Source organism: Antedon mediterranea, chromosome 1 (assembly GCF_964355755.1).
Source record: "Antedon mediterranea chromosome 1, ecAntMedi1.1, whole genome shotgun sequence".
Lineage (NCBI taxonomy): Eukaryota > Metazoa > Echinodermata > Crinoidea > Comatulida > Antedonidae > Antedon > Antedon mediterranea.
This window is the reverse complement of record NC_092670.1, coordinates 24,456,261-24,515,856: the sequence shown is the minus strand read 5'-3', so window position 1 is coordinate 24,515,856 and position 59,596 is coordinate 24,456,261. Positions and strand designations below refer to the sequence as shown.

The 59,596-nt window shown below is 31.6% G+C and overlaps 3 protein-coding genes across 3 annotated transcripts; 2 read left to right on the top strand and 1 right to left on the bottom strand.

Moving 5' to 3' along the window:
- Positions 1 to 11,705: 11,705 nt before the first annotated feature.
- LOC140050507 (uncharacterized) lies at positions 11,706 to 13,225 on the bottom strand. The gene is made up of 4 exons (XM_072095737.1): positions 12,980 to 13,225; positions 12,801 to 12,861; positions 12,433 to 12,576; positions 11,706 to 11,996 (listed from the first exon to the last, which is right to left on the bottom strand). Exons 1-4 carry the CDS (start codon positions 13,223 to 13,225, stop codon positions 11,914 to 11,916), a joined length of 534 nt encoding a protein of 177 aa, XP_071951838.1. The 3' UTR covers positions 11,706 to 11,913.
- A 23,003-nt stretch (positions 13,226 to 36,228) lies between these two features.
- LOC140050500 (uncharacterized) lies at positions 36,229 to 38,665 on the top strand. Its single transcript, XM_072095725.1, has 4 exons — positions 36,229 to 36,366; positions 36,682 to 37,198; positions 37,614 to 37,741; positions 37,937 to 38,665. Exons 1-4 carry the CDS (start codon positions 36,229 to 36,231, stop codon positions 38,264 to 38,266), a joined length of 1,113 nt encoding a protein of 370 aa, XP_071951826.1. The 3' UTR covers positions 38,267 to 38,665.
- Positions 38,666 to 46,026: 7,361 nt separating this feature from the next.
- LOC140048496 (G-protein coupled receptor GRL101-like) lies at positions 46,027 to 52,511 on the top strand. The gene is made up of 8 exons (XM_072093230.1): positions 46,027 to 46,115; positions 46,712 to 46,841; positions 47,251 to 47,322; positions 48,310 to 48,381; positions 48,547 to 48,618; positions 49,853 to 49,927; positions 50,568 to 50,639; positions 51,188 to 52,511. The coding sequence occupies exons 1-8, from the start codon at positions 46,043 to 46,045 to the stop codon at positions 52,227 to 52,229; spliced, it is 1,608 nt and encodes a 535-aa protein (XP_071949331.1). The 5' UTR covers positions 46,027 to 46,042; the 3' UTR covers positions 52,230 to 52,511.
- Positions 52,512 to 59,596: the final 7,085 nt, after the last annotated feature.

The window sequence follows — 59,596 nt, the reverse complement described above, 5'->3', positions numbered from 1 at the left end:
AAAGGTTATCCTCACACGATCACTCATTGCTTTAGTTTTATTTCAAAATACTTTAAATATTTGTACAAAATATATAGCGGGTCTAGAAAATAATATGTAGTATCAATAAAACATTATATTACTTCTGAGACTTTTGAAAGTAATTATTAAATTTAAAATATTATTAATTAAAATGATTCTAATGATCGTCGCTATGTAAACAAACAAACTAGAGGGCGACATTTACAATTTTATTATATGAACCCCGGTGTTGCTAGGTTGGTGTGAAAGGGGTATCTCCGGAGTTTCTCGACGTTTTGAATGGTCATAAACCCCGGGGTGTCTCCGGAGACACTCCGGAGTTTTGGTGTGAAAGGGGTATTATACGATTAATCACATCTAATGCCCCTAGTAGTGTAGCTCTCCATCTTTATAATACACTTGTGCTGCCATGCTTATATTATTGTTCTCCAGTGTGGTGGGAGCTACCTGCCTTACTTATCAAATACACTCAGGTAGTACAAATGATGGTGACCGCGTAGGCTTATGCATCGTCGTTGTACAGTGGGACAGCCAGTCGACAAATCGTGTCAAATTTCGACTCGGAGAGGGCGCCCTACTTTTCTAATTTAGTTCAAAATTGCTAAATTTTAGGGTGTTGGAAAAACACAATATTTGTAAATTTAGCTGATTATCGGAAAAATATTGTTAGTGAAATAAATTCATAAATGGTTTTAATATATTGTCATGTAAAATTAAATGTATTTGAACAAAACGATAATCTGTAATTTAACGGCAAAATCAACCAATGTCTTTTTTCCGAAATTGTACCCTAGAAAATCATTAAAATAAAATATTTAGAAAAATTGAACAGTCCTGAATTTAAAATCCCTGTTAGAAAAATTAATAATCTACAGAATACGATATTAAGATACAAAATTCGGTGGTTGGGATGCAGCTCCGACTATTCAAACTAAAGGTACCACTATTTGTTCCATCGTCATCGTGTTTATGAATTTATTTATATCGAACGATATACGCGAGGTTTATAATTGTCCGCGTAAAAGAATTCATATAAATAAATACATTCCAATACAACGTATATTATTACTTGTTTATTTATCACAGTATACATTTTAGTTGAGGAATATTTATCATAACTATTATAATAGCTTTTATACGAGTCCGAGGCCTAGCCCTATTAGCGACCGATTGTTTCAGGGGCGGAAAGTCACGTAGTGACGTTGTGATCGGGCGCGTCGGGCCTAGCTAATATTAATAATATGACCTGAAATAAGCGGCTAACAAGAACTGTTATATACTTGCTTACAATTGTTTTGTTATTGATGAACAAACAAGCAATTAGATTGAATAACAAATTATTTATTCATTTTTTTGGGTAAAAACATGTACAAACTAGTACTGTATAATATAAATTATAATAACAGTAATATTAAACTAATACAGTATTAATAAAATATAAAATAGGCCTAACAATAACATACAATAAATATTCAATTTTTAAGGTCTACCACATGACAATAACATAATTTACAGAGTATAGTGTAGTAGGTTTGCATTCAACATAAATATTTGTATTGTAATTCATCTAAATCCTCTGCAACATACATATATATTTGTAATTCAACATTTTGTTTTAAATAATTAAATTATAGTTTGGGTATGACAATGTCGGTAGGTACCGGTGTCATCTTTTTATCCACTTCACTCTCAGTTTGAAGTCACAAAGACAAAGAACTCTGCATCATCAACGATTCCTGAAAGTGTCAGAAAAAATAATAAATATTATTTAAAAAAATGTTAATGTCTTTTTTTTTTTCTTTTTATTCAGTATATTACACAGAGGCGCCTTACAAGATGGAACCATCTTAGCTTCAAGGCGCCTCAGATTAACAAATACAACATTTTAAAACAACTAACAGAAACATCAATTAAATCTTCCAGAATTAACAAGAAATTGTTGTACATAATAAAATAATAAAGCATTTTCACAATTCGAAAGAAGATCGGAACCAAAAATAAAAATTTCACTTAAAAATGTAAAATTAAATGTTAAAGAAAACTTGGCTAAGATATCCTCAATAATTGAGTTAGCGCTTACAAGTAGAATATCTCTTTGTGTATTATAATTAGGGCAGTAACATAAGAAATGAAGCGGATTCTCAACATTAAAGCCACAAGTACAATTTGGATTGTCCCGAAGTCCATGTAAGAATAAATGCGAATTGAGACAGCTGAAACCAAGTCGGATTCTAGTGTGAATTTGGTTAATCTTCTTAATGTCTGGTTGTATATATAATTATAATATTATATGATGACATAAAAGTAAGGCAAATGAAAGCTGTATTTTATTAATTAAATTACACTTACAGTGTTTACTATTATTTATTTATATAATCTAGGCCTACTAGTACTAGTAGTCTAGCTAGGCATCTATTGAGTCTAATAAATCAAATAATAAATGAAAAATAAAATAATAATATTAATACTGATTGAAAAAAAGTATTTTGTTGGGGGGGGGGGGGGATCAGATCACCAGGCTAGGCCGGCCAGGACCAATGATACTCGTAATCAGTACAACTTAACGACTATCGGATCAGCATCAACACAGTACAACACACGTCTCGCTATCGCCTATACTGACACACGTGTCTCGCGTTGCCGAAACCACGCTCACAGCTAGAAAATGTACCTACCTTTCGAGGCCTGAGAATACACCAACACATTTTGAACAGGATAGAAATATATCATACTCGATTAAACTAATATTATTCTTGATAAAACAATTGATTATAATTTTTTTAATTTGTTGGGATGCACCTTCGACTATTCAGAAAATGGACAACAAAACAGTAGTCAAATCGTTACTACCACATTTATAAATTTCACGAGTCCCGACTTCAGTCGCCACATGTATTGTATTAGCTTCGGTTTCTTTGAAGGAACCCGATTGGTTATTCAATAATACTTATTAGGAAATGCTTTTACCATAATAGGTAATGTTGGGCGGTTCTTAAATATTCATGAGAGCTTAAAATAAAACAGCACTTATTTGCTAGGCGACGAAAAATCGTGGTTTCAGTTTTCAACGATAGGTGGCGCTTCAAAATCGTCAATGCGGAAGTAAGTCGATTTTACACGATTTAACGGTCAAAACGCGAAGTGGCTTTCCCACTGTGTACAAAGTCGTACACAATGGAGGCCACCAATCGTAATGTGTAACAACGTTACCTAGAGTTCAACTTACAGTTTCTGTTTCTTGTATAAACAGATTTTCCTATTAATGTTCAATGGTAAGTGTTAGCATTAAAACAGATTAAAAGTTTAGGTAAAAAGTGAATTTTTATGCCGCGAGTTTAACATGTGTATTTTTTAAATATACATATTATTTCAACCATCAAACAACTATTCATTTTGGAAAATTAACAATTTTAATTAGTTTGGATAAAGTATTGAAAAGTAACAATAATGATATAAAAAAGGATAACATTACTTTTTAGTTATTTAAAATATTTTATCTTACTATTTTACTACTTTAAAGGAATATGCGTGAAAACATTTGTAAATTGCCAGCCAATTCATTTGATAGTTTTAAAGCATTAGAAGTACTGTAAGTATGCTTGTTATATTTAAACATTTAGAGATTTGTTTTAAAACTATAAATGAACAACACCATATTTAGGTCTAGATATTCACATCTAAGTTACTTAACAAGTATTTAATGTATAGGCCTACTAGAGGGTGAGCTCGCTTCGCTCGCTCCCCCTCTAGGAAGTGTAGACGATGGTTCTCGGAATGATAATGTTCTCCTTATACGTTTTCTGTCGGTTACCATTATTGAAAATGCTTGACATTCGTAAAACTAAACTACTTTGTTTCACAGTGTTTTAGATGATTAATAACATTTAAAAGTACAGTTTTTATTGTTTGGTAGGGCCCTTTGGGGAGGCGGAGGTCATTTGAGGGAGGTGCTTATTCGAGGGATATATGTTAAATTTTGTAGTTTTAATAATATGGTAACATTTATAATCAAATGAAATCCTCTAATAGATATGAAAAGTGCTAAAAAAGAATAACAAATGCTTGGTAAATTGTAAATAACAGTGCGGTGAATTCTACTACAAATAGTATAATTGTGTTGTTATAAATATGTGGATGGACGTTTATTAGATAGTTGGGTTGGGGGGGGGGGGGTTATTATTCAAAGTGATGTTTTATTGGAGAGGCGTTTATTCAAATGAATACCATCCTAATAATTATTAATACATTATTTAATTTAATCATCTTTTGAAACTAACTGCCGTGACAGAGTGGGCCCAAGAAAGAAGATATTACGGCTTGCAACATGGGCAGACATCTCGGTCCTAACGGGACACAGGAAGATAGCCTACAGTTATTCCTGCAAGCTTACTCAATAAAACTCAGCTATCGGGATTTCACTCGAAAAATGTCTTATCATCAAATCTCCCTATGTAATTTTATAATACTATTCCCCACAATATATTCTGATTCTTTATGGCGTATATTTAATTTGATCTTTATTAATTTGCAGTATAATTCCTATTATTTAACTACTGTACCTTCACACACGCGCGCGGTATGTTTTAAAATAAACAAAAAACTGAAATGGCTATGATTAATGGCCAACTTAAGCTCCAGTCCTACTATATATCTGGTTTTTTTTTCATCTTCCAAAGGGACACTGTATTGATTGATGGAAAGTGCCTGTTTCCAGTCACCTTTAGGGTCAAATCTATTATTTTAACTGCTCCCTTGTGTATAAAAGAGAGAAAATATTTGAAACCAGGTTGTTGCAAGGTGAACTTATCTTAAACCCGGAAATTACTTTGACCGGGAAGAATTGAAATTGAGATGAAAATCTAATGTTGAAATCATAAATTGTGTTAAAAAACTCGTTATAATATCTTCCTAAGATAGAAATATGGAACAATAGCGTCGCTGTGAACACTAATGTTATCAAATCTACGTTTCGCGGTACATCTCAGATAGATAAAGTAGGTATCCAAGGCGGAGATTTGTACCAAAGTTTTTGCATTGTGCTCGCCTATGTCAGAATTAACCATAATTTATATATAGATGCATATATGTATAGAAGTTAAAAAACAACAAGACAATGACCACCGAATGTTTTAAGACGGTGATTTCAGAAGACAAATATTTGTATGCATGTTAAAGCGCATTTACAATATTTACCATCTTCCATGATTGTTATTACTTATGATTACGTTTAATTGTTGTTGTAATGCCATTGTTCAATATAGTAAATCTCTGGAAATATTGTAATTGTTTAATTATCTTAATTACGTTTAATTTTTGTTAATGCTAATTAAAAAGTGTTCAATGTAGTTAATTTGCATGTTTACTGGGCATTGTGTTTACTTTTTTTTTAAATTTTATTTTGATTCAGTTGTCAACCAACAGCGATGAAACCGCCACTAACAGGTTGAATCTAAACATAATAAACTATAAAATGTATTCAAATAAACAACAAAAACATAAACAAAGATCACAACATTAAAGAGATTAAAAAATTTTACCCTTAAATACATTTAAACTATCATAAAATAAATCAATATCCAAAAAAGTAGCAAGTAACCTATTAAATGTGTTAGGTAACCGCTGAAAAATACCTCGTTTTGTGCATTCAACACGACCACAAGGAACGTGAAGCAAACACTTGCTGCGAGTACAAGTTGGTATATTCAACTTAAACAAAGCAACAATAGGACAATCATAAACGGAATTGAATGAGTTGTATAAAAAAAACCATATCAAAAACAACTCTACGATTTTCAAGAGAAATAAATAAGAGAAACATTATAATTAGGACAAGTGCGAGTAAGGAATCTAATTAATTTGTTCTGAACATTATAAATACACTGAGATTGAGTACAAGAAATTGAATTAAAAATGACTGAACAGTATTCCAGGTGGGGGCGCACGACTGTCGTGCTCCAACATTGCACATGAATCTACAGTTCCTCCATAACAAACCCAGCATTCTATTTGCCTTAGATACAACATAATTAACATGTAAACAAAAATTTAACTTACTATCAATTAAAACTCCTAAATCCCTTTGAGAATTAACACAATCTAATTCCTGATCATTCAACTTATATTTGGTTATAATAGGCTTTGTCTTCAGAGTGATACACAAAGATTTACATTTGCTTTGAAGGGAGTTGTCCGGGAACAAAATGAGTACATTACCAGCCCATGGGTTTTCTGATTTGACATCTCTGAAAAAAATGTGAGTATTTTTATTCTGTATATGTCTGAAGTCTCTATTGTTTTTTTTAATGTTGTTGTCCACCATTCGACCTTTCTATTTTTGTATTTAGTTGGTAGGTACCGTATTTTTATTTCAAATAAACGCGCCGCCCGGGGCGTTTATTGTTTGCGAAAGGTTTTTTCGGGGCGTTCACTTAATTTTTTGTTGTGGGTGTAATAGGGTAACATTTATAATCAAATAAATACCCTATAGATATGAAACAAAATACAACACAAGTAATATCAAAAAGTGATAAAAATACAGTAAAATTGAATAAACATGCTTGGTAATGGTAGACCATGTCTCATCAAATCAATGATTTCTACTATAAGTGTGTGCTGTAATGCAATAACTTAATTATTAATTAAAACTTAATTTAAATACAAATAGTGTAAATTAAATTTAAACAAACAAAAACCGGATACTGGTACATTTTTTTTCGACCAAACGTACCAGTCAAAAGCATATCTTACCAACCAACAATATAAATATATTCATTGCGCAATCTCTCACCGACTCACTTGAAAACATCATTGTGGTTTTAACGGGTTGTTTATATTATTAATAGAGACTTAAGGGAAAACAAATTACAGAAATACAGAGATAGAACTTTTGAACAACTGAAGGAATTACAAGAACTGTAAGTATTGACAAGACATGGATACACATACACTTACAAATACTATTATTATTATTTCTGTTCAAGCACCTACTACATTTAATTATGGTTTTGGAACTGTACGCGCATTCATATTTTATGACCTTCAATTTAAAGAATACAGCCAATTCTCTCATTATGACACTCTCCAAAAACCAGAAAGTCCCAAACAGTCCCAAATTCATTACCATTAAAAACACATTCCGAATACCATATTTTCTGTGAAACCAGTTCGGTATTGGGAGAGGTTGACTTACCAATTATTTCGCAGAACTGTATCCAACTGATTCTCTTTAATGTCCCCTTTATTGGCTAAGCTTGTCGATGCCATCTTCTACGCTGATTTAAATCCGTACAAAAGTAGCTGCTAAATGCAACTGCAAATGAAAAATATATGAGGCAGGACAGATGTACAAAATCACATTTCTTTACAACTTTGTTTTTTTTTAATTCTCTCAGATATTCAGATTTGTTTAGCCTGTGTTGTCTCGTGGGTGCCATTGATGTCTGCAAACCAACAGATGCGTTTGCTTCCTGTGCAGACTTACTAAAACGAGAAGTGTTAAGAGTATTGATGTTGGTTATTGGTGTTTCATCTGTCATTGGTAATGGAATTGTTATTTTATCACGAAGGTTTAATAACAAGGACAACAATAATAATAATTTTAATAAGGTCCAAGCCATGCTCATTACTAATGCAGTTTCCTTTTTGTAGCTTTGCCGGTGCTATTTCTACTCTCTTCAGTAAATGTTCTGTAACTACATTGATGGTATTGAGCGTGCAGTTCACACCGTGAACCCTTTCACTATAAAACGGCTAAACAGTACAAAATGTAAAATTATTATCGGTATTAGCTGGTTAGTTTAGGTTGTTCTCAGTTTTCTTCCACTTGCAAACAGAGTAGACTTTATCAATATATCGTATTTTGGTGAAAACTACTATGGCAAACAAAGTGTTTGCCTTGCACTACCACTAACAAGAAGTCGATGGCCAGGCTGGAAGTATGCTATTGCCATTTTATTGGATTCAATAGTTTAGGTTTTATCGTGATTGCAGCGAGCTATGTCGCAATTTTCGTCTCTGTTAAGAGATCAGGAGCTAATGCTAACAAGATAAGAATACGAAAGGATCTAACAAGAAGGGCTTGGGAATTAGGTATAATAGTTTTCACCGATTTCTGCTGTTGGTTCCCTGTCATATTGATGGGGATTTGTTCAGAGACGGAAAGTGGAAAATTCCAGAGGAAATATATGTTTGGGCGGCATCATTCATAATTCCTATCAACTCGTGCATTAATCCGTATCTGTACACTATCGTACATATGTTTACTTGCAATTCCCGCAAACCAAACTTTCAACAAGAAATTAAGATGACAAAAGTTGGCATTTGATATGTGTATGTTATGTAAGCTTACTAGAAATAGTTGTACACAATTGTATATAGTATTTTTACACGTAAATTGCGTAAAAGTTAAATTTACAATCATTTGTATCTGTATGTGCTAGTGAAACTAAGATGGTGAATTTTGACACATTTGTGTAAATTCCCACCGCAGTTGCTTTCCATATCGCGTTAATTATATAATCTGGATAGGCCTAATGAAAATGGAATGAGATTTTTTCACTGTAGTTCTATTTCCTAATTACCGCCTAACTATTTTGTATAACACAAATCTTATAAAACATACACAGATTTTGTAAGAATGTATTTAGATCATTTAATATTATATTTTTTTAATCATAATGTCATGAGGTAATTTCCCGATTGATCGTAATCAAAACGGTACTGGCTTTGGTCTACCTATAGCGTTCATGCTCCCAAACCAGTACATCCATTCATAGAAGCCTTAATGAAGTAAGCCTACCTTGTGGTAACCATAGGACGGTCCCGAGATAACGACTATACTTCGGCTTTAGTCGATAGAAGAAAAATTGTTAGAGATAGAGTAGGCCTATACGATGTTTGATTATGTGTAGATGTGTGATTTGTTCTTTTATTCAAATGATGTTATTGATTTAGTAAATTTTTATATATCAATTAACTAAATTATCGTAGATTGTATATTATGCGATAAATATTATTTAACAAATTGTTGATATATTATTATTATTATAATAATATTAATAAAAATATATTAGTTAGTATAATATTAAAAAATTGTGTAATGATAAAAATATAATAATAATAAAAGCTGCTTCATACTAAAATAGCTATTGGTTTATAAACAATGTTAATTTCTGTATCAAACATGAATGAATCATACAATTACGTAAATTCAGCACTTGCACCTCATTAACCCACTGTGAGAAGATGTAATATTTTAAATAATGACGTGTTATAAAATAGGACATATTTATTGAGAAAAGCAATTGAAGATGTATCATGTTTTGCATAGGTAAATCTATACTTTAGTCAATTTTATTTTTGTTAATAATTACGTAAAGATTTTTATAGATTTACTAATTAATTAATACACTTTCTTCAATTTATTATTGTTTTAATGTAAAGAATTAAAAAATATATACTGTATATTTAACCAATACATCAATGTAGTAAATTGTATCTGTTCAGATATGGAATAACCTGACGATTTTTAAAACACTAAATCCGTATTTAAAAAGGTTTTTAATTTAAAATTATTGATAACATTTGTATTTTACAATTACAAGATACAAGATACAAGATAACTTAATTGTCAAAATTGTTAACAATTTCGAGATATGTTTTGCACCTGAGTAGAAGAAATAATACGATGTGATAACTATATAAATAAATACAAATGATACAAGTGACTATCTTGAAAAGTTTTTGTTAAATAAATTGCATGCTATGTACATTGGTGAAAATCTGAAACGGTTTGTGGATATTTTTTCCTGTGTCAGTCTAACCCTTCCTGATCTACTTATAATGATGTCTGAATGTAATGGGTGTGATGGGTCTTGCATAGATTGTGTCAAATTTCTTAAGTATGAATGTATTAAACATTTCATCTAAAGATTTCACTTCTACACCGATAACTCTGCTGGCCTTGTTTACTAATCTCTGAATTTGACTTTTACTGTTTACATTGATATGAGAAAACCAAACAATAATACAATAAGAAATGATTGATTGAACAACAGAGGAATAAAACAATTCTGGTGGAAGCAATTTTTTCTGAAATGTTTTTGATGTACTTATTATCATTTTATGGCATTTTGCATGTTGTTTTTCTTGAGATACCCGATATTAACACGTTTTATTTTCAGTACAAACATTATACGTCTGTGTAGATTCAACAAAATCGACATTTACTTGAATTTTGGCCATTCATAGCTAAAATGTATACAAAATCGTAAAATATGCATATTTTGATTTTTATCGATTTCAATATTATCAAAATACTACAATTTAGCGATAACAAACATTTCCTCTTATAATTATTTTTATTTGCATAAACTTGCCGTATAATTTGTTTTGTTTTATATTTTGATTTTAGTAACGCTGAGATATTAATAAACAAAACCTTGTTTTATATAAATGTATACATCGACATTAACTAGTTTAATACAATGTATAATGAAACATAAATATATCAACTTACTTTAACGATAAACTATAATATTGATTGAATAATTGTTTCTTTTTTTCTGTTTATTAGTTTGGATGATATGTTTTTATTTGTAGCTGAAAAGGGCAATTCTTTTTTGTTTTCATTTATGATAATGAGATAAAAGCTAGCTGAGTGTTAAAAACTATTTTTATAAATGAATGTATTAATCCATGCATTTGTTGGCAGAGCTAGCTGCACTTCGATTATCATACACAAAACACTTTGGTGTAATTACCAGTAGTAGCGGCCCATTTCCACTCAGCTCTAAAGCTTAGTATTATTAGCTCCTAACCACCTTATACTCGGTAATAATATATTAGATTCAACAAAAAAGTTATAAAGTGATGGGCTATATACAGCAGATAACAGCGTGTATTATTCGAGCGACATGGTAGCTGCCTATTGACTATTTTCACATAAGTCATAATATTTATGACATTAATTTAGCAGTCATTAGGTCATAACATTTATGACAATTTAAAGGTACATGTTAAGTCTCGGAATACGCTAGTTATAGTGTATAGTACAGGAAGCACTAATTTCGGGGCTTCCTGGTACAGTATTGACTATTTTCACATAAGTCATAATATTTATGACATTAATTTAGCAGTCATTAGGTCATAAAATTTATGACAATTTAAAACTACATGTTATGTCTCGGAATACACTGGTTATAGTACATGAGGCTGTGATTTCCGGGCTTCAAGGTATTGACTATTTTCACATAAGTCATAATATTTATGACATGATTGTGAAGCTGCCATTAGGTCATAAAATTTATGACTTCAGAAATACAAGAATTTCTCTGTAAAAATAATTAGTAGACAAAGTTTTAGTGTGCTATACAAGCTTTTTATTAATGACAAAACATGAATACACTCATAAGGTGTTTTTTCTCAGCCGTACATCAAAGAATTAAAGAACTGATAAATTTTAACTATTTATTCACTAACACTGGTTATTAATTTAGAATGAATTAAACTCGGCTTCTAGTAAAATAAGTATTATATGCATTACTAACTATTTATACGTGATTGTAGTAGAAAATATTTAAAAGATATATACATTTCACAGGCACAGAATAATTCTAAACCGCCCAGTGAAATTTAATTATTTAATTTTAAACGATAAATATGAGGAAATCAGTGAGAATGCCCAATCCAAGATCCGAACCCGGAACATTCTGCTTGATATGCAGATGACCATTAGACCACTGTCGTAGTACGGCGGAACAGTACTAGTCTCTCAATTGTATATACAGTATATATATAAACATCACAAGGCACAGAATAAATTTAATAAATTAATTTGAAAAGTTATATAAAATGTGACTGCAAGGCATGTGTCCAGTATCATGAATGCTATTTTCACCCCGGAAATGTGTAGTCGTCCTCCTCATTTGCCATCTCCGCATTATCTTCAACCTCCTCATCTGTACTGTCGTCCTCATCTGAAATGATGAATAAACCAAGGCCCTATTATTTAATAGACCTCTAAATAGTTGTATAATTTTTTTAGAAGCTCTGTGTAAACAAAATTTTAAAATAGAGAATCTTTTTTTTTAAATTTGTATTATTATATGTTTCAAATTGGGTCAGAAATTGATTATGGGTATTATGAATATTCATTAAAAATTAAATGCATGGGCTGTGTTTATACAAGTTTACAATACAGATAGCATAGTATGCCGTCCAAGTTATGAGAATACAGCTTAATATGCCGTTTTAAAATTCCTGAACAAAAAGTAGCAGTATATTGCACTACAAACATCAAATCATCAGCATTGTATTGCGAATTGAATGTATACAATATCGCTTGTATATTGTTCTTCGTATTAGCATCCATGACAATAGATAAACAATAAAGTTAATTTAACTTAAACTTACCATCCGATTGGGCTCCATTTTCAAGCTGAATGCTGTTTTCAATTTCTTCTTTGAAACGAACTAATCTGGATCTTAATTCAGATTCCCCATCATTCTCGAGCAAGGTTATACAATTGCGCCGTTGCAAAATTATTTCCTTGAACACTGTAATTATAATAACAATAAAATAGATTTCAATTGAATATTAAATTATTTTGTTAGTTCATTAATGTCGTTTGTACAAACGACAATAGTAATGACTCAAAGAACAAGAATTTTTCCCATTTGATTGGATTTTAGCTAGCGACATGCCCAATTGTCACGCGGTATGTTTTTGGTTAACATCAATGAATGATTATTATGAGTTATGGTATAAATGTATTATTTACCATTCCATCCTAGGCAATTTACAACTAAGTGACCTTCTCTGCTATGCCTTGTCACTAGTTGCTTAATTAGCAGTTCAGTGAATTACAACATTATTATTAATTATATCACCATTACATTATTAATTACAACTTTATATATTAGAGTCCTAAATAACATGTTTAAATAATATTAATAATACCTTTTTTTCGAACGATTGTTTGCCAATTGCCTCTGCACACTTTCTCCTCCATGTCGAAGCCGTTTTGGCATCTTTGTCATTGTAATCTTGCAAAATGTTACGGCATACTGCAACGTTGTCTTCAAAAGTTGCTTTGTGAGTATTACCTGTGACGAAATTATGTCGAGATGCCACACGTAGTGATTCAGTTTTTGTTAGATCAAAATAGACTGCCACTTCTAATTGTTTAAATATATTCTCACTCATTGTTGACAGTGCTGTTCTTAAATGATTTCCGCCAAGTGAATAAAAAATACACTTCTCGTATTCTTGTTTGTTAAAGAAATCGTAATGTTCTTTATTAAGCAATACAGGTAGTATCGTGTTCACCAGACCGTCCTTTGTAAGCGTTTCTTGAATTTTTAAAACAAAATCTTGGTCGATCTTGCGAAGTAGTAAGTCCGATGGCGGCGCTACTATCGAACTTCTTGGCACAGCAACTAGACCTATAAACGTAAAATGACAGTTTGTTAAATATTACATCTTATGATTATACAACAAGGAAGTATTCTCCCCAGGATTTAGATCAAGCATCGTAGTAATCTTATGTCCTGGCTAATCTGGGTGTCGGTGACTAATAATGTCAGCCTACTACTACAATTTAGTGAAATCATTTACCTGTATTTCACAATTCAAATATGAAACAACTTAATATAAATATGTCATTGTATTATTATTATGATAGGATTTTCATATTTAAAAACCAATTTTATTTTTTACTAAAATGGGGAATTCCACAGTAATTGCAAGTTGCGACATCAGTAAAAAACATTTTAAAAAATTGTTTTACATACAAAGTTGGACATTTTCAGAAAAAGGATACATTATTAAATTATATGAATTACAAAAAATGATTGACATTATATTTTAATATTAGTTTTATTTTTTAAATAACAATATATATCCTAAAAATTTAACGTTGCCATACAGTATAGGCCGTTTAGTCTAGGCCTAGGTAGTGTCAGGACATCATCACCCCCTGCCTGCTTGAGTGCATGGAGATCACCCTGCACATGTTATTTTTTTATATTTTAGTTAATTTTGAATTTATATAGGTATTTTGCACAATATCTAGGAAGGTTAGGCCTAGTGTATGTTAGCATCCGGGCTAGGTCTGGGTTTGCAAGGCTAGTAGTAGTCATGTGAAAGAAAATTGTCCAATCGAATGACCGGAATCTATTTATGCGTTTTATAATAACTGTTTGAAACTTAAATAACAATAAAACAAATAGAAAATAGAGTAACTATAAGAAGTTAAAACCTGTGTTCAAAATATCTGTAGTTCGTTCATCTTCGAAAAATGTGTTCATCCGCTTTATATTTTAATAGGCCTAGTACGTATAATTACTTATCTAGCCAGATTATACTAATTTAACGTAACGAATTGTAGATACATTAAATCTAATCATGATTAGGCCTATAGTTATTGTGAGTTATGTTTAAAATTACAGTTTTTGTTATCCAAGATCAAAGTGAATAACTATTATGTGACATATTCAACAAAACATTTGAAAAAATATAAAACAGTAACGTTTGTTTAATTGTAAACTACAGTAAAACAAAAGCAGATAATAATTATTCTTGTCCATGGGGCATGGTACAGTATGTAACTTCAATAACAATTGTTTCATATACTAACCAATGATCTTTTCTTTGATTGTTTCGTCGATTGTCTTTATGTTAATTCTTGTTCTCTTTGTAGTTACGTTTTCAGCATCTTGAGCTTTTCGCTTTCGTAATGTTTGCAATGTTTTGGTAAGGTCGTCAATTGTCTTGCATTTGCAAAATGGGCAATTTTCGTCCGGTTTGAATTTGCTCCACAATACTTTGGTTGCAGCAAGCGTACTACTACAGTCGCTTTCTTCTGTAACAATCTATAGTATTGCAAATTTGTTTTTAATTAAATAAATAACTAAACATAGAAATTTATATAGTTGTTAAGTCTACACACTACACCCTAATATTCAGTGTTGGTGCTCTTGATGAAAATGCATTTTTTAAATCATATATAAAACTTTAATGTTAAAAAAATGGTCAACAAAATTAGTATCAATGGTCCTATAGTAAAGATATATTACAATTTAGTTTTAGGCCTGAAACAACATTTCAATTAATTAGATGAAATAAATAATCGAATAAATCATAATATATATTATAATCAGAAAGCCTATAAAATCCAAATATAATAGGCCTATTAAACAGCTGAAGATTGTGCCCCTGGGAAAATACTGATAAAACTAATAATTGCGTGGCTTGAAACACTTTTTAAAACTGCAAAATGGAAAATAAAACATCTTTATAAAGTAATAAGACTGGTGAAGAATGGTTCCCTAAAAACATTAAAAGAAAATTATATTATTTAGAAGAACACAACAATCTTACCTTAAGCCAGTTTTTGCCTTTAGTTGTTTTGGTAAATTTTATAACCTTGCCTAACTTTTCACCATCAGAATGCTTTATTGCCCTAGTGTTATTAATTATTAGATAAGCAATGTTGTCTTCCTCTACACAAAACCTCCAGTCCATTTTTATCAAATGCGATAACGAAGTGATCACAAACAATGTTGGGTGACGAGTGACGCACTTTCACACTGTTACGATCTTTTATTTGGGCCAGGGAGTTATTAGTCAACTCCCTGTTTGGGCATTGTTCACATTGTTTATACTAAAGCTACAGATCAGCAGGAAGAAAAACTCAAGTGCAAATCGTATTTCATATCGATAACGAGTATTATTTGCACGATAGAGATCGATAAAATCTGCCAGTAATATATAATCATTTTCATAGATTAACTTATATATTTTAATCTACTTATACTGTAGTAAAATAATTTTTACCATTTCAAACTAATTCATATTGGGCTCCCGTAATTTCACCTATGCTACACTGCATAATATATATATATATATATCAACTATGTAAATACTTTATTTGCACATAACATAATAACATGATATAAAAAACATATGACCAAAAAATAAATAAATCATATATTCAAAAGTTTAGCGCCTCTAAAGGAAACATCAAATTGAAGTAAGAAATCCTGATATTTTAACTAAATTAAAATTCTTGAATTAAATTCCTTTTTTATAAGCAGTTGTATATTGTTTTGTATAATTGTAAATTTATATTATATTTATAAAATAAGAAATTTCGGTTGCAAATATGCTTTTTTTTAAATACAGTATTACAGGGATCTTTTATTATTTGAAGTTTAGGTTGTTGGTGGGGTAGCCAATGAACATAAAATTATTGTATTTTGACTATTTCCATTTTGATTGGTCAATTTTGTCGTTAAAAACACGTCCGTATAAATTGTGCGTCTCTTTTGAATAACCTACTGTGTAATATTGAAGCTGTTTATAATTGTTTACCATGAATCATTAAAATATAAACATACGCCTATTTAAAATGAACTTAGAATAGTTATTAAATACATAAAAACAAGCTAGTGATCAATACTTTATTTTCTTGTAAAAAAATATGAATATATCGCGTATTATAAGATAAAAGCGTTGATAGTATTCCAGATATCAACTTGAAAAATATAGCACAAAAAAAAAACAATTTTAAGCATTCATTGATCTAAACCAAAATTGTCCACTTTTTATGTACAAAAAAACAAAGTCATATCGGATAGACCATCATCAAATGTTCACGTATCTCTGAAATATTGTGTCGAACGAAAAGATTATTTCAATTTCAAAGTTGGCCTGTCAAACTAGGCGTTAGAAAAATAAATTAAACTAATATATAAAATTATATTGGACAAATAAATGATATGCACATTTAATAATACAATTTTGTTTTTGCATGCACATGATATTATTATATAATGAATTTTTCAATTGTGTAGCCAAGTCACACCTGTGATACATTGGGTTAACTTTCACAATTCTTATTTGGTTTTTTTTTCTTTTTTTCCATAATAGTGTAAGGTTATAGTAGGTCACCCCATGAATAAAGGTGCAATAGTATGATATATAACATTGTTTTATCAAAGTGCCGTTAAAATGAATAATTATAAAATATTATTATAATATATAAAAGTAAAGCCACATTAAATCGTATTTAATTAGGATAATATATGGATGCACCTTCCATTTGGTCGAGTGCCACTGTTGTAAAAGTGTAATCTCCAAATAAATTATTATTATTAATATTATGGGCAACACTAGCCCTATATCAGTGGAAGTGCTTTTACAAAATTGAGAATATGAATATTTTACATCCATTTCAAAAGCTTCATTATTATTGCGATCTTTTAGACATTATGTGAGTTAAAAAACAGAAAATTAAAAAAACATTTAAATATAAATCCACTAGTCTTTTATAAGTGAAAGAACAAAATTGAGAATATGAAGCAAACAAGCACTGCCTGAGTGAACTGGAATAAAGAAATAAAAACAAAGGATCAAGGCACAAGCTGAAAACAATGAAGATAGCTTGGTAGATATAAACAATTAGGAATGTATCTAAAAAAAAACAACTCAAATGGTGGTTAATATTGAACCTTAAACTTAGGTAGTCGATGGAATAATTTTACCGATCTGGGAGTATGTTAATGTTAAGATCAAACAGTTTTGTGGCTTTAAGTAGTAATTCCAAGTTTTTTTTTTTCTTTTGACAACCTAATATGTTCGTGTCATTGATATAAGATATTACACGAATGCGACATGTCTTTTGAATGCAATACATTGAACGTTCTTTGCGGTTTCTGCAAGTATCAGTATTATTCATTTAGGCCTATATCATTCAGATTAGATATAATATTCAGAACCGGCGCAACGTTTTTGAAATTTAGTGGTAATTTAAGGTTGTGTATATTTGGAAGTCCAAACCCACGTCAGCTCGACTATGATTGGGACTAATGGTTAGAGCATTTTTAGGAATTCGGAGTTCTGTGCTGTTTCTGCGATTATCCCTTTATATCACATTAGATCAAAAAAAACCCCCAATGATATGTTATTGATATAAGGGTTTATCTCTGTCACGGAAATTAGGCATTAATAACGTCAAGGACATTACAATTTTGTCGCAATATTTGCCAACCCCAAAAACAAATATCACTCAAATCATGCTTGAAAAGGCACAACTTTATACACCCTTTATACTATAAAGTACTACTAATACTATAAAAAATGTACTACAATGATAGTTTTCAGTAATTACTTCTTATATGCATCATGCACACTAATTAATCAGTTTTGTCTTCTACATATAAATTTTGATAATGAAATTGTTTGCAACATCAATATAAACACTTCCAAAAGTGGCATACAGGGTCGGAACCCCATACCATTAGCTACCCATGATCATCATGTAGGCGTAGTGCCGTTAAAATGAATTATTATAAAATATTATTATTAAGTAAAGGTATAAATGTGTAATTTTATGAAAGCATTTTGTGTCTCACAGTGTAGATATATCGCTTAATTATGGATTATTTAACCCTTTTAACCCTGGTGTGTTTATTTCTTTCTAATTAAAAGTCTAACCTGAATTTTAAATCAATGAATAAAGAGTAACAGTGACCGTACCATGCATATAGGCTCAATAGAATTATAAATTTCAAAGAGTTTTGTTAAATTCGTTTATAATATATCAAAGTATAGCCACATTAAATCTTTAAAACAAGTTAAATCTAAACTTTAAATTCTATCTTCAAACAATTTCCTGTATGATCAAATCATCTTTTATGTATATAATTTTCAGAAATGAATACTGTACCTTGTAATAATAATATAATAATATTTATTTGGAGCAACACATATTTAACAGTGGCACACATACAACATTTAAGCATATCAAAATATGTTTATACCTCCATGATTTAAGCAACACAATTACTTTAAAAAAAAAATATACAAAAACAATAGAAAATAAAAACTGAAACTACCTGTACAACTTGTCATATTTAATTAATAGGATAATATACTATATCAGTGGAAGTGCTTTTACAAAATTGAGAATATGAATATTTTACATCCATTTCAAAAGCTTCATTATTATTGCGATCTTTTAGACATTATGTGAGTTAAAACAACAGAAATTTAAAAAAACATTAAATATAAATCCACTAGCCCTTTATAAGTGAAAGGACAAAATTGAGAATGTGAAGCAAACAAGCACTGCCTGAGTGGACTGGAATAAAGAAATAAAAACAAAGGATCAAGGCACAAGCTGAAAACAATGAAGATAGCTTGGTAGATATAAACAATTAGGATTGTATCTAAAAAAAAAGCAACTCAAATGGTGGTTAATATTGAACCTTAAACTTAGGTAGTCGATGGAATAATTTTACTGATCTGGGAGTATGTTAATGTTAAGATCAAACAGTTTTGTGGCTTTAAGTAGTAATTCCAAGTGTTTTTTTGTCTTTGCGAGTTTTGTCGCTCCATTTGACAACCTAATATGTTCGTGTCATTGATATAAGATATTAAACGATTGCGACATGATTTTTGAAAGCAACAGGACTACATTAAAAGTCCTGTGCGATTTCTGCAAGTAGGTTGAATTAACATTTCGGTTACAGAAAAACTTTAATGTTTTTTATAGCTGATCTCTGTGTCATTCTCATACGGAGAGTGTTTTGGTTTTTACCACTCACTACAAATATTACAGTGTATGAGATAAATGACATTTTTGGTTAGACAATTAATTGGTTATGATTTTCTATGAAGCAACAAGCAAAGCCAATTTAAGCACGTATTGGAAAAGTGTTGGCATTAAAATATAGGCTAATATAATAATTTGTTTTACACGTGCATGATTAATTATACTGTACTTTTTAATTCGAGTCTTTGTTATTAATTTCATTAAACCAATCACTTTATAATATAGGCCCACTAAATTTTGTAATAATAATTCGTTTAGGCCTTAAAACATTCTCAACTAAATTTGGGACAAATAAGTCACCTCTGTTATTGAAGTTCGCTTTTTGATAGCTCGGTTATGTCAGGTAGGCCTACTAATAGCTTAATGCGATATCTAGAAGCAAAACGAAGACAGCCGACCTGATACCGCTGAGATACGATTAGCCAGTTTTATAAAGATGTTGTCCGAGAGAGAGAATCAACATACGAGTTCATCATAATAAATTTGTTCGACCGACATAAAAGTCATTCGAGATTTTTGACTCCGAAAGCTAAGACAAATGTGACGATTTTTTTTTAAACAGATGCAAAGCACACAACGAGACACATTTAAAAGCTGAACCTATAAAAACACGGTGCTCTATATTCTTAGCTTAATTGACTATTTAAAATACATGGAAAGTACTTAGTAAAGTATACAAAAAAACACTTCGAAGTTTGCATGGCGAAATTATTAATTATGTTGAATGATGAAGTACGGGCTTGTATTTAATAGGTAACATACATACAATATTGCCTTTAGTGACTGTATCTTAGTCATACAGAAGAACTTTTAACTTCGATAGGGAATAGGCAATAACTTGTATTGTCATTATTCGAGTGATTTATATTAATATATACACTAGGCCTACAGTATATAATTACGAAATTATTTTGGTGCTAGATTGCCTGGTTTTCATCTAAGGGACAACAGACAATAAGTTTTGATGCCTAAATAGGAGATGCAAATTAAAAGTTTTAAAAGTATTTTAATTTTCTAACGGATTAGGTCTATAAGAAACGTATGGTATATGGTTGCCATTTAAAAGAGCTTTCATTTACAATCACCAGCATAACTTTTAATGTATGATACTTTGATGAAAATTCATGTCGCAATCGTGTAATATCAATGACACGAATATAGGTATTTACGATCAAATTAAAATAGTTTAAAGCGTGTAGACTAGATGGGATTCAAACAACTTCTAAAGTGTATTGTTCGTTACATTTTTCATAACTGTAATTCTATCCTATAGCACTCAACCCGAACAATTATTTACTTCTTGATTTTTAGCAATATATCCTAATATTACGTAATATATGATACGAATTCAATTAGATAAACAATCTCAGTATAACCAGACTATGTTCAGAAGGTTCAAAAGTACGGAAAGTAAAAAGGGATGTGTTCGTTAATATAGATAAATACTGCCAGTGTTAATATAAAACGTATTTATAGAATCGGACACAGCATCATAAAATCGAGAGACGACAAAACTTTTTTCAGGAATATAGACCAGGCAATGCACTCTTACTTTTAGCTAACATTATTTTTTAGAGGATTAAAAATCCGGAATGTCTGAATAAAAGTATAGGTATTTAGGTAAAATTAAGATTATCGAAGAAACGGTACATTAGACTACTTTACATCTTGTCTATAGTTTTCACTTTTATTTGCACCCCTAAACAAATAATATTGCTAAATTTAGTTTTCCTTGGCATTTAATGTATGAACTAAAAATTATTGTAAATGAAAAGTTTTTTAAACGGAAACAAATCCAATACGTTTTTGGGATGGATTCCTATAGTTTTACCTAGTTTTACTCTAGAGGGCATGTCCAGTCCTATCTATTTATTGCTTGAAACTATAATCAGCGGTTTTTTAAAACTTTAAACTTATCTGTGATATTATCAAGAGTTAATAGTGAAATTGCTAGCAATCTAAGCTATGTCCATATTCCTAAAAAATGCTCTAACCAAACCCATGGTCGGGCTGAGGTGGTATTAGACTAAAGTATCTGAACATTATATTAGTAATTTGAACGTTATTATTATTATTATTTTCCGTCCAAATGGGGTAGCTAATTACATTATAGTGACTCCGACCCTGCCAATTCGGAAGTAGACTTTTGTTTTATATTCAGATGAATATAAGGAATAATTGATAATTATAGAAACATTTTAATACAAATCAGGTAGGCCCCTATTTACAATCACATTAATTTAAAAAAAGTTCAAGCGTTAGTTAAAATGTTTTATAGACTCATATTTCATAGTTTATATTTAACTTTGGTTATACTGTATATGATTTTTAGCAATAAATCCTAATATCACGTAAAAACAAGATATGAAAGTCACAGTCCAATTCAGTGGCAACAGGCATTTGATATCGTCGTCCAAAACTCCGTTTAAAAGATGTTAGTAAACGTGATCGGCTTTCTTTTAATATTCCCACTGGTTCTTGGGAAATGTAAACATTATACAGTAACGGATACATGATTCCACCCTGTCGCACTCCGTTTCTTACATAGAACCATCGGGAGATAGATCTTCCCCATTTAATACAAAACTGTTGCTGTGAGTACCAACACGATAACAATTTTACAATTGCGGTTGGCATCTTTCTGTTTAACAATTTTTAAAAAAGAGTCCAGTTATTTAATCTGTCATATGCCTTAGAGGCATCAAGAAAGCAAGCATATACAGGGCTATTTTGCCGACTATAAAATGCAACAACTTGTTTTAAGACTAATATACATGTATCTGTGGAGTGACCCGATTTAAACGCAAACTGATGGTCAGATGACTTAAGACTATCTCCGGACAATTTAATTAATACAAATTCTAGTACCTTAGATACCACACCCGCTAAAGCTATAGGCCTAATTGCTTTTACTCGTAATATCACCTGATTTAGATTTTAAAATCGGAACAATTTATCACTAGATAAATCTTTAATAATGCCCGCTACCTGTTGGACATTTACCTCACAACCACAATCATCATTACAATTAACAAGTATACTGTGAACATAATCCTTATTACTATCATTATGAACACAATTAAACAGCTCCTCAAAATGAGCTGCCCAGTGGTTACTTATAATTATCATATTCACCATTAACATTATCCAAAGATTCTGTAAGTATTTCTTAAATTTCCAAGAAAGAAGAAGTAAGAACAGGAGTACATGATTTAGACTTATAAACCTTTTCCACAAATCAGCATAATCATTTTTTAATAAAAACTTAACCATAGAATCAGCCCTATGCTGTTCTTCTTCTGATTTACACTAGCGTAAACTCATTTTATATTGAGATCTTGTCATTTAAAATGCATCGCCTCAAATAATGAACCATATTTAGGCTTTCCATTATTAACCCATAGAAGGAATGATTCTCTAGCCACATTATGGCATTCTGCGACATTTTCATTCCACCCTGGAATGTGGGTCCCATTTTTTATTTTCTTATTTTTAAAACACATTTTGGAGGCACTAGATAGAGCACAAACAATATCATTATACAAATCATCCATACCTTTCCTGATTTACTAACGTGCTGTACTTGCATCCTATAGCACTCATAAACCCTCGCGTGACTATACTTTTGCTAATTTTAGTTCTCCTTGGCATTTAAAAATTAAAGAACGAAAAATGTCATGAATCTCGAATTACTTTTATGTCGGTCCGAAAAAAAACCCTTTATACATAATTTTCATTACAAAAGGGAACGTTAATAAGACATCGGTCCAAAAACCCATTATGATTGCGTCCAAATGATGCGGGTGCGCTTCGGTTGGCTCCCTTCGTTTAAAGTTATCGATAACATTGCAAAGTGAAAAAGCAAAGTGAGCGCACATAGGTGACTTAATTGTGTTTTGTTTAAATGAAAGTAATAAGGAAGACTTGCATAAAAAAAGATGTTTAATATTAACCATGCATTGTGCAAAACAAATTATTATTAGCCTATATTTCTGCCCCGTCATGAAATAACCTCTCAACTGCATACTGCATAATTTTCAGATAATCAACCAAACGTGTTTTTGTTATCATCCGGAATGAACAATAATTGCAAGTAATTGAAAATCCGAATGCACCACAAGGTGTATCATTCCCTAAATTGCCCAAAAAGCTTTTTTAAAATGTGTCAATTGAGACGTTCTTTCACGACAGGGCAGACCATGAAAACCACTTGGAATTACTACTTAAAACCACGAAATATTTTGACTTAACATTAGGAACATATTCCCAGATCGGTAAAATTATTCCATCGACTACCTAAATTTAATGTTTCAATATTAACCACCATTTGAGTTGATTTTTAATTCAATTTCTAAATTGTTTATATATACCAAGCTATCTTTATTGTTTTCTAATCTCACTCTTTTCACCAGCATTATGCCTCTTTTGTTTTATTTCTTTTATTCCAGTCCACTCAGGCAGCGCTTGATTTCTACACACTGATGAAGGGCTAGTTTTGCCCGAAAGCTCTGCTAATTTTGTATAGTTGTTTAAATTGTATCGTTTAGATTTAGCTTTTTGTTTATATTATTTTGTATCTTTATTAAGATCAAGCCACTGATACCCACAGCCACACTGATACCCACAACATTGTCTTTTTTTCAGTAATTTGGATTTATATTGAAAATTATCCATTTTTTTCAACCCACAAAGGTTGTCTCTCTCTCTCTAATTCTGTTAATATTATATATAAATGAACTTACAAAAGATTTCAAAGAGAAAGAGATTAATATTTTTTATTGATAAAAAGACTCATTCTTGGCCGACGATATAATTCTCATTGGAAATAGTGAAAATGATCTACAATCATTATTGAAAGCATCAATTTACAACAAAATTTAAAATGTTATAATTTTGAAAAATAATATGCAGGCCTGATTGTAACCAACCACCAACGCATTAACAATCAAAGGAAATAGCCAATCGGTAACAAATTCATAGACGAAGCCAACATGTATAGCATGCACACAGAAATTACAAAAACACAAGCCATATAGATGAAGGAAAAGGATCGAACAGAATTATTTTATTAAATTTTCATGCAGTCAAACAACGCAAAAAAGCAACCTGGGGATTTCCTTTCTTGAGTGCTAAGCACTATCGAATTGGTTATCTATACTGCATTTCAATCATAAAACTTAGTAAAACAATAAAAATACATAAGATATAATAAATTGTGTGAACAATCATTTAAATATACAGATAACATGGTTCGTGTGTACAGACAATTAAAGATGAAGTACGATAAAATTAGGAATATCTTGCCATACATGGGGACAATTTTTAGACAAGGAATAATTAAAAGAATTGGTTCTTTAATATTATTAATTATTCTTTAACAATTGTGTTCTGTTTATGTAGTTATCTGTATGAAAAAAAGCGCCATCTATAGCGGACGTATAAGTAGCGATAATTTTGACCAATCAAATTGGGATTCTTTCAAACTCATTGTTTCCTAAAAAAATCCCAAGCTCTGAACTTACCACTCATCGTATTACTATAAGGATATTCATTTCTGAAAAATAGGCCAAGTTTACATGAAAGATGATTTGATCATAATAGGGGAAGTGTTTTGATGATAGAATCTAAAGTTTATATAAACTTTTTTTTAAAGATTTAATGTGGCGTACAGTTAATTATGTTATGAATTTTTTTGTATCTCTTTATCAGAGGCACAGTCTCAATGAGGGAGATGTGCAACAAGAGTAAATAAACATAATTATATTTTAAAAAAAATATACATAAAAACCATTTAAAAAAATATTTAAAAAGTATAATTTGTCATGACAAACCACTGACAAATTTGATATCTTCAAATATAAAACAAAACGTAAAAAAACAAAGCATTATTAAAAGTAAACTGAGAAAGATTAAAAACTAGAAATGTTACTGTTACTCTATATTCATGCACTACGCATATTTTAGTTTACATTTCTATGGCTTTAGGTTGAATCAGGGATCAACCCGAGTTTTCGGCATGTATTTGAATATAGGACTATTCCATTATTATTTATAGGGGTGTTAGTCAATATGTTGGGCTGGGTGTGCCAGGCTTGTTGAGGCTTCTATTGTTCGTGTCATTGTGCCAATTGTTTTGTATTTCACTGTGTTTGATAAAAACAAACAAAAAACTACTGCTGTAGTTAGCCTATAGCTTTTATTATGTGTCTGTAAATTATATCGTATTTTACACTATATACAGTAGCCTATAAGCCCTAACATGTTTTTTTACTCAACAGTTAAATCAAGTAGCCTCTACAAATAACAAGAAAAGATCAAGAAAAAGATTTAATTTATATAAAATATCCAATTTATGTTTTAATTTATATAAATACATCCATGTTTGGTTTTTTTCTCAACAGTTGCAAATAGCCTCTACAAACAACAAGAAAATAATCGTTAGATCGAAAGATACATTCTTCAAACTTTATTCAAATATAAGGCACAAGACTTTAACATTATTTAATAAGGCACAAGGAACATATACTATTTTAACTTACTTAATCTGTTTAATTTATATTATGCCATATCTTTCTCGCCACATAAATTCGTCAAGGTATTCCGGTAACCATTCCCGTTTACACCTATTCTTTTTAACTTTAATTTTTCACGATTCCAGTAGGATTCTATGTTTTGAGTGTGGACTCCTGTTATTGGATCAACAACATTCTTACTGTGGTTTACTGTTAAGTGTCCATCTACCACATCCAGGTCCTGTACTCTGGAATAAACCTTCCATTTATTTGATGGTCATTTTAATATAAGGCATGAAATAAGATTATTGGCATGTATTTATTTTGTTTGTATGGTATTTATATTTTTGTAATATTTTGTTTGGTTGGAATTCACTGAATCTTTTACAGTAATTTATTAATAACGGTACCTGTGATTTTACATTACCATTGACCATTGAAATCGACAGTAATTTTAATGTAGTTTTACAGTTATTTATCAACATTATTCTACATTAATGGTAGACCACTTCCTTTGAAATCGACAGTAATTTTACGTAGTTTTATGGTACCCGTGATTTTACGTTATTGTTGACAAACAGACTTTCAGATTAACAGTAATTATACTGTAGTAATTTATTAGAAACGGTACCTGTGATTTTACGTTATAGTTGACATCCGACTTTCAAGTTAACAGTAATTTGTAGTTTTACAGTAATTTATTTTCAACAATACCTGTGATTCTACATTACGGTAGACAACCGACTTTATGACCAACAGTAATTTACTGTAGTTTTACAGTAATTTATTTTCAACAGTACCTGTAATTCTACATTACGGTAAATTACTGGCGTCCAGATTGCCAGTAATTTACAGTTTTTTTATAAGAATTTTTTTAACAGTGTAGGCCCTATATATCCTGTACTGGGGAAGGGTTAGTGTGTGTTGCATGAGAGAAAGTTCTGCAATTTTATTTCTGACTATTTTAGTTTTTGTGTCAGGATCAGCTGGAGAGAGAACCATGAAAACCACTTGGAATTACTACTTAAAACCACGAAATATTTTGACTTAACATTAGGAACATATTCCCAGATCGGTAAAATTATTCCATCGACTACCTAAATTTAATGTTTCAATATTAACCACCATTTGAGTTGATTTTTAATTCAATTTCTAAATTGTTTATATATACCAAGCTATCTTTATTGTTTTCTAATCTCACTCTTTTCACCAGCATTATGCCTCTTTTGTTTTATTTCTTTTATTCCAGTCCACTCAGGCAGCGCTTGATTTCTACACACTGATGAAGGGCTAGTTTTGCCCGAAAGCTCTGCTAATTTTGTCTAGTTGTTTAAATTGTATCGTTTAGATTTAGCTTTTTATTTATATTATTTTGTATCTTTATTAAGATCAAGCCACTGATACCCACAGCCACACTGATAACCACAACATTGTCTTTTTTTCAGTAATTTGGATTTATATTGAAAATTATCCATTTTTTTAAACCCACAAAGGCTGTCTCTCTCTTTCTAATTCTGTTAATATTATATATAAATGAACTTACAAAAGATTTCAAAGAGAAAGAGATTAATATTTTTTATTGATAAAAAGACTCATTCTTGGCCGACGATATAATTCTCATTGTTAAGTGTCCATCTACCACATCCAGGTCCTGTACTCTGGAATAAACCTTCCATTTATGTGATGGTCATTTTAATATAAGGCATGAAATAAGATTATTGGCATGTATTTATTTTGTTTGTATGGTACTTATATTTTTGTAATATTTTATTTGGTTGGAATTCACTGAATCTTTTACAGTAATTTATTAATAACGGTACCTGTGATTTTACATTACCATTGACCATTGAAATCGACAGTAATTTTAATGTAGTTTTACAGTTATTTATCAACATTATTCTACATTAATGGTAGACCACTTCCTTTGAAATCGACAGTAATTTTACGTAGTTTTATGGTACCCGTGATTTTACGTTATTGTTGACAAACAGACTTTCAGATTAACAGTAATTATACTGTAGTAATTTATTAGAAACGGTACCTGTGATTTTACGTTATAGTTGACATCCGACTTTCAAGTTAACAGTAATTTGTAGTTTTACAGTAATTTATTTTCAACAGTACCTGTGATTCTACATTACGGTAGACAACCGACTTTATGACCAACAGTAATTTACTGTAGTTTTATAGTAATTTATTTTCAACAGTACCTGTAATTCTACATTACGGTAAATTACTGGCGTTCAGATTGCCAGTAATTTACAGTTTTTTTATAAGAATTTTTTTAACAGTGTAGGCCCTATATATCCTGTACTGGGGTCCGGGGAAGGGTTAGTGTGTGTTGCATGAGAGAAAGTTCTGCAATTTTATTTCTGACTATTTTAGTTTTTGTGTCAGGATCAGCTGGAGAGAGAACCTCACGAACATTGCTAACTCATTGAGTTGAACCAAACATGACACTACTAAATAACACTTAAAACTGGGTCGATGAAATAAAACATATATACCTTAAATTAAATATGTTACACAATGTATGTTTTGCTTAATCTTATGCCTTTAAGTGTACTGAATTTGTTAAAGTCATAAACTGTTGAGAAAAAAACAAACATGGATGTATTTATATAAATTGTTTTTCTGGCTGTTTTACTTTATCGTTTTGATTTAGCTTTTCGCTTTTTTTTTTGTATCTCTATTGAGATCCAGCCACTGATACCCACATCATTGTCGTTGTTTCATTAATTTTCCTTTGGATTTATATAAATTAAAACATAAATTAAATAAGTTGTATATGTTTTCTCCTTATTGTGAATAACGTTTGAATGTATTTTTTCTTGTTATTTGTAAGAGGCTATATAACTTGATTCGGCTGTTGAGAAAAAAAAACATATAATAATATTACATGAAATGTAAAATAAAACATGATATGATTTAACTGTTGACGGTAAAAAACATGTTAGGGCCTATAGGCTATATAAATATAGTGTAAAATACGATATAATTTACAGACACATAGGCTAACTATAGCAGCAGTTTTTTGTTTGTTTTTATCAAACACAGTGAAATACAAAACAATTGGCACAATGACACGAACAATAGAAGCCTCATCAAGCCTGGCACACCCAACCCAACATATTGACTAACACCCCTATAAATAATAATGGAATAGTCCTATATTCAATACATGCCGAAAACTCAGGTTGATCCTAAATCAGTTTCAGTAATGGAAAAGTGGACAATTTCAGTTTGTTTTAAAATGAATAAAGTACAGTATTGTAATTTTTTATTTTATTTCATACTCGTCCAACAGCGAGTAACCCGCCAATTACAGGATGGATAAACTATTTAATAATTTCACAAGACAAACATATACACAAGATGCTCTACATAAACAAAGACTTATTATTAAGTCTTTGGGAGTGGAGTTGTAAATTGTCATGAGAAAAAAACCCTGACATATGACAGGACTTGAACCCAGGACCCATTAGATTGGTAGCCAAGCATCATAACCACCAAGCCACAGCTCCAATTGCATTGGACGTTGACGACGTCACATGAAATATAACGTTGATCAGCAGCCAATCAAATTCGTTCGCGCTTTTTCCAAAGATTAGATGCGAATGACGGTTAAATGAACATAAAACCGTATATTGTTCATTTCTTTTATCAATTTGTTAAATCATGAACATGATAAGCGACTCTGAGCTAATGCTTCAATACTCAAGCGAAGACGATGCATATTTCTACGATAATAACATTATGAATATCACATTTTCTGATGATGGCACGACAGAACACCCTGTTCCAACTGCTGAGCGTATGCTATACTATTCTTCAAGTGAAGACGATGAAGAAGGCCTAGGCCTAGGCCTAGTCCTAGGAGTAGATGATACAGAAGGGTCGCCTACTGGGATTTCGACTACCGAAGTTCTTCCGACTACCGAAGTTCTTCCAGCAGCAAAGAGAAAAGCATGGGAGGTTTCTTCAACATATTTCGATACTTCTGATGATGACATAGGCCTACAGACAGAGTCAGCAGCAGCAGGTGAGTAACAATACAATAGGCCTAGCGGCTAGCCTACAACAATGAATTGAATGTTCATACCTAGGTAGGCCTAGAGGCCTAGTTATTTACTACTACTAGGCCTAGTACTAGGCCTGGGCCTAGTAAATATTACTTATTACTAAGCCTAGCTAGAGATAGGCTCTAGCCTAGGCCTATTCATATGGGAATTTTAGTATGTAGTACTGTACTGTGTTTGGGATAGAAAAAACTTAATAGGGGTAATCAACCATTTGCCAGGTAGGCCTACACTCAAAATGTGTGCCGGCCCCCTTAATAGGCCTATATCCACTTGTTTGTGGGAAAGGGTGTCCCAAAGAAGAGATCAAACATACACATTTTCAATAATGTTTTACGATGTGTGGCATATAATTAATTATTTAAAATAACGATAGTGAGGCATTTGATGAATAGGCGTCACGCTTGCCATATGATTGTTTGTTGCCTACATTCCTTGTTGTTTTATCATGCTAATTACTTCCTCATTTACATACACCCTGTCCTATTGGTATATAAGTACTCTAAGCCTAGGCGTTGTTTTCTGTTCTGGTGGAAGATGAGAATAGTTTCTAAAAACATGTCAATTTTTAGGCAGTTTGCCTATTCATATGCTTCACTATCGTTATTTTAACTCAAAATTTTGGTGGAATCATTCTTGATTTAATATCTAATTAATTATGTATGATAATAATTTAATCAAATTGCAAATTTTCTGATTACGATACAGAATCTGTTTGTCAAGTACAACAACACACAGCACTGCTTATCCAACTGAGCGTATGCTTTACTATTCTTCAAGTGAAGATGATGAAGTAGGCCTAATTGTACGTGGGAACGGTTCAATTCAATCAATCAATAATGGATGTTCTGCTGTTGATGATACAGAAGGGTCACCTACTGGGATTTCGACTACCGAAGTTCCTCCAGCAGCAAAGAGAAAAGCATGGGAGGTTTCTACAACAGATGTCGATACTTCTGATGATGACATACCGACAGAGTCAGCAGGTCAGTAACTTTAACAATACAATGACATGTTATGTAGTTATTTACTAGGTTAGAGTAGAGGCCGCCTCTAGGCCTATCCCTATGTTTTTATGGGCCCGATCTGGGAGGTAGCAATGTCGTATTCGATTGGGACATTTATCGTTGAGTATAGTTTTTTTTTTGTTGATTTACCTTTCCGTACTTATAACACAATTGTGTGCGTTGAGATTGTTCTTAACAAAGAAGTTTGCATTGTTAACGTTTTCTATTTCACTGGACCACCTCTAGTTACGTTCAGTATAACCCCTATTAAGGCTTCAGGAACAAAATAATGTCCCCTTGGCAAGGGTTTTTTACTGGAAAAAAAAGAAATTATTTTGATATGTAAAATAAATAATTGATCTGGAATCATAAAATAAAAAATTGAAATTAGCAGTCCCTTTTAAACAATAAATGTATCTAATTATTTCTATGATAATAGTTTAAATTGCACATTTTCTGATTACAACATAGACTCTGTTTGTCTAGTAACAACTACCAAAGTCCCTCCAGCAGCAGAGAGAAAAGCATGGGAGGTTTCTACAACAGATGTCGATACTTCCGATGTCGATACTTCCGATGATGACATATCAGCAGGTCAGTAGCAATAACATTAACCATGATCTTTTGCTAACCTTTCTTAGTAGGGCTCCTACCAACTTTATACAAAACTTCATCTAGGCTTGGGTAGGGAATTACCTTTTAAGCAGCCAGCCTAATAATACTACTACTACTACTACTACTACTACTACTACTACTACTAGCCAGTAGATATTAGTATCCTCTATAGAGGCTAGTTTATTTATTTAGATTTACTTCCCTACTACACCTTTAAATCATTAGCATACTTAATAATTACAAAGGTGCATTCTTCAGAAATAACAAAATACAACAAAAACCTCATTATTAATAACGATGAGAATAATGGTGAAAAAAAAAGGATAAATGGTAATAACCTCCCATAAAGCCTATAGCTCCTGGATCAAAATATTATCTTCCACTATCCAAAATTTGAAAATGTCTGCTATCAATCACCAGTTACCCCAAATGAAGAATTACTGTACATGTATGTTGCATAGGCTGCTATAAATATTAAACTACTATATTTTTATTTAGCCTGCAAGAGAAATACAGGAGGCCTAGAGACTGTAGAAACTAATTACCTTAATTCATCTGGATCAAGTGATGATGAGATTAAAATCTCTAATCACACAAGTAAGCGTAGTGGTAAGTTTGATATGTCATTAATTTTTAAAACTACTTTTATTAAATAGTGCTTGATGTTGATGGTTGTGCTGTACCTAAAAGATATGGAAATTGCTGGTTGTTTCCATTTGTGTCTGATTCTATGGTCAGGTTCTAATGTTATGTCTGTATGGTATGTAAATAGGTAGGACTGTCCAATGAACAAGGCACCTGCACAACCTCAGGGATGTCACCACGCTGGTCGGCGCTGGTCGGCCCCGACCAGCACTCAACATTTCCGACCAGGATTTACAGGCTGCCGACCACCACTATTATTTATTAATCATTACGATATTTATATTAGGCCTATGCCTAACTAAAATTCGTACTAAAACATTTTACCTAGCACATCGTTAATAACAGACAAGCTAGCCTCATATAGATAAGACAAAAGACTACAGCAAATGTTTCCGTGGTTACGTACGTTACTTTATTTGTAACACAATACCAGGCCTACCCTGCCCTGGTATTCATTGTTACAGCTTGTGAGTCATGGCGAACAACGTGCTCTACACAGCACAGTGTACAAGTTTAAAGTTCACATAGCGACCATTCAAGCGTTTTATTTTGCACAGATTAAAAATACAAACAAGTACGCAGTAATTAAAAATGTACAACTACATAGACCCAAACAAAATCATTTTTAATTGCTGAATGTTTTGTCACCCTGCTTTAATTATATTATGTTACTAGTTTTACATTTTTGTACTCTACGAACTATTAAAAAAAATAAAAAAACATGCGCATGGTTCAGTGAGACCGGGCAAGTTCGTTCGTTTATGATCGCCGAGCATGGTACAATTACACGTCCCTGGGATAACTTCAGGTTGCTGAACTTCAGTTAACCCATAAACACGTGTCTCTGTTCTTGCCGGCCATGCACTACACATACATGCTAGCCGCACAGTTGTGAAACAAAAAATTCGCGAATACGCTAAAAAACTCTCGCGCAAAAGAACACGAACATTATATTGAGCAACAAGTAGTAAGGTCTAGGCTAATAATTTATCTACATTATTTGATTAGGGATTAGGCCTAAATAAAGAAGGGTCCGTTTTTGTGGAATTCAGATTTAGGGTTTTGGGGGCATCTATCTAAGCCTTGGCTAGGCCTAGTGGTCGTAGTGTCTACAAGGCTAGTCCTAAGCCTGACGCGATCTATTGCTATTCATTTCGTGAGCGTTTTTTTGTTTTCTCGAATAATAACGGCGACTCCCCGGTGGTACAAGGTTAGGCCTAGACCTGACGCAATTTGTTGTTATTTATTTTCATAATTCTTTATGTTTCGCTGAAATAACGACAAACCCCGGGGGGGGGGGGGGATGCCCGGGGTTACCCCCCCTCCCCCCCCGAAAATTTGCCGACCGGCACTCCAAAAAGCTGGTGACATCCATGCAACCTGTAATTGAACACTCGAAAATTGAAATTGAATTATCTGAACCGAAAAAAAAATTGTTTGTCAAAGAATTAAAAGTATCTATATATTAATGCGAATTAGTCACCTAGTTTTACGTAACCTCCAAAACTTCTGAAACCGTATTGACTGATCACATTTTCCGCAATTGGTACCATATAATTGTTATTTTGTTTGTTTGTTTTTTTTGCCAATGGATAATGTAAGTTTATTCTTTCTGTAGAAAAAAGGAAAAGGAATCACCTACAGCCAATACACAACTTGTATTTGACCTGCTGTTGTGCATTAATGTGCATTGGTATGCTAAATTTTAGAGAAATAAAACAGACAAGGGAAGCATTTCAAGCAATGACCGAATATGAACAACGCTGTTGGATCCTTAAATATTTCAATGAACATCTCAGCACATCCGGAGGTGCCACCAAAATCTGTCTACTAGTTGGTGCTAACAAAGTTTGTGCAAAAGCATGGATGTTAGTAAATGGTATTGGCCGGTCAACTTTTTACAAAATAAGGAAGCAAGCTATTGGTAATTAATTGTTTAGTTTTACAGTACATTTTACATTATTTAATTTTACATGCTGTTAATATTACTTTTAATGTATGTGTTTTAATGTTGCTGAAACGGAAAGATTACTGTGACTGTGTGAAGATTACTTTCCATTATACTTATAGTCGTATTATACAGGGACATAGGCAGGATCTGACGAGGAGTGGAGAATAACTTTTTTTTAAATGAATAGAATGCATTTGATTATTGTTTAATTATTTTTACACAATAAAATTAATATGCTTAACACTATGTTAGAAAGATAATGCAAAATGATCATAAGTCATTAATCAATGGATTAAACCAAACAATAATAAAATAGTACAGTATTTGAAATTCCTAATATTTGAAATTTACATTTTATTTCTTTTCAGAAGGATGCTGTTATCTTTTACCACCCAACTTCACCAGAAAGATGGTATATAGCAATTCAACTCAACAGTGTCGGGCTTGGTTTATTAAATTTTGTAATGAATACGGTGATCAAATGCCAACTAATGGACAAATCCATCTACCATCAACGCTTACCAAACATGATGTGTACATGCATATGAAAGATGAGTTTGAGCTAAGAAATGAAGATGTGTGTGCATTAGCGACATTCTACAAGTTTTGGTGTGTTGAATTCAAGCATATTGTAATACCTGAGGTATGTTTACGTTTTTACACTTATTATGGTTTGTACCAATGGACAAAATCCATGTCATCTTCATTGACTGAAGTATTTTTTAACTTATTTTTATAAATTCACTTCAATGTTATGCAGAAAGTCCTGTAGGTTCAATTTTCATTCATAATAAAATACTGGAAAAACATACTGTACAATCCAGATGCATTTATGATGGGCCTCACAACTCCTTCCCTACATTCACTATATTGAATGCAAAATTTGTTTAATTTTATATTTTTACGTGCTGTATTTTTTCAATTTTTTTTAATAGGAAAATCGTTTTGCAAAATGCAGCAAATGCACCAGAATAAAATTTGAGCTGCACAAGACAAATCAAAAGCAAAAACGGCAAATACTAATGATGAAGAGAGAGAAGCATTTACGAAAACAAAAGTAAGTATGCCTACCTATTTTGTGTACAAAACCAGTAGTTTAAACCTTTCAACAAGAAATTCTGTTGAACTTGTATACCCGGTATTACCATAGATAGGAAAAATAATTATTGCTTCCACTGTATACCTCCTCTATAGTATTATTAGTGTTTTTAAAAATAATTCTAACTTAATAAAATTAAGAGTGATTGAAATAAAACAGAAAATAACGGGGAAAAATGGTAGAAAATGAAAATAATTATTGTGTATGAACAATGAATGAATAAAAGTGGTTGTAAACAAAAAAAGAGAAAAGATAAACAAAATCATTATTATACAAAAAACCTCTACATTTAATCAATAATTTTAATAGATTAGAAGTAAAGCATTGTCTCATCTTGTCATCGGCTAATAGATAACATATAACTAAACAAAACAAAAATTTATTATTAAATGCAAAATAAAACTATAAACATATGATTTTAATTTTTCAGTATTGAACGTCGAAAGTACTATAAACATATGCAGAAAGCAAGACAGAATCCCAACAAGTATTTGTCAATAATTATCGATGGAATGGACCAAAGCAAGACTGATTTACCATCTTTTGCTTGCGAATCAAAAGAAACGTCGAAGATGTGGAAACTAGCCACACATGTAACTGGTGTTCTGGTACATGGGCGACATGGGCACTGCTTCATTGACCTAAAGCAGTTTCCACATGACTCAAACCTAACCTGCAACATTATGCTGACGGTGCTGTCAGAGATACAACCTCTACCACCAGTCTTATATCTGCAGTTGGACAATAGCGGAAAGGATAATAAAAACAGATTTGTTTTTGCCCTATGTGCTCTTCTTGTAGAGTTAAAGATTTTTCGAAAGGTAAATGACTATACATTTATAAATGATATATAAATAATAAAACAGTATACACAGTGCACTTTAAAGAACCCAGTTCATCATTCATTTACCCTGTTCTCGTTCACCACAAAATATCCCCTGTGTTGGGTGATTTCCACCAGCCTAATAGGACAGTAATTAATTTACTATTGGTAATTATCTATTAAGACATAAAATATTCAATAACATTCTAGTCTAACTAGATGAGGAAAAAATGGAAATATACTAAAAATGTATTTTTTTTATTTTGCTTTGAAAAGTTTTAATTTTAAATCATTACTTCTTTTACTCTTTCAGATAAAGATTGGGTTTTTAATGGTGGGTCACACTCACGAGGATATTGACCAATTATTTTCATGTGTGGCCAAATACCTGAACAAATATAGAGCATCTACACTTGATCATCTTCGAAGTGCTGTTGAAAACTCGTACAAAAAGTTGCCGATTACATCAAGTATCATTTCCTATCTGCATGACATTAAGAACTGGTTAGTACCATACATGCAAGACATACGTTACCACAGCAAACCACACCAGTTTAAGTTTGTTTTGGCTCAAACCGGAAAATGCATCATGTCCTATAAGAACTGGTCAACGGATTGTACTTGGTGTGAATGTGCAAGAGAAATGGACACACTTCCATATTTGCTCAAGGAAAGCCCTGCTGATATACCAGTGTTGTGTACTCCTGATTTTAGTAATGCAGATATACCAAAGTTAAAAAAAAGTCTGGCGTCTGTTGCAAATTTTTTGCGAATAGAAGAACGTGACTGGTGGGAGGAATTTTTAAATAATATAGAAGAGATCACAGAAGGTATGTACTGTACTACATTGCATGTGTGATGTTTCACCATTTTACACATATATTTTTTGGTTAGCAAGAGAATTTTGATTTTAGTATAGATTCAGCAGCTATAACAAAATTCAACTATTTACTCCACACAACTATGTTGGGTCACATTCACCAATGCATGCTTCCACTGATCATTTTATGTGAGAACCTAAAATTATCAAATAACATGAACGATATCTAGTGGAGTACACTAGAGAAACATGCCTCCTGATTAATTCATAAGATAAAATCAATCAATCAGCATCTGATTAGCATGGTGCGCAATGTATTGGCCCAGCTTTTATGCAACAAACACCTCAGCATAAATATATCATGATATTTTGTATGAATGTATATTATTTACTTTTTAAAACTAATACGTACTCTTTTTTTTTAGGAAATGAACAGGGATTTTTGCTCCATGACATCATTTTTAATGACAACAATGCAAGCCCTATGAGGGAGGAATCTGATGGAAACGAGACAGACATTAGTGACTCGGATAATGAAAATGAAATAAGACCGGTATGATAAAGATATTATAGATTTTCAAAATTACATCTTTGAAACATGTAATGCAACATAGTTTAAAGCAGTGCTTATATTTGGGATATATGATCTCATAATTGCATCAAGCAAATGCATCAACGAAAATTCTATATTTTTAGGGTTGTAAGAAAAATGATTATGACTTTTCTATGCTTTCTCCCACACTACTAGGTACACATTGGTAAATTTTCGAAGCGTAAGCCACCACAGCAACTCGATGTTGGTGCTATGGTAGCAACAGCTTTAAGGAGATATCCCACAGAATGGCCTCAGATAGGCAAAATATTCAGCATAAATAACAATGAGGTAGAAGTAGTGTGGTACACTGGAACGTATACTTCCCGGTTTGTTCTGTGTGAAAAAGATGGACAAGAATGGCGAGAAATAATATCGAAGGAGGAGGTGATAAGTATATTTAATTTAACACCAACTAGTAGATTGCCTACCAATGTTATTGTTAAATTAAAAGAATTAAGAGATGACTTTTTAAATGAAAGTTAATGCAGGGAGTTTTACAACTCACTGGTTGTCACAATAGGGTGCACATTAATGGAATTTTACATGTATAATGAATCTAAAAAAAATTATTTAATTTTCAACCAATTTCATAATTGTATATAACAGTAGCTCAACCATATACTGTAGTCAAGTTTATGACCATGTAGTTTATATAACAATAGCTCAACCATATACTGTAGTCATAAAGTTTATGACCATCTAGTTTGTATAACAGTAGCTCAACAATATACTGTAGTCATAAAGTTTATGACCATGTAGTTTGTATAACAGTAGCTCAACAATATACTGTAGTCATAAAGTTTATGACCATGTAGTTTATATAACAATAGCTCAACCATATACTGTAGTCATAAAGTTTATGACCATGTAGTTTATATAACAATAGCTCAACCATATACTGTAGTCATAATGTTTATGACCATGTAGTTTGTATAACAATAGCTCAACCATATACTGTAGTCATAAAGTTTATGACCATGTAGTTTATATAACAATAGCTCAACCATATACTGTAGTCATAAAGTTTATGACCATGTAGTTTATATAACAATAGCTCAACCATATACTGTAGTCATAATGTTTATGACCGTGTAGTTTTTATAACAGTAGCTCAACCATATACTGTAGTCAAGTTTATGACCATGTAGTTTTTATAACAATAGCTCAACCATATACTGTAGTCATAATGTTTATGACCATGTAGATGAACTTTATAGTAAAGTTGTATTAAAACAATGAATGATTAAAAATTAAAAATATTCTGCAGTTATTAAAATTTGTTTTCTTTGCTTTGTGTGTACTTCGCGAAAAAAAATGGACATTATAAAGATTTTTTTGGCCCATACCATTTATTTTTTTATTAAATAAAGCAGTTTCTGCACATTAAACCTAGTTTAAATAAGAAGCTCATAATCCGAACAAAACTCATTGTGTAATGTCTATTGTTGTTTTGGAAAACGGACAGTATATTTTAACCTAAAAAAGCTAGTATGTTTTTTTCTATAATTATAAAAATGATAGCGAATTATAAATTTATAGAATAAACAAGGATTTGCATATTGTCGATCTATTTTATTGATCTTTTTCTATCTCTAAAATATTTACCATAATGTACATTATGGCTGACATTATCAAACTGTATGCTTTCTCAATAATTAAACAAATCTTACAACCACATCTGTTTTTTCAAATAATATTTTTAATTCTAATGATAGCTTTTTTTTAGGAAAATTCTATAAATAATGCGGATTGTAGAAATCCGTTATGGCACAAAATCGTGTTTATTACTAAGTATTTAAAATGTTTTAATCATATGTATTGTTATTTGCCATTATCGAAATTATTAAACATTCTTGAATGAGGCTTGATAGCTTGTTTTTTAGTTACTATAATATGTAACAATTTGTAAAATACTGGCATTTCGCAATCACAGATTCGTTGTTGACTTGGTAAAGTCGTTGAGGAATAAGGATTTTCTCCATAATCAAGTTAACATTGTTTGACCGGCTATGAGCTAAGATCAATACAATATTCAATGCAAACATGGCATGAGCCTATTTGTGACTATGTAACTGTATAGAGCTATTGGACGATTCGTGACGTTGCTATGACATGTTCATAAAACGTACTCATGGTAGTTTCCCCTCCTGGAGTAAGACCCGCTTGCAGACCCGGACTTTACACTCAGTTCTACCTGCTGTACTCAGTCCTCTTCATGTCAACTTGACGCGTACGTTCTCTTCTCCGGCTATTTTGTGGTCGACACATGGACTTATAAATGTATAAGTTCGTCTTCGTCTTGCTGAGAATTTCAGGCCAGTCATTTTCTTTGTTGTTTAATTTTTCTGTATTATTTTTTTAGTCAACGTTGTACTATTATATTTCTTGTTGAGATTTCTTTCATTAACGCTACCATATCGGTTTCCTCAAGCTCGAATGAGAATTAGAGGAATGTGTGTCGTGTGCTAGCTCCCATCCCTCTGATAAATATTACGTTTCAAATCTGTTTTAAAGTAATATGTAACAAGATTTTATCCAAAAAGTAGTTTACAAATAGTAGAAAGTGGAATTTATCAGACAAAATAATATATACATTTAAATAAAAAGCATTATCTGACACTTTGACTATTTTTTTGCTATAAATTATAGTCTTTTTAGCCAAATATATATTTTTTCGATCCAATTTTGGTTAATAACATGAATAACAATTGTGTGCCATTACAAAGGCATATTCATATAATATATTTCACTTTCTGCCCAATTAAATTGGTATAATTTTATAGGGTGGAATTATTTTTGAAATTTAACACTAAATCAATCAATTAATATCAAATATGACGACGAACCTTGTAACTCTTTAATTATCTATATATAAATTTACGTAAGGGCAAAATTCGGTAAATCGCGCCTTACTTCTAGAATTTTCACTCGATGGTATGTAAAGTTGGTTCGTACTTTCGGTACTGATTTTAACCGCCTGATGTAACCCTGTTTACTAATTAAATTGAGTTAGATAATTAGTTATTGACGATTAAAACGAATTTAGGTTCAACGATTTGCCCCAAATAGGGGTGTTTTCCGATCGTGGTATACACTGTCTAATGGATGTCCATCTTGAAAAATACCCGCCAAAAAAATGCGAAGAGGCTTCGCATTTTTCTATCTCCTCCTACGATAATTGTTTTTAATAGCTGAAAACCGGTTGAACAGCTAGAGTACACCATCATAATGTTGAAGACAGGCCGATTTTCTTTAAAAAATACTATTTTGATAGATTTAATATACGATTATACAAATGTATTGATTTGCGATGAATGGAACATCCCAATCTCTCAGTCTGCCAGAGTTTGGTTTAACACAAGTACTGTAGGTAAATTTATGAGCCCTTGGTTTAACACATACGGTAGGTAAATATATGGGCCCTTTGAGAATAAACTTGCAATACTTTGACAATACTGTAAATACCTATTAACTATTTTTCATTTGAATCGAACATTTCTTACTGTGAATGTTCGTACTGTTAGATGTAATATAAAAATATATACAAATAAACTTTATTACTGAGACTGTGGATAGGCTCTACTGTTAGATATACAAATAAACTTTATACAGTTCCTTCTCAACGTTTGTATTAATTAATAATTACCAAAAATATAAACGTCGTAGTGGTGTATCGTGACATGTACTTTAATATTTCAATCGATTATGACAGTGACAGTTTTAACAAAGTATTAAATCGCAAATGTTTTAGGCCTACTGTATTTAGAGGTATATTATTTATAGGCCTATAAAACATGAACAAAATATTTCGTTACTCAGTGGATAAAGAATATATTTAAAAATTGTTCCTCTTTGTACCTATCCGCTTTCCCATCCCTCAACCCTAATGTTACATAGCGAGGAGGCTTCGCATTTTCCTATCTCCTCCTACGATAATTGTTTTTAATAGCTGAAAACCGGTTGAACAGCTAGAGTACACCATCATAATGTTGAAGACAGGCCGATTTTCTTTAAAAAATACTATTTTGATAGATTGCTAGAGTACACCATCATAATGTTGAAGACAGGAAAATGTTAAAAACCAATTTCTATTATTTGAATCGGTAAACAGTTTCCATTTATTATACATTGATAATGAAACATGAAATATTCCTATTTGTGTCCCTCGAGGTTCATTACAATTTATATTTAGTAGTCCCACGGACTTCATCTTAGCCACTCCCCCGAGTGCTAAGGCCAAATTTATGATACCCTACTTTCTATGTAAGTTTAGTTACAGTTAGTTCTTGACGATAATACAACGAATTTAGGTTACACCCTTCGGCCGCGAAAACGTTTCTGTACAAATATGATACCGATTGGCTTTATTTCATTCAACAGCGACCATAATCTCGCCAATTACAGGATAGATAAACTATTTTATTATTGATGTGCTTATAAATTAAGACTCATGTAAACAGCTTGATTACATCATTTTACAGACAAACGAAACTTTTTTAAACCTACTGTTTCAATAACTGAGTATAATACTGTATACGTTTTCATAAGTAAGTGCATATACATTTTCGTGTTTTCATTGACGAGATTGTAATAGTAACTTCAGTAACTATTACAGTACTTATTTATTATACGACACTAATGGATGTCAATTTGAAAAATACCCGCACACAATAATACGAGGACACTTCGCATTTTCCTATCTCCTCCTACGATAATTGTTTTTAATAGCTGAAAACCGGTTGACCAGTTCGAGTACAGCATCATGATGTTGAAGACAGGCCGATTTTCTTTAAAAAATGCTATTTTGATACATGTAATATACGTTTTTACAAATGTATTGATTTGTGATGAATGGAACATTCCAAATTATTTGGTTTAACCATAGAGGTATAGATTTAGATTTATGGGCCCCCTTGGAGAATAAACATAAATAGTATTGCAATGCTGTACAATACTGTTAAGGTATTAACCACTTTTGATCGCAATTTGAATCGCAAATTTCTTACTGTGAGTGTTGGTACTGTTAGATATAATATAAACAAATATACAAATAAACTTTATTACTGTGAGTGTGGGTAGGCCCTACTGTTAGATTATAAACATATAATATACAAATAAATAAACGTTATTACTACTGTTGCTTCTCAACGTTTGTATTAATTAATAATTTAAAAATATATAAACGTACGTAGTGGTGTATCGTTACATGTACTTTACTATTTCAATCGACTATGACAGTGAAAGTTTTAACAAAGTATTAAATCGTAAATGTTTTACTGTATTTAGTGGTATATTATTTATAGGCCTATAAAACATTAAAAACAATATTTCGTTACTTAGTGGATAAGAATATGTTTTAAAATGTTTCCTCTTTGTACCTATCTTCTTCCCCCATACCTCAACCCTTAATGTTACATACAAAACACAAATTGGGTTTGTTTAAATGAGTCCAAATAAAAAAATTTGACTCATTTTGTTTCTCTCTCGGAAGTAATTCCCAGGGTGCTAATTTTAGCTGACTACATAAATCATCGTGTATATTTATTCATTTGTGTAAACGACAATGTAGTCCTGCAGTACGTACATTTGAAATCTCAATTTTTTTCTCGCTGGGAAATACTGTGTATTCGAGAACCATCTGTGGGCACGACCTAGATGGTACGCGAGCGAAGCGAGCGTGCCATCTAGTCTATATATAAATTTACGTAAGGGCAAAATTCGGTAAATCGCGCCTTACTTTTAGAATTTTTACTCGATGGTATGTAAAGTTGGTTCGTACTTTCGGTACTGATTTTAACCACCTGATGTAACCCTGTTTACTAATTAAATTAAGTTAGATAATTAGTTATTGACGATTAAAACGAATTTAGGTTCAAAGATTTGCCCCAAATAGGGGTGTTTTCCGATCGTGGTATACACTGTCTAATGGATGTCCATCTTGAAAAATACCCGCCACAAAAATGCGAGGAGGCTTCACATTTTTCTATCTCCTCCTACGATAATTGTTTTTAATAGCTGAAAACCGGTTGAACAGCTCGAGTACAGCATCATAATGTTGAAGACAGGCCGATTTTCTTTAAAAAATACTATTTTGATACATTTAATATACGTTTTTACAAATGTATTGATTTGTGATGAATGGAACATTCCAAATTATTTGGTTTAACCATACAGGTATAGATTTAGATTTATGGGCCTCCTTGGAGAATAAACATAAATAGTATTGCAATGCTGTACAATACTGTTAAGGTATTAACCACTTTTGATCGCAATTTGAATCGCAAATGTCTTACTGTGAGTGTTGGTACTGTTAGATGTAATATAAAAATATATACAAATAAACTTTATTACTGTGAGTGTGGGTAGGCCCTACTGTTAGATTATAAACATATAATATACAAATAAACATTCCAAATTATTTGGTTTAACCATAGAGGTATAGATTTAGATTTATGGGCCCCCTTGGAGAATAAACATAAATAGTATTGCAATGCTGTACAATACTGTTAAGGTATTAACCACTTTTGATCGCAATTTGAATCGCAAATTTCTTACTGTGAGTGTTGGTACTGTTAGATGTAATATAAAAATATATACAAATAAACTTTATTACTGTGAGTGTGGGTAGGCCCTACTGTTAGATTATAAACATATAATATACAAATAAATAAACGTTATTACTGACAGTTGCTTCTCAACGTTTGTATTAATTAATAATTTAAAAATATATAAACGTCGTAGTGGTGTATCGTTACATGTACTTTACTATTTCAATCGACTATGACAGTGAGAGTTTTAACAAAGTACCGTATTAAATCGTAAATGTTTTACTGTATTTAGTGGTATATTATTTATAGGCCTATAAAACATTAAAAACAATATTTCGTTACTGAGTGAATAAGAATATATTTTAAAATGTTTCCTCTTTGTACCTATCTTCTTCCCCCATCCCTCAACCCTTAATGTTACATACAAAACACAAATTGGGTTTGTTTAAATGAGTCCAAATAAAAAAATTTGTTTCTCTCTCGGAAGTAATTCCCAGGGTGCTAATTTTGGTTGACTACATAAATCATTGTGTATATTTATTCGTTTCTGTAAACGACAATGTATTATAGTCCTGCGGTACGTACATTTGAAATCTCCATTTTTTTCTCGCTGGAAATACTGTGTATTCGAGAACCATCTGTGGTAGATGGTACGCGAGCGAAGCGAGCGTGCCATCTAGTAATAATAATTTTAACAAAGAATATACATTAAAAGACGCATGCTCAGCTGTCAAGATATGGATACTGATCATATCCGATATTGATGATAAACATTATACTAATAACAATATGAAAACATGGCGACCACGAAATTAGTCATTTATACGACGATCATAATTAATACCAACGTAAAGATGTCTATTTTATCTACGTTTATGAAATGCACTAAGATCAAAGTTTAGAAGGAAGAATCTTAAATTATGCATAAAGACTAGTCACGCATTAAACTTGTGCTTTTCTCATAACATAAGCTCATTTGATCAGTACAATTAGGATGACGAAACAATCTACAAAATCAAGATTTAAGAATATAACAAAATATAGCAACAATTAATCAATACGGGATTAAATACATTAACTAAAAAGAGAAAACATTCGACACCAGACTGCATTCTTTTTTCCTATCAGGAGGACAGAAATAATGAATAATGCAGGCGAGCCTAATATGTTATGATACAGAATTACTGCGACCGCGCTACACAGGCCTAAGATACTGAGTTGAATATTATTACTAATGTCTTATATATTACTAATTCTATAAACAATTAAACAAATTAACATAAAGAACAGCACCATTTATAACAAACATCAATTGAAATAAATTTAGTAGGCATAAAAGCACTGAATATTATTAACACAGAATATATTTAAAATAACAGTGGGTTTTAAGTCATTCAGTAAACTTTCGCTTGCATATCTAAAGTAGTCACTGTTGGAGAGGATTTTGCAACTGGAGGCTATGAGGACTAGATCACAGACGCCGTGATCGTTATACATCGATTCATTTAAATTTTGTCATTTATAATTTGATTATTTAAGATAGTGTAATAGTAATATCTGGTGAAGTAATTTGTCTAAATGTTTAATACGCACTAAAATCAACGCAACAGAATTATTCAATTATATATGAGTAGTTAGCACGATACGTTTATAACATAACGAACAAGTTCATGGAGTAAACGTTTATTTGGATACACAGTAAAGAAGAATTATGGCTGTCATATTTAAAATTATAATCGTCATAATCTTGACTGTACCGCTTGTTATCTGCTGCAATGTTTCTGGTATGCTTTTATTATTGTCATTATATTACTTTTATTACTATTTTAAAGTGTAATGTATATGTTTGCTATTGTCGTCTCTTGTTCTGATCATTATCAGACTTTTAAAATTGAGTAAACTTTGAATAATCGATTTTCTGCAACATCTCCAAAAATTGGATCAAACAAAACAATGATTTAGATAAAACTGTAATTTAAAGAAAAACAAAAGGCAACCCAGCGATTGTCTTGACGTCAATGTAGGTTTTGTTTAAATTTATTTATTTATTTTGAAGTTGTATTAATCTTCATTTTTTGTACATCTTTGATAGTAAAATAACACGAGAAGGTCAAACTCATCAAAATGAACAACGGCAAGGAATCAGGATTACTAACCTATTATGACTACATAAAATTTAAAAAAATTAAATAACGTAGGCCTAGAGTCTTACCAAAATACACCCAGGTATGGTGAAAAAGTTGAGTTAATCATTCTCCTCCGTCGTACAGAATGGAGCCCACGATCGCAACGTGTAACAACGTTACACGAGGAGTGTCTGTTAACTATCTTTTATCGGTTATTGTTTTGTATTTATTTATATCTTATTTTGTTTTTATAGAAGCAGTTTGCCCAGTGAATTTTTCTTGTCAGTTCTCATCAGTGAAATGCGAGTATTATTGTAACAATACAATAAGCTATAACTGGACAGTCATTTCTAATTACAACCAGCATTGTCCAATCAAATCATTGTAGGTATCTTTACTGAACTTATAATTATTATATCTAAAAGAATTTGACGACAAAGACGAAACAAGTTTGGGGAAAACAGAATGTTTTTCAATCGGTCGATTTTAATTTCCAAACGGTGATAGTGGTAAAACTAAAAAAGTCCCAACATTGACATTAAGTCAATTATTTCAACACATTGTCATGCGTAAACTATTATTAAAGTGAGCCTGTTATGGTGATAGCCCCACTTTCATTTTCTACCATGTATTGTGTTTACTTTGAAGGAATGGTCTTGGATAGAAATTAAAATGTTACCACCTAATATTTTTTTTCAGGTTGATATCTCTGAAAATACTGTAGGCCTATAACAACCAATAACAATTATAATTTCCTAACTAACATTTTTGTTGCATTGTGTTTACTTTGAAGGAATTTGTCATCTAACCAAATTAGTACATTACCAATCTATGCTTTTTCTGATTTAATATCTCTGAAAGAACTGTGAGTATTTTTATTTCTATAGGCCTACTTGCCTCAAGTCTCTATTGTCTGTTTTAAGTTGTTGTCCACCAGTCTTTGACTTACAGTATTCACATTTAAAAACTGACGCAAATGTTAGGATATTGATATCGATGTACAGCGACATATTGGAAAACAGATTTTCTTTTTAAAGCATTAAAAAAAGTCATCATCTTAAATAGAACAATTTATAAATTTATTTACCTTTCCTGAAAATAAAGTACCAAAGTTATCATAAATATTATAAAACCGCAAAATTATGTAAGCAGGTTTTAACGAAATCACGTTTGTAATCATATCTTAACAACCATGAATCACAATTAAATAAAATTTGGTACTCATAAATTTCAGGGCATAAATCATCATATGGCAATACAATTACGTGCGTAGCGCATGTAACGCATGCGTACGCGCGCTTAAAATTTTCAAAATTTATTTTCGATGAAATAAGAGTACGTTTCAGGCAATTTTAAGCGTTTACAAAATTGCCATGAGTGCGCAGATTTTTGCGCGCGCACTGCGCGTTAAATGTTATTGCGCACTCTTTTTGCCCAATTTCTGTTTTCTTGACTTACTTTTCAACTCGAAATTACGTTATACGAGCACGTCAAAAGTGACAGGCTACGCACGTGTAAATTAAAAAAATTTAAATGTTTTTAAACATTTCAACATTTTTAAACATGTTCAGTAATTTCGGTCAGTATAGTTCACTATGTCGGTCGGTCCGTCTGTCTGTCGGTCTGTCTGTCTGTCGGTCTGTTTGTCTGTCGGTCCGGTATCACTATGCATTGTAGCACGCGACTTAATGGCTGTTGGCCTTGTTGTTTCTGGTTTGACATAGGCCGCGCCTATTTGACAAAGATCAGAGTAGGCCTATATTTTCTGAAGTAAAATTGTTGTTAAATTGACTGAAAAGTGCCCAACATATTCAATTTCACATGTTTACTGTGCATTGTGTTTACTTTGAAGGAATTTGTCCTTGAACAATATTAGCACATTACCAGCCAAATTGTTTTCTGGTTTGACATCTCTGGAAAAACTGTAAGTGTTAAGTATTAATTGTTTTAATTACGTTTTTTTTGTTGTTAATTCTAATTGAAAATTGTTCAATATAGACAACTTAGCATTTTTAAAAATCCTAAAGCCATAATATGCCGATGATTAAATTTCCATTATGTTTTTTTAAACAATTATTTTTTTTTAAAGGTATTTGAACAATAACCAAATACGTACATTGACGGCCAAGACGTTTGATGATTTGACGTCATTACAAATACTGTAGGTACCTTTTTCGTAATTACTTTTATATAAGGTGAAATACATAAATATATTGTCTTATTTGCCAAATTGGCGAATTTATTTCACTTCCACCGTGTAAAAAAGAAGTTTGCAACCAACCGTGACTCAATCATGTGATAACCGGAATACGCGATTATCAATTTTAGGGGGATCGAAGTTTTAACTAAATAAACGCTTTGATTACACAGTGGTTGTGACACGTTTTTAATAGTTATCACATTTTTTAAAACCCTCATACTCTACCAATGTTGATCTGCAAAGAACAACAGATCGTACATTGCACGAGGTTGTTGATGCGGTGTTTTTTGGTTTTACTGTACAGAGTACTACGATGATTATGAACTTGTTAAATGATTTAAAATGCATGGAATCGCCAAGCAAGTAGGCCTATACATTTAATAAAAATTTACCTAAGATTGTCGTAAGCTCTTTTGTTGAAACTTGTTATTAGCGTTCCGTTCCGTTCCAGCATGTGCGTTGGGCCTCTAGCCTAGGCCTAATTCTTGCGATCAATCGATGTCTCTCCATGGTGGGGAATTTCCCCGCGATAAGAAATCGGCGAAATATGGCTCATAACGGCCTGCATTTTAATGTTATATCTATAATGCCAGTGTAATTACGACGTATGGATAAAACAATATGAAACTCAATATTTTTCATCTGGAATAATGTTAACTCGCGTAATGTAGCATATAACACGGAAATAGTGTTTTTAAAATTATTTTTTTATCATGTGTAAATTGTTTATGTTTTTGCCGGCAACACATTTTTTGGTCTAAAAAAAAAAAAAAAAAAAAAACACCTTTTCCTACCGACCTACCCAATTTTGGGAATTAGCCAAAACGTGGCCAACACAATACATTTTTGTTGGCCTTATTAGGACTTCATGTTTGGTTGTTTCGACGTCCAATTAACATATTTCATAATCATTTATAATTAATGCATGGCATCATTTAATAATAACAAGTTTTCTGTTTTACTTTTAATAGACACACTAACTGTTAAAACACATACATATTAAGACAATTTAAGTTGTGGTTTCATTGCCTATAAACTTGTATATTAACATGCTTTAAAAAATCCTAATAAGTACAATTCAAGTATTTATTATGTACCAGTAACATTGATACATTTTAAAAATCGCATCATCTTAATTCCACTATCATTGACATTATAACATTGTCATTTAAAATCATTGTTTTTATTTCAACAGGTATTTAAATAAAAACAGCATAACTACCATAAAATATGGTGCATTTTCCTATTTTACTTCATCCCTTTTGTATTTGTAAGTTTTGAACCTTTTACCAATTATACGCATTTCCGATATATAAACAATTTGAGATGAATCAAAGTTAATTTGCTTCAAAGTACAGCTTCTAAGAAGTATTTTAGTCAAAGGCAGAACTAGTTTGCATAACAATCATATAATCAATAATATTAATTAATACACATTAAGTTGTTTTTGTAAACATGAGTATAAATATTTAATTAATTGTTATAGCTTTATTATTAGTATTTTTTATTTTATAACGGAAACGCGTTCACAATATAATTGTGTTCTTCAAAGAAATATAATGCAAAATCAAAACTATCAAAATGATTCACAAAAGGAATAGATTAAATAATTATTTAACTCATTTAAAACTTAACTGAAATACAAATATTGTACATTAAACAAAAAACGGATACTTGTACATTTAATGGCGAAACCTATCTTGTATGAATAAAATAGGATAAATATAGAGATTTTATAACCGATCGTCTATGCGCATGTGTGTGCATGGTACCAACGACTAAACGTACCAGGCAAAAATTAACTTACCAACCAACAATATATTGTTGTAACTATTATTCATTGCGCAATCTCTCGCCGACTCACTTGTTAACATCATTGTGCTTTTAACGGGTTGTTTATATATTAATAGAGACTTAAGGAACAACAACTTACAGAATTACAGAGATAGAACTTTTGAAAAACTGAAGAAATTAAAAGAACTGTAAGTATTGACAGGACATGGATACACATACACTTACAAATACTGGTTTATTGCTGTTCAAGCACCTACTACATTTAATAATGGTTTTTGAAACTGTACACGCATTCATATTTCATGACCTTTAATTAAAAGAATACAGTCAACTCTCTCATTACGGCACTCTCTGAAAATCAGAAACTCTTGAAGTCCAAACAGTCCCAAATTCATTTTTACCATTAAAAACACATTCCGAATACCATACTTTCTGAAAGAGAGAGAGAGAGAGAGAGTTTACTTACCAATTATTTTTGCAGGATTCTCTTTAATGTCCCCTTTTTTGGCTAAAGCCTGGTTTCATAAAATTGCTACGCTCTGTCGGCGACACGGTGTAGCAATTTTATGGAAACCAGGCTTTTGCTATTCGTTGCCATCTTCTACGCTGATTTCAATCCGTACAAAAGTAGTTGCTAAATGCAACTGTTATGCAACTGAAAAATATATGAGGCACGTCAGATGTACAAAATAACATTTCTTTACAACTATGTTTTTTTGTTTGTTAATTCTCTTAGATATTCAGATTTGTTTAGCCTGTGTTGTCTCGTGGGTGACATTGATGTCTGCGAACCAACAGATACTTTTTCTTCCTGTGCAGACTTACTAAAACGAGAAGGGTTAAGAGTATTGATGTTGGTTATTGGTGTTTCATCTGCTATTGGTAATGGAATTGTTATTTTATCACGAAGGTTTAATAACAAGGACAACAATAAAAATGATTTTAATAAGGTGCAAACCATGCTCATTACTAATCTGGCTGTGTCTGACTTGCTGATGGCAGTTTATCTGATCATCATAGCGAGTACAGATATACACTACAGAGGACGCTACGCGAAAGTTGCAAGGGATTGGAAAAGCAGTTTTCTTTGTAGCTTTGCCGGTGCTATTTCTACTCTCTCCGGTCAATGTTCTGTAACTACATTGATGATATTGAGCATCGACCGTGCAGTTAACATCGTGAACCCTTTCACTACAAAATGGCTAAACAGTACAAAATGTAAAATTGTTATCGGTATTAGCTGGTTAGTTTGGGTTGTTTTCAGTTTTCTTCCACTTGTAAACAGATTAGACTTTATTAATTTATCGTATTTTTGCAAAAACTACTATGGGAAACAGAGTGTTTGTCTTGCACTACCGCTAACAAGAAGTCGATGGCCAGGCTGGGAGTATGCTATTGCCATTTTTATTGGATTCAATGGTTTAAGTTTTATCGTGATCGCAACGAGTTATGTTGCAATTTTCGTCTCCGTTAAGAGATCAGGAGCTACTGTCAACAAAATAAAAAGACGAAAGGATCTAACAAGAAGGGCTTGGAAACTAGGTATAATAGTTTTCACCGATTTCTGTTGCTGGTTCCCTGTTATACTGATGGGGATTTGTTCAGAGACGAAAAGGTGGGACATTCCAGATGAAATATATGTTTGGGCGGCATCATTCATAATTCCTATCAACTCGTGCATTAATCCGTATCTATACACTATCGTACATATGTTTACTTGCAATTCCCGCAAACCAAACTTTCAACAAGAAATTAAGATGACAAAAGTTGACATTTGATATGTATATGTTATGTAAATTGACTAGACATTTTTTTTTACACAGTGTATATGTCTACATGTAAATTGCGTGCAAGTTAAACTTTTATTTGTAAGTGAAACTAAGAAGTTACCTCTCAATATCCCAATGTTAGATTTAATATTTATCTAAATAATGACATGTAATCAAATAAAAATTGTTTATTCAGGAAAACAATTGATGTATCATGTTTTGTATAGGTAAATCTATACTTTAGTTAACTTTATTTTTCTTATTAATAACGTAACGTTTACTATTTACTATTAAGGCACTTTCTTCAATTTATTATCGTTTGATGTAAAGAATTACATAAAATCTATTGAATCAATATATCAACGCAGTAAGTTGTACGGTTACAGATATGGAATAAACTTACGATCTTCAAAATTCTAAATCCGTATTTATCTTTTGTAACACTGTAAAGTTAAAGTTATTGATAACATTTGTATTTTACAATTCTGGTTTAAGCAATTTTATCTGAAATGTTTTTGATGTACTTATTATCATTTTATGGCATTTTGCATGTTGTTTTTCTTGAGATACCCGATATTAGTAAGTTTTTAAAATGTTTTAATCATATGTATTGTTATTTGCCATTATCGAAATGATTAAATGTTCTTGAATGAATAAATGAAGCTTGGTAGCCTATTTTGTAGTTACTATAATAATGTAACGATTTATAAAGTATTGGCATTTACTCTACTTTTATCAAATGGTTTGATGAGATTAGTTATCACAGATTCGTTGATATGTTGACTGGTCAAGTAATGAGCAATACAAGGTTTTCTCCATAATCAATGTAAAATTGTTTGAAATTGGCTATGAGCTAAGATCAATGAATGGGGGACTGGGAACTTACAATATTCAATTCAAACATGAAATAGGTCTATATGTGATTATGTGACAGAGACGATTTATGACGTTGCTATGACGTGTTCAGAAATCTATACTAACGATAATCTCCCCTCCTGGGGTATAGACCGGTTTCCAGAATGTTCTGATCCGGATTTTACTTTTAGTTCTCTCTGCTGTATCTAGTCTTTTTCGTGTCATCTTGGTTGACGTTATCTCCCGGCTATTTCGTGATCGACACAAGGACCTATAAATGTATAAGTCCATGGCCGAGCTATTTTCTTCGTCCTGCTGAGAGTTTCAGGTGAGTTCTTTCTTATTGAAAGTTTGCCTCATCCATTTTCATATTTTTTTAGCCAATGGTGTACTATTACCTATCTTAGTGGGTTTCCTTCATTTTATTCCAATAACGATACCATTGCGGTTTCCCCAAAATAATAGAATAAATAGAGAAATAGATGAATACATTTCGCGTTTCAGATCTGTTTTTAAATACTATGTAGTAGGATCTGGTCGAAAATGGGCAAAAGTATACAAAGTGGAATTTATTAATAAATATCGGTTGTTTCATAAATTTCATTTATTGAGATTGTTAGGCCTATTAACCGTTATGAATATTTATTCATTCATTCTGTGTAATATAATATTGTTTTAAAAATAATTTAAAGATGTGTTGTCCCCAAAACATGGAAAATGAAGATGAATAAAATCAGACTTTGAGTAGGCCATTTTGTAGTTTTAATCAAGTTTATTAAATTGTGATTTCACTTAAAAAGACAAAATATACATTTAAATAAAAATCATTATCTGAAAGACACTTAAGGCTATTTTTGTGCTTTATAAATTACAGGTTGTTCAGGTAAATATTTTTGTTTTTTATTCAATTTTGGTCAACATGAATAACAATTGTGTAGTGTGTCGTATTAAAATAGAATAATTATTCAAACAATTTAAATATATTTTTTCAAGGGGCTGGGAGACCATATTATATTTATTTTTCTGTAAAACCAAATCAGTAGTATTTGATAGATGCGGAATGGTTTAATGTAATAAATAGGCCAAAAAGGGAACTAATTACAAATTATAAACTTAAAACCCTGCAAACTCCAAATCAATATTAAAAAATAATATTTGAATGTGTAGTAACATACAAAATACGGTAGGCTTAATTCTACATTACAATAGAAAAAAGGAAATAATTATCATTTGTAAAATCTAAATGCGTATGCACAACATGAACTCGATGTTAAATTTAACTAAAACCCAAATCAATAAATTAATATCAAAGACGACGAGGAACATTGTCACTTTTCAATTATAATTATTAATAACAAAGCAGATACTACAAGACGCATGTTCAATCAAAGTTAAGAAGAATCTAGCCACGCATTCAACTTGTGCTTTTCTCATAAAGTGTACGTATACTTTTACCAGAATTAAGATGACGAAACAATAATATACAAAAGTCAGATTTAAGAATATAACAAAATAAAACAATTAAACTGATTTACTCGGTAATAACTAAAAAGGAGATAACTTTCACAAATAAAAATAAACAAAGGAGCATACAACATATGACTAGACACAAGGCTGCATTATTTTTGTTCAGGTTAAGGACAGAAATTATGAATAATGGACGACGAGCCAAAATAATTATTGCGACCGCGCTACACACAGTCGCGCCTGATATAGTGAGTTGAATAGTATACATTTACTAATGTATTATTACTAAATTCAATAAGCAATTAAAACAAATTAACATTAAGAACAGCACCATTTATATAACACACATCAATTGAAATACATTTTGTAGGCATAAAGCACTGAAATTATTAACACAACAGGCCCGTAGCCAGGGGTTTTTTGGTGGGTTCGGGCGAACTTCCCCTTTTGCGTGAACCCCCTTTTACCAGCGAACCCCCCCCCCCCCCTTGAAAAACAAAGGCCCCACTTCCAAAATCGTGCAATTAATTATCAATTATTAGCAGATTTTTTGGTCATTTTACTTCTATTGACTATGTTTAAATTGATCGACTATACAGATTGTCCGATGTCAAAGTCACTGCTGAGCGTGAGATCGAGAGATTGTTGAGAGATGATGGTTATAAATATGACAGAAAAATGGACTGACCAATCGCGTGCTTCGGCCGGGCTTTTCGGAACGCACAAGATCACGTTCAGTTCAGTTCAATCTTTTTGGGGATTTTTATTTTTTTCCTGGAAATATTTTTCATTAAACCAAAGAATTTCACTGTGTAAACTTGAATAAAAATGGTGCTGAGTTAAATTGGTACGTGTACGTAGGCCTACCGTATATTTCGGTGTATAAGACGCACTTTTGACACGCAAATTTGACTTCTAAATGTTACCCTAATTAATTTAATTACCTACTAATACTTAAATTAATTAAAAATAGTGTACTACTCTGCAATGTAGGCCTAGCTAGTTACTCACTCCTGTCTAACCACAGAGTGGTAACAAGTTTATTGAATTTTTAGTTAAGGTAAATTGTCATCATCGACTGTATTAATTAATATTACAGTACGCATTAGATATTCTACCCAGGCCTAGTAATACTCTCTGAACTCGCGGGTGTGTATTCTAGCAGCATGCAGATGATCACAGCGCAACACATTTATGGAAGAGTCCATTAACTACGGTGGTGTCACATTTTAATTACACAATAACTATTTCCCTTGATCACGGTGGTTTATTTTTATTACATCTCTATGTCAACAATCACATAATTTTTATAATCATGTAGGCAATAGTTCGTATGTCAAGCGATATCTAAAAGAGTGTATTGTTATTGTGTTAAGTAGCTTCCCCTAATCTCATAGTGTATATGGCCAACAGTGCTGGCCACCAGGCAAGGAGCACATGGTTAGTGCTCTCCTCTCCTCATATTGCTGTAATGCATGCATGGAAATAGGAAAGATTTTCATATAGGCCTACCCAACATGATATTCCTGGTTCATTATCAGCCCAAAAAACTGAACATCATTTGGATTGATTTTATAATGGTCATACACACAATAAGAAGGTATATATTTAAATAATATGAAATTAAAGTTACTTAAATAGACAGTGCATCGTAACTGAAACAATATGGGGATTTCCCTTTTCATTGAACGTTCAGTTGAAGTAGAGACTGATTACGATGTAATAAAGGCAACAAAACAAAATTATATCATTTGATTCTAATAAATATGTCTCAAATATCGTTGTTTTATTATTAAAATACCATTGTTTTGATTGTAAAATGTTTAAATTTCGGCCTAGAAATAAGTGCGTCTTATGCATCGAATACATAAAAAATACTAATATTTCAGTCTCCGTTATGGGTGCGTCTTATACACAGGTGCGACTTGTACACCGAAATATACGGTACTATTTAGGTTATATGCATGATATGCATATAACCTCTTGATTCTGTCAAAATCTTTATTTATTTATTTATTAGGTTATATGCATGATATGCATATAACCTCTTGATTCTGTCAAAATCTTTATTTATTGGTTATCCGCCTCAAGCGGATAACCTTTGTTATTGTAGTGTTACTTTTTTTTTTTATTGGTTATCCGCCTCAAGCGGATAAGCTCTTGTTATTGTAGTGTTACTTTTTTTTTTTTTTTTTATTATTCTTCTTTCTTTCTCAGATTTTGTGCACGCGATTTTTCTTCAACGCGTTAACATAACATGTTGTAACTTGGTCAACATTTAGACATTTAACTGAAGATGTTCAGCCAAGCTTTTGGACGCTGTCAGATCCGCGTAGCGTAAGTCACGCGCGATTTTCTGAAAATCTTAAATCGGTCATAACTTCGAAACCGATAAATATTTGTTAACGAAATTTTCAGCCACGTTTTCTTCACATCAATGGCTAACTTTTGGAATGTTTAACAAATTTTTGGAGACTAGAAAGTTTTCGCGTAAATTGCGTTTGAAATATTTTACTCTTCTTGTTTTGTGCACGCTGTTTCTCTTCAACGTGTAAACATAATATGTTGTAACTTGTTCAGTATTTAGACATTATACTGAAGTTGTCCAGCCAAGCTTTTTGACGATGTCAGAGCCGCGTAGCGTAAGTTACGCGTGATTTTCTGAAAATCTTAAATTGATTATAACTTCGAAACAAATGAATATTTTTTAACGTCATTTCCAGCCACGTTTGCTTTACATCAATAGTTAACTTTTTTAACGCTACCGCAATTTGTAACATTAGAAAGTGCGCGCGTAAATGGCTTTTGAAATGTTAAAATGCTTCAAATCAATTTCTGATTAATTAGAGCACGATTCAGATCATTTTAAGCGTTTAAAAAATTGCCACTGGTGCGCACATTTTTACACGCGCACGGCGCAGGGAACAGGTATGAGCATTTCTTTTACACGATTTGTGTTTTTAAATCTACGGTTAACAATTTTACGTTATTTTATTCACTTTTCAACTTGAAATGGCGTTCTACGAGCACGTTAAACATGACAGGTTGCGCACGAAAACGTCAACAAATTGTGAAAATGTTCCAAAATATGTCTACTTTTAAAAATGAAACAGTTCATCAGAATGCAAGGTTACCCCCATTTTTTATTTTATTTTCTTGCAGTGTATTAATCATAGGTCTAATTTATTATAGTCTTGAATGTTAAAAAGTGTTTGATGGCTACATTATTTGCATATTAAATGTAATTTTTGAAATAATTATCATCAAACAAACATAAACATATTCAAAGAGTAAAACAATAAACATAATGTTTATCTTTTTTTTTTACATGTTAATATATAAAACTTCAAAGTATGCACTTTCATAATATGTAACTGTTTAAAATTTGTGAAGATTTTATCATACTAACAATTATGATTTAAGTTCATTATGTAATAATCAACTTGCATCGAGGGGGTTCACGACATACCGAATGAATGAGGACTCTTTCTTCGGATTTTCTTCTGCAGGTGCTCATATGGCTCGATGTGTAGTGCAACCGACTTTGGTATCAGAGGTACCGGGTTCGAGTCCCGTCACGGGAAAACAATTAATTAAAAGGGTTTATTTGGTTATTACACTGAAAGGGCAGTTTTAATTTCGAATAGCCTACTTTTTTGGAAAAGTCATAACTTGGAAGTACTTGAATACGCAAGATACGTTTTGTTGCTGGCGGATAACCAAACTCGTCCTCAAGTGACGAGTTTAAGATCTAGTTATTCTTCTTTCTTTCTCGGATTTTGTGCACGCGTTTTCTCTTTAACGTGTTAACATAACATGTTGTAACTTCGTCAACATATAGACATTTAACTGAAGATGTACTGCCAAGCTTTTTGACAATGTAAGATCCGCGTAGCGTAAGTTACGCGCGATTTTCTGAAAATTTTAAATCGGTCATAACTTCGAAACCGATAAATATTTTTTAACGAAATTTTCAGCCACGTTTTCTTCACATCAATGGCTAACTTTTGGAATGTTTAACAAATTTTTGGAGATTAGAAAGTTTTCGCGTAAATTGCGTTTGAAATATTTTACTCTTCTTATTTTGTGCACGCTGTTTCTCTTCAACGTGTAAACATAATATGTTGTAACTTGTTCAGCATTTAGACATTTTACTGACGTTGTCCAGCCAAGCTTTTTGACGATGTCAGAGCCGCGTAGCGTAAGTTACGCGTGATTTTCTGAAAATCTTAAATTGGTTATAACTTCGAAACAAATGAATATTTTTTAACGTCATTTTCAGCCACGTTTGCTTCACATCAATAGTTAACTTTTTTAACGCTACCGAAATTTGTAACAATAGAAAGTGCGCGCGTAAATGGCGTTTGAAATTTTAAAATGCTTCAAATCAATTTCTGATTAAATTAGAGCACGATTCAGGTCATTTTAAGCGTTTAAAAAATTGCCACTGGTGCGCACATTTTTACGCGCGCACGTCGCAGGAAACACGTATGAACATTTCTTTTACACGATTTGTGTTTTTAAATCTTCGGTTAACAATTTTACGTTATTTTATTCACTTTTCAACTTGAAATGGCGTTCTACGAGCACGTTAAACATGACAGGTTGCGCACGAAAACGTCAACAAATTGTGAAAATGTTGCAAAATATGTCTACTTTTAAAAATGAAACAGTTCATCAGAATGCAAGGTTACCCCCATTTTTTATTTTATTTTCTTGCAGTGTATTAATCATAGGTCTAATTTATTATAGTCTTGAATGTTAAAAAGTGTTTGATAGCTACATTATTTGCATATTAAATGTAATTTTTGAAATAATTATCAACAAAAAAAAAAACATATTCAAAGAGTAAAACAATAAACATAACGTTTATCTTTTTTCTTTACATGTTAATATATAAAACTTGAAAGTATGCACTTTCATAATATGTCAGTGTTTAAAATTTGTGAAGATTTCATAATAGTAAAAATTATGATTTAAGTTCGATATGTAATAATCAACTTGCATCGAGGGGGTTCACGACATACCGAATGAACGAGGACTCTTTCTTCGGA

Bases quoted from the DNA above. Each gene is read 5' to 3' on its own strand.
- LOC140050507 (XM_072095737.1), bottom strand. From the start codon at position 13,225: ATGAGTGAGAATATATTTAAACAATTAGAAGTGGCAGTCTATTTTGAT. The intron at 12,862-12,979 runs GTATTATTAATA...CTGCTAATTAAG, and splicing joins AACAATCGTTCGAAAAAAAG to CAACTAGTGACAAGGCATAG. The intron at 11,997-12,432 runs GTAAGTTTAAGT...TCATCATTTCAG, and splicing joins AAATGGAGCCCAATCGGATG to ATGAGGACGACAGTACAGAT.
- LOC140050500 (XM_072095725.1), top strand. From the start codon at position 36,229: ATGCTGACGGTGCTGTCAGAGATACAACCTCTACCACCAGTCTTATAT. The intron at 36,367-36,681 runs GTAAATGACTAT...TTACTCTTTCAG, and splicing joins AGTTAAAGATTTTTCGAAAG to ATAAAGATTGGGTTTTTAAT. The intron at 37,742-37,936 runs GTATGATAAAGA...CCACACTACTAG, and splicing joins ATGAAAATGAAATAAGACCG to GTACACATTGGTAAATTTTC.
- LOC140048496 (XM_072093230.1), top strand. From the start codon at position 46,043: ATGGCTGTCATATTTAAAATTATAATCGTCATAATCTTGACTGTACCG. The intron at 48,619-49,852 runs GTAGGTACCTTT...TTATTTCAACAG, and splicing joins TTGACGTCATTACAAATACT to GTATTTAAATAAAAACAGCA. The intron at 49,928-50,567 runs GTAAGTTTTGAA...ATATATTAATAG, and splicing joins ACTTCATCCCTTTTGTATTT to AGACTTAAGGAACAACAACT.